We start from the raw sequence: 70252 nt of genomic DNA, 5'->3' as shown, positions 1-70252 counted from the left end.
ACACATAGTTCGAGTTTAATTATTTTTTTTTATCTTTGGTTGATTTTTTATGTGAAGGCCCACTCTTTCATAATACTGCAAAAGAACTGCTTATTTTAATTAAAGAAGGAAAAATCTCAGATAAAGAATGCAGTTCGGTGGTTTGATTGCTAACCAACTCTATATCAATATAACTTAAAGGGACAAATCGATCATAGAGTTAACATTTCAACTGCCATAAACTACACAACAATGCCCCTCGAAGGAAAAACCTCCGATAAAAAGAAGAAAACATTTAAATGTGTAGTAAATTTTAGCAGTTGCTCCGTAAAGAAAATGTAACAGTATGACTTTAAAGAACTGCCTATTACTAAAAGAAGAAACATCTCTGATGGAGTGAGCATTATAAGCATCAGGTAGTACAACCTGTGTGACAAAGAGATCATGTTGATCATTCCATCTGTGGATTCAATGAATATTCTGCCTGATGTCCATTCGGGCTCTAGGAACTTCGGCCTAATAACCGTCGGCCGTATAAACTTTTTTCTAGTTATGCAAAAAAATTTCTATTTCATTTGTATAAAAACCCCCTCCACCCTCTGTAAGAACTCACAATTCATGCCTTAAAAAATGTTCACATTCAAAATTTAGTTTGTTTTGTACATATTATGCAGATATTCTCTGCATTCTGTTTCATTAGGATGATGGGGTGTTGATCCCAGATGAAGAAGGGGTGACATACCCTCAACTTTTGAAAAGTTTCTTGCCTTCAGAACCCTTCACATGCCAAATTTTGTTTTATTTACTTGATTAATTTTTGAGTTATGAGTCATGTTTTATCTGTACTGTATAAGAGCCTTTACCTTCACCCACGTCCATAGAAACATTCCTGGTCTTCACAAACATCCACATTTTTTACTAAAAAGAAGTTCAAACAGTGTAACAGTGTAATGCGATAGAATTACCTTTTTTTCCACTGTTGTGGAAAATCGTTTGAAAAAGTCGGAATAACTATTTTTGAAGTCCGGAAAAATTAAAAAAAAAAGAAATTGTATTCTTACTGATTTTAACAGTCGTTTATTGCGTTTTTCGGCGTAATCATGAAGCCCTGTAGAGCCTCCACAAACATAATATCATGCCGTCAGACCTCCTTGAAGTCTACAACTGATTGACCAACATGGACAACATTATCTCGTAGGTGTTATCCGGCAAGATGGTCAGGAGATCTGATTGGGCAGCTGCTCGGCCGTGACAGAGTTACTGGCCGCTTCACCAGCTTCGGAATTTTGCGCAAGATTTCTTGGATATCTGGACATCTGGCCGTTCTTTGAATGCCACTTTCGGTTTGGCAATCACGTCACTGTCCTTTTTGTTTGTGTGGTGGGCAGAAGTGTTTGGTTGGTGCGCATTGGTGCATCGAAGAACGGGAAGCCCTGCATCTCTGCATGGTTCGCATCGCGTTGGAAGCACTTGCGATTTTCTTGAAGATAATGAACACTTGGTCTCAGCAGCGACGATGTCGAGATTTTTTTCATCCGGCCCAAAGGTATCAAATTTTCGTGATTTGTGCATGAAGGCCCAAAGGTAGCTGAAAGGAAATTTTATAAGCTTTCTCACCTTGCACTACAGCTGGAGAAACTTTTTAAAATGTACCGACCTCTTTTTTTACCTTTCAATAGGTCTCCGTCCAGCACACGGCTCCGCCCGCGGAACGGGAATGTTTTCCACGCCTAACTTTATGTAATTGACCGTGAGTCCTCATTGGAGGTCTATTAGCTCTGGCCGAAGGCTCTAAACGCAAGGGAGCTTTCCTCTCTCGGTCGTCCAAAGTGATTAATGCACGGCAAACGTCGTACTGTACTGTCTTGCCTGCCTACTGTGTTTTTTGATATGCAGCTCCATAGGGACGTCCCCGGCGAAGTCATCTGTATGGAAGCCCCCCGTTCCAGAGACCGGAGAGGTCCCGCACCAAGCTAAGAACCTTCCCCGGCCCCAAAAATACCCATATACAAAATTCCACACCGATCGGTCCAGTAGTTTTCGAATCCATAGCGGTCAGACAGACAGACAGACAGACAGACAGAAATTCATTTTTATATATATAGATTTATTTGTGTCCCCCCCTCAAAATGTCGAATTGCGACCAAAATTTTCCGAGGGGGGGTGACATTAGAGAAAATCGAAATTTGTGTCAGCCTATAATGAAATAAAAATGTATTTTGGGATTTTTTTTCCCAAATTCTAAAAATATACTGACATCTACGATATAACATGACAAAAAAAAGAATTTTGCTATATTGGAAATGCGAATCATTATTTTTATTTCTCAATCTCATCATAGTAAAAATGCGAAATGACGCTATACGTGGTGTTACACATTAACTTAAACATATGCTTGCCATGGATGACATAAGGATTGCAAAAACTAAAATTCTGGCCACCTGGGTTAAAACTGATCCCAATCGAGTACTGTGTATTCGGAAGCAGCGTCAGCTCTTGGAAAAACAATTTTGCTACACTCACCGTTGTGACGTCTTTGTTTTCATACTCGAATTGATGCAATCCCAGAGTCTCCGGATTATTCGAAATTTTTACCTCGATCGTAATCATTTTCGCCGATGATTTCACAAACACCCCAATCCCATAGAGTGCCAAGCTGTGCGGTTGCTGGAACATGAACGTAAGACCCGTAGACGTGTTAGACGAGATGTTGCCGAAAAAGCGCAGCTTGGAGCAGTCCCGTACATGCTTCGTGTTGATCATCGTCTCCAGATCGCTGACACACTCGATCTCGTTAATCTTGCTCCAATCGCGCAAGGCCTGAAGCACCTGTGTTTTCGAACAGTTGAACTTTTTGCTAGAGATGATAATCTCTAGTGACTTACGATCTAGCACGTAAAAGTCTTCATGGTTGAAGCACAGCAGCGGATTCTTCATAATCAACTTCAAGCACTTCTCGTTGATAAACGAAAGTTCGTACAATCGATTCTGTGCGAAGAACTTTAGAACGTTATCGAAAGCGATGCTTTTGTCAAAGTACTCAATACTTTGCTGCCGTAGCTCGTTCAGCATGTACATCTGCGCGTGCACAAAGATCTCCAGGACGTTCTGGACCGTCAGATGGACCTTTCCACAGTAGATGAATCGTAAGATCTCCAAGAAGATGTCCGGTTCCACGTCTTTGACCGCGATTTCCTCCGAATTGGACTCCTTGAAGTTCCCGTTGAACATGACGTTGAAGTATTCAGACGAAATGATCAGCAGAAGCTTGTGGGCGTAGATCGGTTGGCGCTTTTCACCCACCAAGAACGTTACATCTGATTGGAACCGGTTGTTGATTAGACTCTCCTGGCGCTCCATGATAGGGATGTCATAATCAAAATCAACCGATTGTAGGATTTTCATCACATTCCGTGGGTTCATGCTAATGAAATCTGAAAATTCCAAAAAATTATGTTCGTTCATCGATTGAAACATAGAGACTTGAGAGTTTGGCCGTTTGGCCGCTACATCATAGGCAGCTATGCAATTCTTCATTGTCTCCATACCCGTCCACGTGCGTGACGAAGGACAACATAGCCGCCTATGATGTGGCGTGGAAGTTTCTAACGGCAAACACGTGCCGCAAGTATCAACCGAGAGTAAACGGGAGCTATCTAGATATATATACCTAGATGTCTTCATCGTGCTTTCGTTAGCTGAAACCGCAACTAATTTATCATGGTATGGTATTTAACCAAGATGTTCCTTAGGGTACAACTGCCATTTTTTTTTCGATTCTGAGTCAAACCGAACTCGTCACACTCAGCGTGCTGAATGAGAGACTGTACTCAAAAAACCCGGTCCGATATACGTGCACTCTCAGTCACGGCAACGGGAACAAACGGGAACTATGCATAGCAACGATAACAAAAATAAGAAATGTACACCGTGAACTAGATGTCACGGTCTCTAGAACGCCCATATTGACAGCTGGAACTAGTTCCAGTTCACGGTGTATATTTGCTTGTTCTCATATTTGCGTTTGTTTGTTCACGGTTTTCAGAACGGATTTTTTCGCGTGTGGAAGTCATCTAAATTCCCATAATGAGCCATTTTACGAGACGTTTCGGATCAGCTGATCGCTCATTTCATGAATGAAAATTTGACAGGAGGTTGCGCCCAAGCCCGTGAGTGTTAATATCAATATCAACACTGTTGTCGTTTCGTAAAATAGACTATTTGGACCTAAAATCCTATATTGCACATTTCGTTAACAACTGGACTGCGCACTCAGTCTCCATAAGTGCGAAAATTAGTATAGAAGTGCGCGATCACACCAAATCGAGTGGTGTCTTCAGCACACTATTACTTTGAGTCATGCTGAATAAGGGCTCTGAAAACACCGAGTTGATTTGATGCAATCGCGCACTTTTATTTTACTTTTCGCACACTTGAAAACACGTGCGGTAGTCCAGTGGTGAACCAAATGCCCAATACAAACCTTCAACTCATTTGCGCCAGCTCAGTTTTTAACCGATTAAGCCGAAACTTCCACAGAATATTCTTGAACTTTGACAAGGCCAACTATGGCAGAAAAACTGAACATTCACCACAAATCAAAGTAGCCATTCGCAAACCAACATCCAATGACACAGCCCAACGATAGCGGTTGATCTGTTTTAACGATTTCCTGGAATCTTACCCGATATTTTTCACTGCGCGTTCGATGCGCTCTTATTGGAAGAAGCGAACGTCGCCAATCGACATGGCCTGCTGTAATGTGCTGTTATCAATAGGAGTTTCCACGGACTACTGATAATAAGTGCTGCTAAGATTGGTCTTATCTCAATTGATTGTAATCTACTGTTGCCAAATCTTTTATGTGATAATGATATAATGTTTTCTTACATACACTCCCGATCAAAAGTTTGGGGTCATCCCCTCAAAAACGTGTCATTTTTTTAGGCTCATCCCGACTAGAAAAATATATCAAGTTTATAACACATTGTGTTATGATGTTATGAATTTTTTCCATAACTTATTATGTTAAAAACTAGATGCAGGATGATGTTAAAATAACTAAAATTGTAACAAAAAGTGCACCAGTCTAATCAAAATTATAACCTATTTTGTTATAACCAGATCAAAATTATAACACAATATGATATAAATTTCAGCTTCAAGAAAACTAGTTTCTATCATATTTTGATACAATTGTGTAAAATGATGTTCTGAATGTCAAAGAATTAAAACTAAATCATTTCACAAGGAGTTATTGAGCTACATTGATAACATAATATGATACAATTGAGTTAAAATATTCTTAAATACCAAAGATGTTAAACATGATTATAGCACAATGAGTTATACATATCATGGTTTGTTATAATTATGTTATATTTTTGTTAGAATCTTCTAGTCGGGATATCTCTGCCAATTTACGTCCGATTTCAAAACCCTAGGTCTCATTCAAAAGATAATAAGTCAAAGTAACTTTGAACGTGATTTAGATGAAACTTTGTAAAAATATTTGTATGTAAACTCAACCCAAAGTGGCCAAATTTTCTAGAAAATGAATATAAACTTACGGCAGTGTCGCTGGAAATTGGGTCGCCCAAATTTTAAGATGAGAGCGGTTATATAACCTATTTTCTATAAGCTTTCGACTGCTTTTTACCGAACTTGGCTTAAAAATCCACGAAAAAAGTTATTAAGTAAACTAACTCTTGATATCATCGATCAAAAGTTTGGGGTCACCCCTCTATATGATGTATCAGCCAAAAGTTTGGGGTCACCTTCGTAAAACATGGAAAAGTGATTTGGTGATATCTTCGTCATCTATAGTTCAATTTTAATTCTTTTTGGCTCATTTTGAAGATAGTTAACTAAATTTTCGTTTGATGTCTTTAATTTAACGTATTCAATGATTTTTACATATAAAATTGTTATGTAAAGTTAACACATTTCACCACATATCAAAAAATGAGGTAATTTTACGTTAAATTTTAGTATATACATTTTAACAAATATGTGTGGTTCAATGTCTTTGCAGTAAGTACCATTCATTATGTTTCAAATATGCCAAGAAGAATTCAAATTGAATGAAAGATGGCAAAGATATCAACAAATCACTTTTCCATGTTTTACGATGGTGACCCCAAACTTTTGGCCGATGACATCAAGAGTCAATTTACTTAATAACTTTTTTCCTAGATTATTTAGCCAAATTCGGTAAAAAGCAGTCGAAAGCTTATAGAAAATAGGTTATATAATCGCTCTCATCTTAAAATTTGGGCGACCCAATTTCCAGCGACACTGCCGTAAGTTTATGAACATTTTTTTTAGAAAATTTGGCAACTTTGGATTTAGTTTACACACAAAATTTTTTGAAAAAGTTTCTTTTAAATCATGTTCAAAGTTTCTTTGACTTATTATCTTTTGAATGAAACCCAGGGTTTTGAAATCGGACGCAAATTGGCGGAGATATGGGCCTAAACAAATGACATGTTTTTGAGGGGGTGACCCCAAACTTTTGAACGGGAGTGTATATGTTGAGGTCGGGCAAAAAATCGAAATATTTTTTATTCTTTAATCTCAAAGTATGGGTTCTTAAGAATGCTGTGTCAAATTTTCATAGAGATCCAAGCAGTAGAAGCAAAGATAGAGCGTTTTGCGCCTCGCTCCCTTACGGGCGCGTAATGTATATATTTGAAACTTTACACGCGATTATCTCGGAATCATGTTTTCCCAAAAACGCCGATGCGGTGACACCGATTGCGGAATCAGTTCTCAACCGATTTCAACCAATTTTTTTCTGAGTGTTCGCTATTTATGTGTCGTGTCCTTGAACGATCGGAATAACAAAAAAAGTTTTCACTTTGCAAACGAGAACGATTTTTCTCAAAAAAGTCACTTTTTTCAGCTAAAAACATGAATAAAAACATCATAACACAGATATGAAATTTTTTTTCGAAAAATATTGATCGTTCAAGGACACGACACATAAATAGCGAACACTCAGAAAAAAAAACTGGTTGAAATCGGTTGAGAACTGATTCCGCAATCGGTGTCACCAATAGAAATACACTAGAACTCCAATGGCGCTGTAGTCACTTTTCTCATTTAATAACTTTAATTGCAATAATTTACTTTTTTTAAGTGTCCTTCTTGTAGAGGATCTTTTGTTTTGGTAAACAAAATTAACTTGACACTTCTAGTACCGCTGCTGACGCTGTAAGGGAGTGGCAAACTAGATGTTAGTCACACGAACAGTCGCGACATTGAAGTTCTGTGGCTAGTTATTCTACTTTGTCACCGCATCGGCGTTTTTGGGAAAACATGGTTCCGAGATAATCGCGTGTAAAGTTTCAAATATATACATTACGCGCCCGTAAGGGAGCGAGGCGCAAAACGCTCTATCTTTGCTTCTACTGCTTGGATCTCTATGAAAATTTGACACAGCATTCTTAAGAACCCATACTTTGAGATTAAAGAGTAAAAAATATTTCGATTTTTTGCCCGACCTCAACATATATAACCCCTTAAGGATAATCACATTCGCAGATGATATCGCGGAGTTTCTCCTAAACTTTCCGCGATTCCTTCCGGTGTTCCTCTTGGGACTTCCCAAGAGATCTTCCCGGGATTTCTTTCTGAGCTTCTCCAGGAGTTATTGCTGCAATTTATACTAGAGCTCTTCTAAATATTTTTTAAGGAGTTTTCACGAATTTTCTGCAGTAGTTCCCCCTTTATTCGGAAGTTTCACCTGTAATTTCTTGAAGAAATTTTCGTGTGCTTTTTTTCTAGATTTCTTTTGAAGTTTCACCAGAGATTTCTCTTGGAGTTTCTCCCGCGACTTCTCTCAGAAAATTCCCTCGGTATTGGCCCTAGGATGTCCCACAGAGTTTTTCTGAATTAACCCTGGACTTTCTTCTAAGATTTTTCCCGCAGTGCCTTCTGGGATTCCTGCAAGAGCTTCTGGGATAACATACGAAATGCCTTGTAAGAAATTCCTGGAGAAATACCTGAAGGAATACAGGTGAAATCTGGCGAGGAACTCCGCAAAGACTTATTGGAGAAATCTCGAGAGGAACTTCAGAGGAAATCCTGAGAAAAACTGGGCCATCTTGGAATAAGGTTATGGTAGTAATCCCGGGAGGAAATTCAACGATGAACGATGAAAACCTCGAAGAAAAATCCCGGGAGGAACTACGAGCTAAATCAAGCGAGGAAATCCAAGAGAAATGTCGGGAAGAAATCCCTGGAAGAACTTCTGCAAAAATCTCGCGAAAATCCCAAGAGAAACTGTTGGAAAGCTATCCCAGAAAACAACTAACAGAAATTTCCGAAGAATCTCCGGGAGGTATTCAGCGAAAAACTCTGGAAGCATATCGGGAAAACCTCTGGAAAAAATCTCGGGGTGTAATCCAGGAGAAAACCCATGCAGAAATTCTGGTACAAATCCCAGGAACAACTCTCAGAAATCTCGAAAGAACACGGAAAAAATCCCGGAAGGAAATATTTATGTGCGCAAATACGTAAAAACCATCTGGATGGGAAACTGTAAGAACTGGAGAAAGCAAAAAAAAAGCTCTTGCGAACCTCTAGGAAAAAAACCTTGAATAAATTCAAGGAAGAACTCGCGGAAAGAATTCTGTGAGAAACTGCAAAAGAATTTGAAGGAGGAATTACCGCAGAAATCCAAGGAGGAATCCCGGAAGGAATTTAAGGAAGAATCATGGATAGAATTTCCGAAATTTCGAGATTACTACACCACCAGCACAGAGAACAGACATCTAAATTAAGTTTTGTGTAAGGAATTCAAAGGTCATATGATCTGTGGGGTTACTTATTGGACTCCAGAATGTTTTTTTCCTGGTTTTTAGAAGGTTTCGATTTCATTTATTTTGACGTAGGACTACGTCTCTGTTTTCTATACCCGGTGTCATTTCAAAATTTATGAACCCAAGAGCGTTACGTTTGAGTGAAAGATTTTAAACGCTCACTGTATCTTTCCCACTGAACGAAATGATAAACAAATCCCGTTATCCGAGAGATGAAACTCCCGCGTTCAATTTGTAATATTCGGTGAACCTAAAAATCATTGATAAATAGTTGAAAAGTTGTTTTAAAGTCAGACATTGAAATCGCTGAAATCTATAAATATGGGTGGCGGACAAATTTTCTCGTTCAGTCTACCAACGCTCTCTGATTGGTGCACATCGTGCGGTGGAGCTACGACGCAGGAAGGAATGCGATCATGCGAGAGCTGATTGTCAGTTCCATTTCGACCACCGTCGAGGAGAGAGCAGTTCGCAGTTCGTTGATTTCGTTGGAACAACCAACAAAGGTGAATGTCACCTCCAGCTGAGCAGCGGCACATCAACCCAGCGACGACGCTCGACTATCGATAGCACCAGGAATCGCATCCAGGGCAACAAGCGGCGGGCCAGTTTTCGACGGCATCCAGCATTCAACGCGGAGAATACCGTGCGTGGCATGGTGAATTCATTTCATTTCCTTCCTAAAATCGTCCATTATTCAAACGGTTCTTTTCAGGACCATCGAAAATGATTCCTAGAGAGTTAATTAGATAAATTTCCTCCAGTGAAAGTGAAAGCAAATAGTGATAAATTGAATGCTTGGTGGTTGTTCAGCTACGGTGAAGCCGGTCATAAATCTCAGCTACGGCAGCAAGCGGCGGGCCTATTCGCGACGGCGTCTAGCATTCAGCGCAGATAAATCCCACAAGCATTGCGTGGCGGAGTGAAATAATGCAAATTATTTGCCCATCATACGTCCCGGTCCTTTTCAGGATTTTCGAAACTATTTCCATAAGAGTTATGATTCGGATAATTTTCCTCCATCGATCGAGAAAAGTGTGGTGCAACCAAAAAGTGAAAGATTGAATGCTTCATGGCTCAGCAACAGTTACGAAGCCGGTCACTAATGATTCCACCTGGAATTTAGCAACGCATTTTCCTATTAAGACCATTTTGAGTGAAACATTGTTTAATTCTAACATTTTTCGAATTAATATTTTGGTAACTTCATCCGTTCAAAGAAAATTTACTCATTTCTGGGTTGATTAATCGTTTGGTGCGTCTGAGTGCGTGCAGGCGGGGCATGCAAACGAAATAAACTGGAGAGCCAGCCAAATGGGAGGAGCTTCATCTGCTAATCTAGGGGTATAAAAGCTTTGCCCTCTGTTTTCTTTCGTCAGTTTCGTTGGATCAATCAAGGAGGATGGAGGTGGATGTCACTTCCACAGCTGGCAGCTGCACATCAACTGCGTCAAATCTCGGCTGTTAGTACCAGGAATCTCATCCACTGAGCACAGCAGCAAGCGGCAGACTAGTTTTCGGAGGCACCTAGCATTGAGCGCGGAGAAAACCAACACGCATTGCGTGGCATGGTTAATTCATCAAAATTGTCCATTATTCCAACGGTCCTTTTCAGGACCACAGAAAGTCTTTCCAAAAGAGTTAAGAATAATTATACCTCCATCGATCGAGAACAGTGTTGTAACCGAAAAGTGGAAGACAGCTCCGTTTGTCAGCAAGAGTGAAGTCGACTACTAATTTTATCCACGGCAGTAAGCAGCAGGTCAGTTTTCGGTGGCCCAGCATTAAGCGCGGAGAAAACCAACACGCATTGCTTGGCATGGTGAATTCAAAACCAAACGATCCTTATCAGGACCACCGAAAATGATAACTCATGAGCGGATAATTTTCATCAATCGATCGAGAAACCAAATAGTAAAGATGTAGTGGAACCAAATAGTACAGATTGAATACTCGTGCCTAAGCAACAGTGAAGCCGGTTACTAAATCTTATCCACGGTAGCAAGCGATGGGGCAATTTTCGACGGTATCCGGCATTCAGAGCGGAGAAATCCAACACACATTGCGTGAAATGGTGAATTAATGTAGTTTTCTTTCTTAAATCGTCCAGATTCCTTAAACAGGATTCATTCCATCGGTCAGGAAAACCGTGATGCAACCAAAAAGTGAAAGAATGAATGCTTGGTGCTCTTTTCGATGAAAATTTACTCGTTTCTGGGCTGATTAATCGTTTGAAGCATCTGGGTGCATGTAGGCGGGGCATGCAAACGAAATAAAGTGGAAGCCAGCCAAATGGGAGGAGCTTCATCTGCTAATCTACAGGTATAAAAGCTGTGCCCTCTGTTTTCTTACGTCATTTTCGTTGGATCAATCAAGGAGGGTGGAGGTGGATGAAAATTTTCTCATTTCTTGGTTGATTAATCGTTTGAAGCGTCTGGAGCATGCGGGGCGGGTCATGCAAACGGAATAAACTGCAAAGCCAGCCAACTGGGAGGAGCTTCATCTGCTAATCTAGGGGTATAAAAGCAGTGTTCTCTGTTTTCTTTCGTCATTTTCGTTGGATCAGTCAAGGAGGTTGGAGGTGGATGTCACCTCCAGCAAGGCAGCAGCACAACAATCCAGCGACTACTCTCGGCTATCGTGCTGATGAAGGCGCCTGGAATCGCATCCGTGGCAGCGGAGCAGTGGGCAAATTTTCGACGGCGTCCAGCATTCTCCGCACGCCGCAGAGAAAACACGCATTGCATGGCATGGTGAATGCATCAAAATCGTCCATTATTCAAACCGGTCCTTTTCAGGACCATCGAAAATGATTCCTCAAGAGTTAATTGGATAATTTCCAACATCGATCGAGATGTAGTGCAACCAAAAAGCAAAAGACAGAGCATCGTTGCCAGCAATAGTGAAACTGGTCATTATTCTAATCCACGGCAGCAAGCGGCGGTCCAGTTTTCGGTGGCGTTTATCATTCATCACGGAGAAAACCAACACGCATTGCGTGACATGGTGAATTCATGCCATTTCGTTTCTAAAATCGTCAATTAATCAAACGGGCTTGTTCAGGACCACTGTAATTTATTACTTAAGAGTTTGTGAATCAGCTAATTTAATTCCATTGAACGAGAAAAGAGTGGTGCGACTAAAAAGTGAAAGATTAATACTTGGTGGCCCAGCAATAATGATGTAGCCGGTCACTAATGGCCTAATGGTTCCACCCAGAATTTAACAACGCATTATTCTATCCGGACTAAAATTAGGTTTAAACATTTTTGGAATTAAACTGATCGAAATTATCCAATATTTTGGTTACTCTATCCGTTCAATGGCAATTTTATCATTTCTCGGTTGATTAGTTGATGGATGCATCTGGAGCATTCGGGGAGGGTCATGCAAATGAAATAACCTGGAAAGCCAGCCAAATGGGAGGAGCCTAATCTGCTAATCTTGGGGAATAAAAGCAGTGACCACTGTTTTCTTCCGTCATTTTCATTGGTTCAGTCAAACAAATGGAGTGGATGTCACCTCCACAGCTGCGCACCTATCCTGCGACGACTCTCGGCTATTTAGCTGATAGAACCAGGAATCTCATTCACGGCAGTAAGCGGTGACCGTTTTCAATGGCTTCCAGCATTCAGTGTGGATAATTTTCAATTATCTTGTCGAAATCTTCTGTTATTTAAAAGTTTCTTTCAGGATCAGTGAAAATTATTCAAATTATTGCCAAATCTAGAATATTTCACGAAATTCCAATGAAAATTATCTAAAATTTCGTTAACAGCAATTGAGTTGTGTCAAATAGACATGGCTACGGTGGCGCTATCTGTTCATTTCATAGCGGCAATTTTAGTTATTTTAATGATTGTTGCGATCGCAATATGATGTTTGGGAAGCTATGGCTTAAGGACAAGGTATTTGGAGTACATTGCTCAAAATTTCAAGAGCACCGTTTTTTAGAACCGTTGAACGGATTTGGATGAAAATGCATCACGCTATTGACAACCACTGAACAATTAGCGTGATGCATTTTCATCCAAATCCGTTCAACGGTTCTAAAAAACGGTGCTCTAGAAATTTTGAGCAATGTACTCCAAATACCTTGTCCTTAACGCCTTTCTATATTATAATCATTTTATCCTTTCGACGAAAATTCTTTCAAACAACGGTTGAACATTTATCTTCAAAATGAAATAATGCTCAACCCTCAAGTGATGGCCGCGCGAGTCACGGAAGGTTAAACTAATTAACATCTTATGAATGCGTTCAGTGAAATGGATCACATAACAACTTTAATCAACACATCACTCCGCCGATTTGAATTTTGCCAGCATACATTGTATAGGCCTTTTATGTGATAGGTCCGTTATGCATTTATTTACGAAGGTCGGACAACAATGAACCGAAAAATCAGCTGATTTAAGACTTCAAATCGTCCCCTTAATGCTAGAACTAGGTAACTGGTTTTGCGAAATCGCAAGAAATTTGTTTATATCTGAACGTATACCACAATAAACACAAGTTTGTCAATTGAAAATCCGAAAACACATATTAATTCAACATTTTAGACCAACAAAGAGTTTGTTTTATACCAGGATGAGTTTACCAGCCATTTTTATCCGCACTTTCCAAAACGAGATACCTAGCTCTAGCATTAAGGGCGCGAAATGAAAGGGCACATTTAAATATATAAAAGTCGGAACCTCATTCCCGCCTTTGTCCTACGTCAACATTGCGGTTATGTCTCAGACATTACCCACCCCTAGTTTTTAAAATAAATGATATCCGGTGGAAACGTCAAAGCAACTTCATGCAATAGGAAGCAATTAGTGGGTTACTATGTTGTTGAAGAGGTAAGAAATGGAGAATATAAAAAACACAGTGATCCAAAGTTTTACTCAAACTGCATCATATTTGGCAAGAAATCATAATACCCACGCTGTTTGCACTATTTCATTGCAAAAACGGAGAATTTATCATCTCACCATACAAAAATCCTGCTCACTACTTTCAATCTAGAACTTCACTGATTGATTCCTATTGGCCCAAAAGAATTCTGGAAAAAAAAATCTAGAGATATTCCTCAACAGATTTGCGTTTTATTTGCGAAGGAGTTTTGCAAAAAGTTCTTGGTGGAATACAGCGATTTGGTGGAATTTATTGAATAACATTCCTTGAGCATTTCCCGTAAAATTTTTATTTAATAGAAATGATATTTCTGTATAGTTTTTGAAAAGTCATTAAATGAATTTTATAAAATTTCAGCTAATTTTTTAATTGTAAACATTCCAAATTTCCGCCCTGGAAAAACCTGGAAAATTCAGGGAATTTTATTTTGTCTGGTGGGTAGACACCCTGTTTAAGGCGTTTGTGTTTTATCCCTTGCTACGGTACAGGCACAGATGCGCAGACATAACACTCTAATCATTCCTACCGTACACCGAATTAATGACCAAATTTAAAATTTGATAGCTGGCCAACGGCTCACCCGTGGCGCACGCATAGGTTTTGTTTGAGTTTGACGTTTACTAGCTACACACCTAGAAAATATCATGTAATTTTAAGTGCCTTGAACCTGACATATACGAGCATCTTCATAAACACAAATTTAGAGGTTTTAACATGTAAATTTACGTCTTTCAAGACACTCCAAAATAAAACTTATTTTTTCTTAGCGTCTAGCAATCGCTAGAACCGATGACAGATAAAACATAGGAAAGTAAAATATTGTCACACACGGGATTCGAACTCCGGATCTGCTGATCGTGAGCCACATTTCTTACCTTACATACATACATTTATTTGTTCAACATCATTAAGACAAGACATAATCAACAATAGTACGCCACAATACTCGGTTTGTGGCTGCCGCTCTCCATCCTCGGTCGCGCCCAATGCTCGCCAAGTCACGCTCCACCTGGTCCGCCCATCGTGCTCTTTACGCTCCACGCCTCACAGTGATGCGAGGGCGGCGAAAAGTAAAAAAAATCAACTTTCAGATATGGGTTCTGTATTATTTTTGTACTATTTCTATATATTTCGAGAGCTTATTGTCAAAGTTTCAATAAGATTGGACCGAAACTGATTTTTTTACAGCATTACAAAGTATGTGTTAATAAGTGTTGCATTTTTAGTTTCTTTGTAGAATGTATGGGGAAACGAAAAAAAAAATCAACTAAGTTTTCAAATATGAGGACGCAGTTGGACACATTTCGCGCTATGCTTATTTTGAAGATTTTCATGTCGTGTTTCAGAAAATCAATGGGTCATCTTGCGCAAACTTGCGCAACATTTGTTTCAAGTCCCTTGAACATATAGTATGATACAATATTTAGTTTAAAATAATACCGTTCGTGCCTGGACTTGGTATGCATATCATTGTAGTCAGGGTAAAAGCATCTGCTAAAATGTGTTCTTTTTTTTTCATTTGTAGCTGAGGTTAGCGATGCTACAACGATTTCATTGCATTTTTGTGTTATTCACTTGAGCCGTCCAAGCTCGCACGTCCTTGAGTTTAACGGAGCCGTACATTCAGTTCGAATGAAGTCAGCGTTCACTCGTTAACTCTATTAGTATACTAGGGTCAATGCACAGAGACTTATTATTCTGGGGTAACATAAAACGGCATCAACATTTTTGATAAAGCATAAACCGTACGAGCTGAACAAAAAACTTACAAATAATACACTAGGGTCATATATAAACGCGGCAAATCAAACCCTTACAGCCCAGTGACATTTTAACCAAACAACACCAATTTATATATCACTAGCTGTCCCGGCAAACTTTGTCTTGCCGTCTTGTGGTGGTTTGACAACTGTTGAGCTCAAAATAACACCGCACTCTAGATTGGCTTCATTTAGATCGTGTTGGCTACCTTCCCAGCTCATGAAAAATTCATTACTTTATCAATTTTATCACTTTTCTATTTGATTTTCCTAACTTTTTTTACATATAAACACAGCCACCATGAATACGAATCTAACCATGCAAGAGTCATCCTGATCGGTTCAGCCGTTCGTGAGTTTTGTTGCCTCAAAGGGACTTCAAACTCATTTATATATATATATATAGATTCGATTGGAAATTTTGTAAAGAACTCGATGTTGAAATGAAAAAAATATTTGTGGTACAATGATCACCGGGAATCGACTACAAAGCATATCATGTTGACCATAACACTTACCGCATCTTCAACCATTTAGGTTTTATAGGAAACCTGATTTTAAGTAAAGTTAAAAAAATATGTTTTGATCCCATAGTGTATTCTGCTGGCTGAAACTTGGACAGATCATCGATAGCGGAAGCCATGTTAGAAAATTTTCGGACGTTTCGTGCTGCCCCGAGGAACTTGTGGCAAGAGACATGTATGTAGTAACGTCAAAACATGGCGTGTAACAGCTCTTTCGTGTGATGTTTAATGAATGTTCTTCGGGTTGTGCCTGAACGGATGGGATTTAGGAGAAAAGGTCGAAGTACAAAACATCTAAAGACAAAAGGTCGAAGGTCTATGAACAAAAGGTCGTATGAACATAAGGTCGAATGGACAAATTGACAAATGGACAAAAGGCCGAATGGACAAAAGGTCGAATGAATAAAAAAATAGTAAAATATGCACTCAAAAGTTCAAAGATCAAAAGGTCGAAGGTCTGTGGACAAAAGGTCGAATGGACATAAGGTCGAATGGACAAAAGGTCGAATGAACAAATTGACAAATGGACGAATGGACAAAAAGGCGAATGGACAAAAGGTCGAATGAATAAAAAAAAATAGTAAAATATGCACTCAAGGGGGGGAAAACATCCTTTTGCATATAAAACAAACCAAATGATCCATAAACAAATGCGCAACGATCCATAAAAAATATCATTTCAAGACCCCATGTAAGCAATTTTATTGCTCTTTTCGCATAAACTATGGATCGTATTGCACTTTTGTATGGATCATTACTGCTTTTTTAGGGATTTTCAGTTCAATTCTGTGGAACATGCAAATATATGTTATGGATCGTTTCGTATTTGTTTAAGGATCGTTTTTGTGGTTTTACTGGTACAAAAAAAGTGCTGCCTTAATTACACACCAACTGATTTATATTCCATTAATTTTTAATAATCAAGCTTAGTTTTTGCTCAATATAACACAAATATTAACAATTGTTTTATAAAGCCGCGATTTAAGACAACAATCTTAGACGGTTCCGTATACTTGCACATGTTCATTCGTTTGACTTTTGAGTAGAGTCTTGTTTTCTAGATGGCCATCTAGAAAAGGTGCTGAAATGACTACTAATGTACATATTTTTAAAATTCGTGAAGAATGGTGTGTCGCAAGATAGAGTTTGAAAACAAAAAAAATGTCTCCTTCCCCGAGGGAACCAGGACTCCGCAACGGTCCTGAATGTGGCCAATCTGGCCCCAAAAGTCCGGGAATGACTTCTACTGGACCTATTTTTCAAAATCATGAAAAACAATGTGTCGCTAGATGGGTTTCAAAAATATCCGAAAATTATCTTCTTCTCCGAGGGAACCAGGATTCCGGAATGGTCTTGAAAGTGGCCAATCTAGCCCAAAATTCCGGGAATGACTTCTAATGGAACGTGTTTGCAAAATCATGAAAAATGGTGTGTCGCAAGATGGGATTTGAAAACATCAAAATTTTGTCCTCTTCCCCAAGGGAACCAGGATTCCGGAACGGTCCTGAAAGTAGCGAATCTCGCCCAAAAGTGTGGAAATGACTTCTTTTGGACCTATTTTAAAAAATCATAAAAAATGGCGTGTCGTAAGATGGGTTCTAAAAATATCCAAAAATTGTCCTCTTCCCTGGGGGAACCAGGATTCCGGAATAGTCCTAAAAGTGGCCAATGTGACTCATGGGATGTCAAAATGTCTTCTTGGTAACCAATTCTCATCAATAACAAAGTTTGATAAGCTGTGAAGGTATATTAAGACTTTTCGCCACCTTTTGTATGGAGCCGCATCACTGTGCGCCTTCTTGTGCCAACCGGATCCGTTGCAAACACCAGCTTTGCAGGGTTGTTGTCCGGCATTCTTGCAACATGCCCAGCCCAACGTATCCTTCCGGCTTTGGCCACCTTCTGGATGCTGGGTTCGCCGTAAAGTGCAGCGAGCTCGTGGTTCATTCTTCTCCGCCACACACCGTTCTCCTGCACACCGCCGAAGATCGTTCTTAGCACGCGTCGCTCGAAAACTCCGAGTGCTTGTAGGTCCTCCTCGAGCATGGTCCATGTCTCGTGCCCGTAGAGGATCACCGGTCTTATCAGCGTTTTGTACATGGTGCATTTGGTGCGTGGGTGAATCTTTTTCGACCGCAGTTTCTTCTGGAGCCCGTAGTAGGCCCGACTTCCGCTGATGATGCGCCTCCGAATTTCTCGGTTCACGTTGTTGTCAGCCGTCAGTAAGGATCCGAGGTAGACGAATTCCTCCACCACCTCGAAAGTATCCCCGTCTATCGTAACATTACTACCCAGACGGATCCGGTCGTGTTCGGTTCCGCCTACCAGCATGTACTTTGTTTTTGAGGCATTCACCACCAGTCCGACCTTTGCTGCTTCGCGTTTCAGGCGGGTGTACAGCTCTGCCACCGTTCCAAATGTTCTGGCGATAATGTCCATGTCGTCCGCAAGGCACACACATTGACCGGATTTTGTGAAAATCGTTCCCCGGCTGTTGAGCCCGGCTCGTCGCATCACACCTTCCAGCGCGATGTTGAAGAGTAGACATGAGAGTCCGTCACCTTGTCGCAGTCCCCGGCGAGATACGAATGAACTGGATAGTTCACCCGAAACCCTTACGCAGTTTTGCACACCGTCCATCGTTGCTTTAATCAGTCTAGTCAGCTTCCCAGGAAAGCCGTTTTCGTCCATGAATCTCCATAGCTCTACGCGGTCGATACTTTCGTATGCCGCTTTGAAGTCGATGAACAGGTGGTGCGTTGGGACCTGGTATTCATGGCATTTTTAAAGGATTTGCCGTACGGTGAAGATCTGGTCCGTTGTCGACCGGCCGTCGATGAAGCCGGCTTGGTAACTTCCCACGAACTCATTCGTTTTAGGTGACAGACGACGGAAGATGATCTGGGATAGCACTTTGTAGGCAGCATTCAAAATAATGATCGCTCAGAAGTTCTTACTTACCTTACCGGTCAGGCTAAGGCCGGGGTGGCCTCTGCTGTACATAGTAGCCGCCTCCATTCCACTCGGTCCATGGCTGTTTGCCTCCAGTTCCACACTTTGCGTAGGGTCCGCAGATCGTCCTCCACTTGGTCGACCCACCTAGCTCGCTGCGCTCCACGTCTTCTTGTACCGGTCGGATGACTCTCGAGAACCATTTTAGTCGGGTTGCTATCCGACATCCTGATGACGTGACCCGCCCACCGTAGCCTCCCGATTTTCGCGGTATGGACGATGGTTGGTTCTCAGAAGTTCTCACATTCTTAATGGTCGCCTTTCTTGTGAATGGGGCAGATTACCCCTTCCTTCCACTCCTCCGGTAGCTGTTCGGTTCCCCAGATCCTGACTATCAACCGGTGCAGACAGGTTGCCAACTTTTCTGGGCCCATCTTGATGAGTTCAGCTGCGATACCATCCTTACCAGCTGCATTGTTGGTTTTGAGCTGGTGAATGGCACCCTTAACTTCCCTCAGCGTGGGAGTTGGTTCATTTCCGTCCTCCGCTGCACTGGCGTCGTCGTTTCTTCCGTTGCCGTGGTCTCCCGTGCCTACGTTCTCCACGCCATTCAGGTGCTCATCGCAGTGCTGCTTCCATCTTTCGATCACCTCACGTCCGTCCGTCAAGAGGCCTACGTCTTTATCCCTGCAGATATCGGCTCGCGGCACAAAGCCGTTGCGGGATGCGTTGAGCTTCTGGTAGAACTTCCGTGATTCTTGGGAACGGCACAGCAGTTCCATTTCTTCGCACTCCGCTTCTTCCAGGCGGCGCTTTTTCTCCCGAAAGAGGCGGGTCTGCTGTTTCCGCTTCTGTTTGTAACGTTCCACGTTCTGTCGAGTCCGTTGCTGCAGCATTACCGCCCTCGCTGCGTTCTTCTCCTCCAAAACCGTTCTGCACTCTTCGTCGAACCATTCGTTCCGTCGATTCCGTTCCACGTACCCGATGGTGTTCTCGGCTGCGTCGTTGATGGCTGCTTTCACTGTACTCCAGCAGTCCTCTAGAGGGGCCTCATCGAGCTCGCCCTCGTCTGGCAACGCGTCTTCGAGATTCTGCGCGTATGCTGAGGCGACATCCGGTTGCTTCAGTCGCTCTAGGTTGTACCGTGGCGGTCGCCGGTACCGTACATTGTTGATGACGGAGAGTTTTGGGCGCAGTTTGACCATCACCAGATAGTGGTTGGAGTCGATGTTGGCGCCACGATAGGTCCTGAAGTCGATAATGTCGGAGAAGTGCCGTCCGTCAATCAGAACGTGGTCGATTTGAGATTCCGTCTGCTGTGGTGATCTCCAGGTGTAACGATAAGGGAGGCTGTGTTGGAAAAAGGTGCTACGTATGGCCATATTTTTGGAGGCGGCGAAATCAATGAGTCGTAGGCCGTTTTCGTTCGTCTGCTGGTGGGCGCTGAACTTACCAATCGTCGGTCTAAATTCCTCCACCTGGCCTACCTGAGCGTTCAAATCACCTATGATGATCTCGACGTCGTGGCTTGGGCAGCGATCGTACTCGCGTTCGAGCTGCGCGTAAAATGCATCCTTGTCATCATCAGTACTTCCGGAGTGTGGGCTGTGCACGTTGATTAGGCTGAAGTTGAAGAATCGGCCCTTGATCCTCAACCAGCACATTCTTTCGTCGATCGACCACCAACCGATCACGCGCCTCTGCATATCACCCATCACGATGAAAGCTGTTAGCAACTCGCGTGTGTTGCCGCAGCTCTGGTAGATGGTATGGTTACCTCTAAACGTTCGCACCATGGATCCTGTCCAACACACCTCCTGCAGCGCTACGATGCCGAACCCGCGGTCCTTCAGATCGGCGAGTATGCGGGTGCTCCCAATGAAGTTGAGAGATCGGCAGTTCCACGTACCGAGTTTCCAATCGCAAGTCCTTTTTGTTCACTGGGGTCGTTGCCGTTGGTCTCGGTTCGTATTATTCTGTTGCTGATTTTCCGTTGCAATGGGTCCTTCCCTGGCACTCGGACGTTGCAGTTAAAGGTTCAGTTAAGCATAAGCATGCTTGAATCTACCATGAGAACAAGTGAGTTTTCAGGCCATCAAAAATAGTTATTGTTGATGTAAGCATAATATGATTGAATAAACCATATTTCTTGCTCTAATCAGATCATCATTTTTGTTCAACTCAAGCATCTGTTATGGGTTGTTCTATTGTATTATGCGCAATTCAATCTCAAAAAGGGATTTTATAAAAGCGAAGACGACTAATAACAAGACAGACAGCTCCCACTCTGTTGCAGGCGAAACTGTTGAAACATTATCGACGCCTCACAGGAACATTAAAGCATGGGTGTGTGCGTGTAGATGCAATTACGTACACGGAAGCTGTAGCATCTCACGCACACTCATTCATGATGTTGTTCCCTGAAGTCGTCCGTGGCGCTAGTGTGCTTGAAGCTCCCCGAGTATATGGAGCAAAAGGGTAGATGTCTGCCTTGTTATTAGTCGTCTTCGATAAAAGTCAGTGCACAAATATGCTTGTTTGGCACCGCAATACGATTGACCTGACTTTTTTTTCTTCGTTCAGGATCCTGATCATTTAGAAAGATGGCGCCTTCGACAAAGTTGTTTGATAGGTCAAGAAGTTCCAGAAATTGGGTATCGTTTGCTTCGACACTCCACACATAGGTGGCACTACTGTGCATGCAAATTTTGTATCACATATATCTCAGGATCCGCGTTACTTAGAAATACGGGTTCTTCGGCAAAGTTGTTTGGTAGGTCAGGAATTAACAGATGAGGAACTGTTTTACTCGCACGACTGCCACAAGATGGCGCTAGTGAGCATACAGATTTTATAACTTTAATACCTCAGTATTCTGATTACTTAGAAAAATGGCAAATAACTTACAAAAATGAGTCGTTTGATTAGGAACTCCACACAAAAGTAGCGCTAGTGATCAGATTACTTACAAAGACGGTGTCTTCCGCAAATTTGTTTTGCGGGTTAAGAACTAACAGATACTAGACGCTTGATTCGAAATTCCGCCCTAGGCGGCACTAGTGAGCATGCGAATGTCATACACAGACAAGCAGACGTAACACTGACGAAATTTCCATCGTTCATGGTTTTAACAATCATTTTAAATCCGCAACCTCACATCCAGAGGCACGTGTATCGTTTTATTTTGCGTTTGACACTTCACACAAGCGCCTTCTGCTGAACTTGATGCGCAATGCAGTGTTTCGTGAACAAAATGTTGATGATATATCTCGAAAGCTTTGATCACTTAAAAAGTGGGTAGTTTTAGCATAGTTGTTGGGTAGAAACCTGCGGGGTAGAACTCCTTCCGCTTCTAGAGACATGATCCAACAGGACGGATAACAAAATCTGCAGCACTCGGTTTTCTACGCAATGGTTTGTATGAAGAAAGGCACGTAAAATCCATTACAACTGTTAAAGAAACCATCTTCAAAGATGTTATAGTATTTTCCCTCTCAATCTCTCTACAATGAGCTCTGTTTCACCCTTCCAGCTCCACATAGGTAAATATAATATTGAAATGTGGTTAAATCAATAGGAAATAATAATGGTAAGTGTTGTAATAACAAACTCGCGATTACGACAACAAATAACAAATTAAAATACTTTATTAAAAATATAGCACGGACATGTGGACGAATAATGCGAGGCGAGTATACAAACTAAATGACAAGATGACAGTTCTCTCTTGCCGTGACGTGGATGACATCTATCATTGGACGGTCTGTCAGATGATGAGCCATCGCGAGGCATCGGCTGCGTGCTGACTCCGGTCAGGGTGGTCCTCCCAACACCTCCACCCTTTTAGTAAAGATGGAACGGATCATACCTCACAGGCAGCATTCGTTTTCGCGAAGATTGGCGAGGTATGTACGTTTGCTATTCAGCTCTTCTTGGTGGGCGTTGACGTCTTCGTTGAGAACCCCTGGGTGGTTCTGTCATCCGTGGTTCCTCGGGAATACTGTCCAGGTCCAGTTGCGGTTCTTCTGGTTCTGTAGATCTTGGATTCAGGCCCCACGTGTTTAGAAGGATATCCAGTGGGACTTGAACAGGAGTTTCGTTTTCTGCTACATCTGCTGTTTCCGATTCGTTACGACTTCGAAGCTGATTACAGTGGGATCGGATTAATGTTTTTTTCTGCGGCAGCCAAACGTTGTAGATTACGCTCCCCACGCGCTCAAGCACCTGACCTGCTTCCCAACTCCAACTGTTGTTTTTGAAAACCTTGGCCCAGACCAGGTCCTGGGGATTGTTGTAGATGGCCTTGGCTCCATGTTTGCGGTTATATTGGCTATCTTGCTTGCTTTGTTCCATTTTATGAAACGATGTTGGAGGTTTGAGCAAGTCTAGCGATGTCCGAAGGGGTCTACCAAGCAGTAACTCGGCAGGGGACTTCTCTTCCGGAGCGCTTCGGTTTGGTGTGGAACGGTAGCAGAGCAGGAACGTGTTGATTGCTTCAGTGAGACCCTCTCCTCCCGCTGTAATTTGCTTGAGAGTCCGCTTAAAGGTGTCGACGAACCTTTCTGCCAATCCGTTGGACTGTGGGTGGAATTGCGGCGTTTTCAGGTGTAGAATACCGTTGTTTTCACAGTAGCGTTCGAACTGCTCACTGATGCACTGACGTCCGTTGTCGCTCACTAAGGTCTCTGGCATTCCAAAACGTGCGAAGATTCCTTGAAGGATTTCCAACGTTGCAGATGTTGTGATTCGACGAGTTGGGATAACTTCGGGCCACTTCGAGAAGGCATCAACTAGTATAAGGTAATACCAATCATCGACGGGCCCGGCGTAGTCGATATGCAGTCGCTGCCAGGGTTTTTGAGGTACCGGCCAAGATTCCAGTTTCGCTCTGGTGTTGGTTTTGGCAGACATCGCACATTCCTTACAAGCACGAACGAGCTGCGCGATGCTGTCGTCGATGGTCGGCCAGTATACATAACTGCGGGCAACTGCTCTCATCCTTTCGACGCCGGGGTGTCCCTTGTGCAGCATTTGGAGAACTTTCTTCTGGTACTTCGACGGGATGACCAACCGCTCACCATAGGCAAGGCAATCGGATATGACTGACAAACCGTCCGTCCTTTCGAAGGAAGAACTGCTGACAATTTTCACTGACGTCGCTCCTTTTTGTTGGCCAGCCCTGCTGAACGTGTTTGACGACTTCTTGGAGGACTGGATCTGCTTTGGTCTCTTCTTGAACAGCTTTGTATGTTAGCGGCAGGAATTCAAGGGACTGCTGCACAGCATCGTGGAAAGTGTGCTCCAGTTCGATGGCCGCAATCACGTACTCTTCATCCGGGCAAATGTGGTTGTTGATGAGCCTAGATAGAAGATCAGCGTAGCCAAAACTTTCGGTTGACACGTACTGGATATCGAAGTCGTATAGAAGGAGGGTTAACGCCCAGCGCTGTAGCCTATTGGCGGTATAAACGGGTATTCCCTTTTTGGACCCGAATATGGCCAACAGTGGTTTATGGTCGGTTTCGAGAGTGAAATGCCGGCCAAACAGCATCCGATGGAATCGTGTGACGGCGAATATCAAGGCTAAACCCTCTTTTTCTATCTGGCTGTAGTTTTCTTCGGCCGGAGTGAGACTTCTGGACGCATGACTGATTGCTTTTATGGTGCCGTCCGGAAGTCGATGAGCGATTCTAGCACCGATGTCGATGGACGAGGCGTCTGCAGACACCGCGATATCCAGCTTCGGATTGTAGTGCGTCAGCATCAGCGGAGACATCAAAAGCTCTTTGAATCGGTCGAACGAGTTTTGGCAGGCCGTGTTCCAGTCCCATTTGGCTCCAGCTTTCAGGAGTTTGTCCATAGGGTACCGCAACTTCCGCATCTCTGGAATGTATTTCGCGTAGTAATTCACGGCTCCCAAGTACGATCGGAGTGTCGAAAGGTCGTGGGGTGGCGGCATGTTGGCAATAGCAGCAACCTTGTTGGGGTCAGGTCGCACACCATTGCCGTCCATAATCTGCCCGAGATAATCGACTTGTTGCATGTTGAAGCTGCATTTTTCTATTCTCACGGTGAACCCATATTCCTGCAATCGGTTCATCAGACGCTCGAGATTCCCATTGTGTTCTTCTTCAGTTCGGCCGCCCAGAAGAACGTCATTCAGGTAGCCGCAGGTGAATTCGAGTCCTGCAAGCATTGCATCTACCAACTGCTGGAATGCCCCCAGGGCTGACTTGATGCCAGGGGACAAGCGGGTGAATTGATAGAGCCCCTTGTGGGTATTGATGGTGAGCAGATTTTGGCAGCTTTCATCAACCTCCACCTGAAGATAGGCATCGGAAAGGTCGATATGGCTGAAGTACCGACATCCCGACATCTTCGAGAAAATATCTTCAGGTAATGGCAGCGGGTATTGATTGGACTCAAGGACGTCGTTCAAACCCGTTGAAAAATCGGCGCAGATCCGTACTCTTCCGTTGGGCTTCCGGACGACCACTATAGGTGCAGCCCAGTCCGAGAAGTCTACTGGCTTCAAGACCCCCAGACTGTGGAGACGCTGAATTTCTTCTTCGACGGCACCTTCCATACTGTAGGAGACGGGACGCTTTGGCCGAAATACCGGAGTGGGATTACCTCGCAGCTGAAACTTGACCTTCGTTTTGCCGCAAAGACCCATTTTGTTGGTGAAAACTTACGGGAATTTCGCCTGGAGTGACGCTACGTCGGATGGCGTCCGACTGCTGACTTGGTTGCAGAAGGAGTTGATTGGCACATCCCAAAGGCCAAACTTATCCATCCAATCGGAACCTAGAACTGATAGATTGATTTCCGGTACCATAACACGACACAAACCTCGTTTGGAGACACCGTTGATGGTCACGTCACACCATAATTCGGACGCGATGTTGAGTGGTTCTCCAGAAGCTGTCACTGCTTGGCACGACGGTGGAGATGGTTCCGGTTTTCCGATTTGCTTCCACATTGCGTCGGTGATAATGCTTATGTCCGACGCTGAATCAATTTGGAGGCGGACGGGAACGTTGTTGATACGCACCTCTGCATACTTTCTTCCACGACTGACGGAATTAACGGAGACGACTTTCGTTGACTTCTGGTTCCGCGCAGGCTTTTTACCCTTGCCGGCTGTCGATCTCCCGGCGAAGCAAGCGCAATACCCCTCCTTATGTCCTTTCTTCCCGCAATCACGACACGTATGTTCACGAAACTGGCAGTCCTTGGAAAAGTGCATCCCTCCACACGACCAGCATGGAGAACGAGGCTGATCCGCACCACTACTACTTCCCGCAGCCGATGGTTGGTGCTTCGGCTTGGAAGTCTTCTTGTTGTTGTACTTGACCTGTTGTACTTGACCTGATTTATAGTTCAATAACTGCCAGGCTTTCGTATAATTAATAAATTACAATTACAATTACTTCACAGCATGCACACTTGACGGAGACTGTTTTTCCACCAGTACGTTGTCGCTCTTGAGGTTCATCAGGCTTCTGCAGTCCTCCACAATCTTCGTTAGGGTGATTTCGGACGATTCGTTCAGCTTCGTGATCAGCCGCATCTGAATATCGGAATCCTTCGATGACTTGAGGCCGCAGACAAAGATGAGGCTTTTGAATTGCTCCTCGGACAGGTCGGCAAGTTTAAAGTCCACACAAGCGCGGTTCACCTTGCACGAGTACGCTACGATGTCCTCCGTGTCATCCTTGACGGTTTGCAGACACTGGTACCGCCGGTGGAAGATGGAGACAGGTGATCCGAAAAGCGACTTCAACTTCTCGACGGTTTCACTGAACGTGAACTCGTTTGATTGTTTCGGAAGTATGAAGCTCGTGTATCGCTCGTGTGCCGCTGGGTTGAGTTTCCTCATAAGGAGTCGGACTTTTGCGGAATCGTCGAGCTTCTTGGCATCCTGGTCGAACAATTCCGAGTATCGGGCGTACCAAGAGTCGAATGTGCACACTTCTTCAGGAGCATAGCGAAATTCGTTGATGTTGTTTGCCAACGCATTCAGTGCGACGTCGTCACGGGAAAGCTCCTTCAGGCCAAGCTGCGTTGCTGACATCTGCTGGGACAGCTGGGTGATCAGTCTCTGTTGTTGAGTGAGAATCTGCGTCAGGGCTTGCTGGAATGAGATGGTCTCTCCTTCGTTAGCCCCCCAGCTTGGTGTTCCTTCGCGAGACATAGCAGCTAACCTCTATCTCGGTCGAACTTTTCAACTCGCTTCCCGACGACGAAATACACTATTTTCGCTCGATTTTCCGCGGACCAACACGAGTTTTACTCGTCGCCAAATTGTTGTAATAACAAACTCGCGATTACGACAACAAATAACAAATTAAAATACTTTATTAAAAATATAGCACGGACATGTGGACGAATAATGCGAGGCGAGTATACAAACTAAATGACAAGATGACAGTTCTCTCTTGCCGTGACGTGGATGACATCTATCATTGGACGGTCTGTCAGATGATGAGCCATCGCGAGGCATCGGCTGCGTGCTGACTCCGGTCAGGGTGGTCCTCCCAACAGTAAGTATATAATGTAATGAAGTGTATTGTAGCAAAATGAAATAAGGTGTCAATTAGATACATAGTTAGAATGAAAATAATAGTTATTTATGCAACGAGTTGCAAAAAGACGATTTTTTCAGCACGAGTCGTAAATTCGATTCGAATAAGTTCGAAGAGTGCTGAAAAAATCGAGTTTTGCTACGAGTTGCATACAACGTTTTTTTGCAATTGCAAAATGCATTCGATCACGTTATTGCGATTGATGCGAATACGACTCCAAAGTAATAAATCAAAGACATACATACCTCGATCACTTGGGTTAAAAAAAAATTGGACAATCAAGCTGTGCTACGATGGCAGTCACAAGTTTTCAAGTTCCTGCTGCGAGAAGACCGTTCTTCGAAAATCCCGTTCTTCCTACAATCAACATGCCTGACGATTTGTTTGCGGCGTCGCGACCATCGTCCTCATCTGCAAACGTTGCACCAAGCACACCGAATCCTGTTCAGTGTAATCACCTCACAAACTGAACCATCATTTTATATCAAAATAAATAATCTAGTAATTATGTAGTTCACTAAATAATAGTTATTTATGCAACAAGTTGCAAAATCATGATTTTTTCAGCACGAGTCGTACATTTATCCAACGAGGCTTGCCGAGTTGGGTAAATACGACGAGTGCTGAAAAAATCGAGTTTTGCAACGAGTTGCATACAATTTTTTTGCCATTACTGCAAACTAAACCACAGTTAAAATTCATCACGGAAAATAGTGTATAACTTTTGATTGCATGCATCAAAATGGCTGATTTTTTAACCAGCAACAGTATATTATGTGTAGACGATCGGAGATGAACCAGCCATCGGCTGAAAGTCTCGATAATAAAGATAATAATAATATGTGTAGACGATGCCATCAAAATTTCATTGGAATCGGTTGAGTATATTTGGAGATATCTACAACGCGAGAAATTTAGATCTTGGGAATCTTGTACAAACAAAGAATAAAAAAAACACCTGAGCTTTATTCCATGGTAAAATATTCTCCCTTTCCTATTACGGAAGTACAGGGCATCCGGGATGGCGCTCTCAATGTCCATATAGACACCGCGAACGCCCGTAAACATGTCGAGCTGGAACTCCGCTGGAAACCGCTCACGTACAGTACGTTGCACTTTTCCATACTTCTGCAGCACGAGTACCAAATCGGCATCCTCAACTTCTGGCGGAAGATCAAAAATTCGTACGTACCGCGTGTTACCCGCAACCGACATGCGCACCATCGTTTTTGTCCCATTGTTGAAGTGGAACGGCAGACTTTCTGCATTGTTGGCTAGCACAAACTGCATTGCTTCAGCACTTCTGAACCGATTGAAAACAGATTTCCCGTCGGAAATCTTATAGGCGGTCTCCATCATCGATTTGTCTCCGTTGAGCGCCTTCACAAACAGAACCATATCTTCTACCGCGGGCTGTGCCGCATCTCCAGGGAATCGGAAAGCCAAAGTATTCTTCACCGTAATCTCACTCGACATTTTGACCATATATGGTAACACAATGCCAAACAAATCAACCAGAGTTAAACAAACTTGACAGCGGTGAAAATTTACAACCGCTCGCAAGCACAGGTCACTACGATCTGTGTGTACCATCATTATTTATGCAAAAAAAACTTAATTTCTTAAACTTTCACTATTTTTAGATCGTACCTCCTGGCCTCCAAATTGAAGGGAATAGAAAAGAAAAATGGATTGGTCATCCAAAGATATATCAACCTCGATGAAAAGCTTGGAGTGGCCGTGAAGTTGTTTTTCCAGGATCCGGAATTGATGCAGGAGTTCCCGACACCGTCGCTCCAGATTTTAGTCCTAATTAGTTAGGAATATTACCCCGATAGGAGGTAACCGTCAATGTAATCTGTGAAACCACAGACAAACAGACGTAACACTTGCGAAATTTCCATCGACCACGCTTTTAACGATCATTTTAAATTTTCATATTTGTGGCTTTCGAAACCAGAGGCGCGCGCATCATTTTTCTATGCGTTTGACGTTTCACACTAGCGCCTTCTGTTGACGATATTGAACAACACAGTGATTCGTGCAACTTTTCCACCAGGTGATGGTAGTGTGAACTGGGCGATGGATTTCCATGAAAATCGTTCAAGGTGTTACGTCTGTTTGTCTGTGGCTTAAACATCAGAGGCTGGACTGAAGTATTACAATTTTATTCGAAAAATAAAAGAAATTCGGGGAAACACTATGATTACAACGAAAGTGGAAATGGAATGAATAAAGAAAACAAATAATGGTTGCAAATAAAATATAAATACAGATTGTGCCAATAAGGGGTGCATTGTAACGCGAATAGAAAGGAGTATCGGATGAATCATGGAAGCAGTATAAGTAGAAACAATGTAAGTTACCTCAAACTAGCATCATGGGCAAACCAGAGTAACAGTATAAAGAAGTTTGTGAAATACGGGTAGACTTGTTTGCAAATAGCGGAAAAAATGACCAACCCTACGAAACTGTAGATAGATCGTACTGGAAAAAAGACAAATAGTCAGAAAGAGATTTAGTGGCGAAGCGTTTTACAATAAATACTTTATTTTACACTTATGGAATTAAAAAGCAAAAGGAGGATTGTAGGAAATTGATAAGGTTATTATAAAATAATGAGTGCATGATTTACTTCGGTGTTTCGAGACATGTGCTCGTTGTTAGGGACAACGAGAAGAAACGGTCATAGTAGTCGGGAAGGATCTAAGATTCTCAGGCTTGATAATCCTCTTCAAAATCAAAAGAGTTTTGCATCATGCTCTAGAGCGGTGTTTTTCTTCTGCCTCGTTGCGAGAGAGCGAACGAACCACAAATATAGAGGCAATAAAAACTGAGCGAGGAAGAGGGGAACGAAAAAGAGCCGATGATGATTTCGGATAAAAGAGTGCGAATTTTGCCTCGAGAGTCTTTCTTTGTATGGGAGTGGAACTCCCGAGTGCTTTTTGAGTGTGAGTGGACGTGAGAATCACAACAAGCAGTTATGAGTGTTGGACGAACTCCTCGCTGCGCGACAAGCTCTCGCTCACTGCTGTTGAGGATTTGCGTTGTGATTTGTGAGTTTTATTTTCAATCCTCAGAAAATCGCCGAAATCGCTTCCTCATTTTCTCGCGAGGGAGTTTCTGTCAAGTCTGTCTAAGAAGGGAGAATTGGTTGAGACGTGGTGACATAAAGACGCTGTTTCAGAGCGCAAGTAATTGAAGAATCAGGTATTTTTCTGTTAATAATCTGATCGTGGTTTATTGAATCTTACTTTGGATTCGAGCTAGACCCTACAATGATACGTTTTATTCACGAGGTTAGAATGATGTACAGTATAGGAAAGTAGACAGTTAGGTCGAACAGCGGAATTGCTACTCCTCAACATAATCTTCGCCACTTCAAACTTAAAAAATGGAATTTTTACGGAGGGGGCAAAAACTAGAGCAGTGGCGAAGTCTAGTGCTTTTACCCCTACTATTCCTCCATGGATTAAAAAAATATCTCCAAAGGATTCCATCAGAAATTCCTCCACGGATTCCTTCTAAAATTGCTTCAGGAATCTCCTCAGAAATATCTCTGGAGAGTCCTTCAGTAGCTTAAGAAATTCTTCATGAATGTCAACAAGGGATTTCTTAGGAAAATTGTCCATGGTTTTTTTTTTCAGAAAATCATCTAAAATATTTTTAAATTTCAGCGTTTCTTTTGGAAATTTTTTCAAGGGGTCCTCCAGGAATCCCATGAAGATTTCGTCAGTCCTAACTGAAGAAATCTCCAGAAGGTTTCTTTTTGGAATTTCTTTTGCGGTTCCTTGCGAAATATCTCCCGAGATTCCTTTGGAAATGCCTCTTAAAATTCTTCCAGATTTTTACAGAAGTATTTCATGAAATTTCATAAAGAATGCTGGAGAAATTATTTAAAGGATTTCCAAAGAATTCCCTGGAGAGAATAGAATTTCGTGAAAGAATCCTTTAAAAAATGTATAAAGCAATTCGTGCACAAATTGCAGTCGAAGGTACTGAAGGAGTTCATGAATACATTTCATCTCTCAATAAAATTCTAGAAGGATTCCTGGAGGAAGTTCTGAATCAAACACTGACAGAATTCCTGGAGATTTCTTGGAAGATTTTCTTGTAAAATGTCTGAAAGGTATTTTTGTGGACAAAAATCCCGGAAGCAATTTCTGAACCAATCCTTAGAGCTCAGAGGAACTTCCGGAGAAAAATTTAGCAGCAGAAATTTAATCAAATCTGGAAGAATTCTTGAAGGAATTACCAAAATTAATTTCTAAAGATATTGTTTTGTTTTTTTTTTTTATTGAAACTCTAAGGCACTGCCTGGAAAACTGGAGAATGCTCTGCAGTAATTTAGAATAAATCTTGAGTCCTGGAGAAACACCAAGAAAAAAATCCTAAAGAGACTTTAGAAAGCATTTATTGAAGAATCTCTGAAAGGATTCCTGAAAAATCCTCGAGATAAACACTGAAAGAATCCCTGAAGAAAGGTTTCAATAACTCGCAAGAAAAGTATATGATGTAACCTCAGAAGGAATATCCGATAATCTTCTGAATACCTGCATAATTTCCTACAAAACACACGAACTGATTTTAAAAGGAAAATCTGGAGGAATATCTGAACAAACAGCTGGAGGAATATCTTGAAAAGTTCTAAATGAATTCCTGGGAAAGTCTTGAAGCAAATTCTTAAGAAGTTCCTGGAGGTGTATTTGGAGGTAGTCATAAAATTTCCTGTAATAATTTCAGAAAAAGTTAAAAATGGGTAGAGAAAATAAACTATTCTGTGTTGACATTTTGACAGTTGCAATTCTTCATTACACCAACAAAGCTAGCCATGAAAATGTTTGACACTTCTTAGGCCATTTTGACAGACCAATCTTGTTGCCGCCCTACATCTGTCAAAATGATCTGAGAGCTGTCAGTTATTTTGAGGTTAGGTTCGTTGGTGTAATAAAGAATTCACGAAAATAAAAAAAAAACACGCCGATTACGCCGACGCCGCCGAGCGGGTGTCCGGCGTCGCCGCCGCTGCTGGCTTAAGGACTTGTTAGAATCCCAATATGGCCGCCACAATGGCCGACTTTGGCACCTACTCACGATTTTGAGGGCACAAATCTCTTCGTAAACAAAACCAGCGCACCTGAGCTTCTTATTTTAAGCTTATTACAAGTGAGCAAGAACAGAATAATAAAATTCATTGTTGTTTGAAGCTTGCTTCTTGAGATTTGTGCGTCTGAAGTTTTGATGCAATGTTGAACCGGGATTTCAAGACGTTTGTCCTTAAATTACTATATACACCGCCACCGATGCAATGTGTCTCGGCGCACACGTCTAGCCCGAAATAGACGTGGACTAAACGGAAACAATTCGAGGGACAATTATGCAATCTTATTATTTAAAAAATAAAAATTGTAGCTAGACGGGAATAAGATAAAAACCCTAGTATTTCTGACGAACTAGACTACAACATCAACACCAACCCTCGGACAAAAATAATGATATTGTGATATTGTATACCAAACTACGCCTAGATTTATCGAATGTCGGCTTGCCAGTTACGTTTATTTATCTCTAATCAGCCCTCTGCTGACCGAATCTTTATTAGCCCAGTTTGAAGGCTTGAGCTCGGTTTTTGTTGAATCAGCTTTCTGCTGGCCTTTTGTTATATATTTCACCCTCAATTAGTTGTATGAGATTGCTTTTCAAGATCGAAAATTGATTCTACGCGAAATCTTTATTTCCCTAAATCATCATAGTAAAAATGCGATATGACGCTTCTTGTGGTGCTAGAAGGACTGTTGCCGTAGTAATTAATGCTATTTTGATTGACTATGTTTAAACTAAGCATATCATGACAGATAAAAGGAGTGCTGATCGTCCAGCACTGGCCACCAGGGGTGAAACCGATCGTGATCGTGTACTGTATTCCCGGATGCAATGTCAACTCTTCGAAAAATAGTTTTGCCACATTCACCGTTGCGACTTCTTTGTTCTCATACTCGAATCGATGCGATCCCAAAATCTCAAGAGCCTTCAGAATTTTTACCTCGATCGTAACCATTTTCATCGGTGATTTGACAAACACCCCAATGCCATAGAATGCCAATTTGCGCTGGATCGAGAACTTCAAATCTGTATGTGTGCCGTACGACATGTTGCCGAAAAAGCGCAGTTTGGAGCAATTTCGTACAAGCTTCGTGTTAATCATCGTCTGCAGAACCTCCACACACTCGCTCTCGTTAACTTTATTCCAATCGCGCAAAGCCTGAAGCAGCTGCGTGTTCGTACAGTTGAACTTTTGGCTCGAAAAGATGATGTCCATCGACTTACGATCTAGCACGTAAAAGTCCTCATGTTTGAAGCACGGCAGTGGATTCTTCAGAATCAACGACAAACACTTCTCGTTGACGAACGAGAACTCGTACAATCGATTCTGGGCGAACAGCTTTAAAACGTTATCGGAGGCGATGTTTTTCTCAAAAAACTCAATACTTTGCTGTCGTAGCTCGTCCAGCATGTACTTCTGCGCGTGCCCAAAGATCTCTAGGACATTCTCAACCCTCAGATGGACCTTTCTACAGTAGATGAATCGTAAAATCTCCAAGAAGATGTCCGGCTCCACGTCGTTGACCTCGATTTCCTCCAAACTGGACTCCTTGAAGTTCCCGTTGAACATGACGTTGAAGTACTCAGACGAAATGATCAGCAGAAGCTTATGGGCGTAGATCGGTTGACGCTTTTCACCCACCAAAAACTTCACATCTGATTGGAACCGGTTGTTGACGAGGCACTCCTGGCGTTGAATGAAGGGTATGGCATAATCAAAATCAACCGATTGTAGAATTTCCATCACATTCCACGGATTCATATTGATAAAAGCTGAAAATTACAAAACGAAATATCGTTGATCAATTGAAACACAGAGACTCGAGAGTTTGCCAATCTTGATTTATTTGAACGTTCCGAACGCTACTAAGTACACGCCTACATAGTCTAAAATCGCTTTCAACGAAGATTATTTCATCTAGTTCAATTAGGAGTCTACATAACCATTAACTAACTCGGGTGATCGCCAATGATCCTCGTCGATTCACCCGATGGCTTTGCTTGAGATTTTCTGCTCCCTACAGTGCATGTGAGCGATTGCACAGTACGTACTATCGCAGCGTCCGTAGATGACATTTGCGATCGACATTTTGATGCGATCGTGATGAATCTTCGGGTTTTGGATTGTAAAAGGCTCCACGGCCGGCGTTATGTTCAAAACGATCTTGTACCGGTGATGTGGTTTGAGGATAATCTCCTCGAAGAAGAGATTCGCAACATCCACGGTCACAAAGTTGTCATTCTCGTACTCGAACAGATCACACCCGATCTCGAGATCGTTCTGGAAGATTTTCATTTCGATCGTGATCACTTTGGCCGTGGACTTGAGAAACACCCCAATCCCGTACAGGTTGACATTCGTCTCGGAAACAATCGAGAACCCGAAGTCGTTCGGCTCGGACCCTGAAGAAGGCCCAAACAGTCGTAACTTGTAGCAATCGTACGATCGTTTGGAGTTTTTGACGATCGCCTTCAACTCGTCCACATTCTCCTCTTCGTGTCCCTTCTCCCAGATATCCAACGCCCCCATGAGCTGATCGTCAGTACAATTGATTTTCTTAGAACTAAGAATTAAGCACAGAGACTCACGATCGATTAAAGAAAAATCTTCGTGATTGAAGTAGAACAAAGGGTTCGTTCTGATCAGCCTCAAACACTTCTCGTCCACAAACTGAAATCCGTAGAACCGATTCTGCGTGAAGATCTTCAGTACGTTCTCCGGTTCGATGCTCTTCTCCAGGAAGTTGGAAGCCATGGCCAACAGTTCCATCAGCATATACTTCCTCGAGTGGATGTATATTTCGTGGATATTCTGGAAGGTCAGGTCGATCTTGCCGCAGTACACGAACCGTAAAATTTCCAGGAATATCTTCGGTTCAATGTCGTCCAGCACGATCTCGCTCTCGCTGGATTCTTTGAAGTTGCCATTGAACATGGCGTAAAAGTACTCCGAACTCGCGATCAGAAACAACTTGTGAGCATGGATTCGTTCCTTTTTCTCGCCCACAAGGAACACCACATCGGCCATGAACTCATTATTAACGAGAAATTGCTTCCGATCGCTCGTCGAGCTACCGTTGTACTCTAGCGAAGCCGATGGTCCTCCTTTTCCTTGGTTTGCCATGTTTGTGTTCATCTGCGGGGACAAAGAGGAATTATAAAATCAAAATTATGTCAAACTGGAAAAGGTATGGAAATCCGCATGTTCTTCCAAAAAAAAACATTCAAGTGCAGAAAAACACAAAAAAAAACAAACCAAGGAGAAGGAGATGTTATGAAAATGTCAAATTTCTATCAAATTTAGTTGACTTTGCGCTTCACGAGCGGTCAAGGCCAACTATGGCAGCAAAACGGATAATTCATCCCAAATCAAAGTAGCCATTCGTAAACCAACATCAAATGACATCAAGAGGCACACCCCAGCAGCGATGGCAGTTTATCTGTTTATTTATACGATTTCTTGGAATCTTACCTGATATCTTTCACTGCTCGTTCGATGCGCTTTTATTGGAAGAAGCGAACGTCACCAATTAACATGGCCTGCTGTAATGTGCTGTTATCGAATGGAATTTTCACGGACTACTGCAAACAAGTGCTGATGCCTACTAGGAATGTTTTTGTCGCAATTGATTGCAATTTACTGCGGAAGTGTTGCCAAACGTGATGTTCGAGATGGTATAATAATATCGAATTGAGAGATTACATTTTCTTACACATAAAGGCAAGCAATTGAACAGCAGACATTCTATTTAGAAATTCGATTAATGTATTTATTTGTCAAAACAAATTGATTGAAAAAACGTCAAATTCACTAGCTAATGCAGTCATCAAAAGCAGTCCGATAATTCACAATCCCTCTTCGCAAGGTACCATAAATTCACCAGAAATGGCAACGCGGCACTGGCGAGCGACGCATACCATCGCACTTTGCTATAGATACGCAAAAAGCAACTGTCAAAAGCAGCACCAAAACAGAACCCCAAAACGTTTTGTTTTGATCCCGACATTCGGCGCCGTTGATCAGCCGAAAGAACCAGAGGGAACCGAAAACCGGCACATTCCACCGCCTGTTGCTTTCACCTTTGCTCAGCGTGTGTGTTGGTGAGCGCGGCAGTCGGTTGGTTTTGGGATTTGATGTACTTTTTGCGATGGTTGAATTAATGATTGACTGATTGACAGGATTTAATTGACAGAAGTAAAGGAAACAACTTATTTCTATTTGGTTTCAGTTCGTTTTTATTTCATAAACTTATTATAATTATAAATTAGTGTTTTCACTGTACTCTTACTTTACTAGCACAAATAAAAAGGTATATTTATGTATTTGCGAATCACACAAACAAACACAACTTATATCTTCCGACACACAGCACAATTTGCTGTCAGTCTTGTTGCCGTCCGTCGTCGGATCAAAACAGAGAAAGGCCAAATAGCACAAGTCATTACGTACCTAACACTGCACATCGAAGCAACCGAATTCATCGCTGGGCCACTTTTGTTGACCTAGAAACCACGCAGCCTTGTCACCAGCAGCGTTTGCGTTCGCCTTCAAGTCCTAGTACACCTTCCACAGCGGCAGCAAACTGCAGCGCCTACTTTGGTGAGTCGACTGTACGGGCTACTTTGATTGGCAATTAATGCGAGCCTCACTCATTGTCACTTCCTCGCTGGTAATTCACCACCCTACATGGGGCAAAGATAAGATAAACCGAAACAATTCAATGTAATCCGTCATGGGGGTGATCTTTGGAGTAGTTCAACTCGAATCACCTGATGGCCAGTTAGTTATCGATGAACCGCGCACGGACGATGGACAATGAGTACTGGCTTCGAAACCATGTAATCTAGTTTGAGTTTCTAACCCTTTTCCCTTCTTTCGTCACCCTAGCAACAAGATGAGGCCCACCGGCGAAGTGGTGGCCGCTTTGCGTAGCCTGATGAAGAATCTCCCGAACAGTCTGGGATCGATCAACGCTTACATCATTCCCTCGGACGACGCCCACCAGAGCGAGTATCTGGCCAAACGGGACGAACGCCGTGCCTTCATCTCCGGGTTTGACGGAAGCGCTGGGACGGCTGTTGTTACCGACAAGGAAGCCCTCCTGTGGACGGACGGTCGCTACTACCAGCAGGCCGGTAAGCAACTGGACGAACAATGGACGCTCATGAAGGACGGCCAACCGACAACGCCCACCATCGATGCCTACCTGGCCAAGGTCCTCGAACCAGGCTCCAAGGTCGGAGTTGACGCCAATCTCATCTCCACCAGAGCATGGAACCCACTGCATACTTCGCTGAAGTCCGCCGGATGCTCCCTTCTACCGATCACACCCAACTTGATCGATCTGGTCTGGAAAGATCAGCCTGCTGCCCCGCAGCATCCCGTTGAACCCCTCTTGGTAGAATATACCGGCCAAACGGTTGCCCAGAAGCTGGACGCCGTGCGTGAAAAGATGAACGACAAGCGAGCTTCCGTGCTGGTGGTCAGTGCCCTGGACGAAATCGCCTGGTTCCTCAATCTCCGCGGCTCGGACATCGACTACAACCCGGTGTTCTTCTCGTATGTACTCATCACCCGTGACGATATGTACTTCTTTATCGACGAGAAAAAACTCTCCGAATCTATTCACGAGCACTTCCGCACGAACGGAGTTCAGCCGAAAATTCGGCCTTACGGCGACGTTCACCAGGTTCTGCGGACGCTCGCCGAGTCTTCGCCTGATCGGGTGTGGATAAGCTTGGGTTCTAGCTACGCCCTCACTGCGTTGATCCCGGAGGAGAAGCGACTTCACGAGATAACTCCAATCAACCTGATGAAGGCGGTCAAGAACGACACGGAAGCGGCTGGAATGCGCGCCTGCCACATCAGGGACGGAGTGGCCCTGTGTCAATACTTTGCCTGGCTGGAACGATCGCTGAAGGACGGCAAGGTGGTGGACGAGATCAGCGGTGCCGACCAGTTGGAACTGTTCCGCAGCAAGCAGGACAAGTACAAGGGTTTGAGCTTCACGACGATCAGCGCTTCGGGACCGAACGGATCGGTGATCCACTACCATCCTCTGCCGGAGACCAATCGCCCGATCACCGATAAGGAGATGTACCTCTGCGACTCCGGCGCGCAGTTCTTGTAAGACTGATTTTAAGGTACTTTTAGGATTGGTTCTTAACTGAACTGATGTTTACAGGGACGGAACCACAGATGTAACCCGAACGATGCATTTCGGAACACCCACTGCGGAGGAGGTTACTGCATTTACCCATGTTCTGAAGGGCCAAATCGCGCTGGGGACGGCCATCTTCCCGCGGAAGGTCAAGGGGCAGTTCTTGGACACGATCGCGCGTAAGGCCCTTTGGGACGCTGGTCTGGACTACGGACACGGTACCGGACACGGCATTGGGCACTTCTTGAACGTTCACGAGGGCCCTATGGGCATTGGGATTCGTCTGATGCCCGATGACCCCGGACTAGAGGAGAACATGTTTCTCTCCAACGGTACGTATCGGGTGTCCTCGGTGTGATCATTTGAACTTCAATTCCCGCTTTTTTCCCGCAGAACCCGGATACTACAAGGTGGGCAAATTCGGCATCCGTATCGAGGACATCGTCCAGGTCGTATCGACCAACATCGGCGACAACTTTGACGGGCGTGGAGCGTTGACGTTCCACACGGTCACGATGTGCCCCATCCAGACGAAGCTGATCGACGTCGGGCTGCTGACGGAAAAGGAACGCACGAGCGTGAACCGATACCACAAGACGGTGTGGGAAACGCTGTCACCGCTGCTGAAGTCGGCCGGCGATGCCGAAACGTTGGCTTGGTTGCAGCGGGAAACGCAGCCGATTTGATCGGAGTAGGCGGAGCAGGGGCGGTCGCCCCGAGCAACAGACATGTATTGAACTAGATATTTTGATGAATAAATTTATGTCGAACCCGTAGATTCGGCCTTTTTGAAATGGGGATTGATTTTTTATCTTTAAATTGCTATCGGAATGCCTGCAGCATTCCCTTTGGAACTCAAGCAGAATTCCCTTCAGAATTCTAGCAGAATTCCCTTCGAAATTCTATCAGAATTCCTTTCGGATCTCCAACAGATTTCCTTTAGAAATTTTAGCAAAATTGCTTGCGGAAATCTGGCAGAAATCCTTTTGAAATTTTGGAAGAAATCTCTTCTGAATTTTAGTGGCATTCCCTTTCTAAATCTAGAAGAATTCCCTACCAAATTCTTGCGGAATTCCCCTCAGAATTCTAGCAGAATTTTCATCGAAGCTCTAGCAGAATTCCCTTAGGAGTTCTAAGCAGAAAACCTTCGGAGTTCTGGCAGAATTCCCTTCGGAATTCTAATAGATTTCCCTTCTATATACTAGCAGATTTTCCTTCAGAATTTTAACAGAATTCCCTTCGAAATTCTTGCAGAATTCCCTTCGGAATTTTACCAGAATACCCAGCGATTTTGAAGTAGAATTTTCTTCGGTTTCGTAGCAGAATTTCCGTTCGGAATTCGAGCAGAATTCCCTTCGGAATTCGAGCAAAATTCCCTTCGGAATTCGAGCAGAATTCCCCTCGGAATTCTAGCAGGATTCCTTTCGAAATTCGAGCAGAATTCCCTTCGGAATTCTAGCAGAATTCCCTTCGGAATTCTAGCAGAATTCCCTTCGGAATTCTAGCAGAATTCCCTTCGGAATTCTAGCAGAATTCCCTTCGGAATTCTAGCAGAATTCCCTTCGGAATTCTAGCAGAATTCCCTTCGGAATTCTAGCAGAATTCCCTTCGGAATTCTAGCAGAATTCCCTTCGGAATTCTAGCAGAATTCCCTTCGGAATTCTAGCAGAATTCCCTTCGGAATTCTAGCAGAATTCCCTTCGGAGTTCTAGCAGAATTCCCTTCGGAGTTCTAGCAGAATTCCCTTCGGAATTCTAGCAGAATTCCCTTCGGAATTCTAGCAGAATTCCCTTCGGAATTCTAGCAGAATTCCCTTCGGAATTCTAGCAGAATTCCCTTCGGAATTCTAGCAGAATTCCCTTCGGAATTCTAGCAGAATTCCCTTCGGAATTCTAGCAGAATTCCCTTCGGAATTCTAGCAGAATTCCCTTCGGAATTCTAGCAGAATTCCCTTCGGAATTGTATCAGAATTCCCTTCGGAATTCTAGCAGAATTCCCTTCGGGATTCTAGCAGAATTCCCTTCGGAATTCTAGCAGAATTCCCTTCGGAATTCTAGCAGAATTCCCTTCGGAATTCTAGCAGAATTCCCTTCGGAATTCTAGCAGAATTCCCTTCGGAATTCTAGCAGAATTCCCTTCGGAATTCTAGCAGAATTCCCTTCGGAGTTCTAGCAGAATTCCCTTCGGAATTCTAGCAGAATTCCCTTCGGAATTCTAGCAGAATTCCCTTCGGAATTCTAGCAGAATTCCCTTCGGAATTCTAGCAGAATTCCCTTCGGAATTCTAGCAGAATTCCCTTCGGAATTCTAGCAGAATTCCCTTCGGAATTCTAGCAGAATTCCCTTCGGAATTCTAGCAGAATTCCCTTCGGAATTCTAGCAGAATTCCCTTCGGAATTCTAGCAGAATTCCCTTCGGAATTCTAGCAGAATTCCCTTCGGAATTCTAGCAGAATTCCCTTCGGAATTCTAGCAGAATTCCCTTCGGAATTCTAGCAGAATTCCCTTCGGAATTCTAGCAGAATTCCCTTCGGAATTCTAGCAGAATTCCCTTCGGAATTCTAGCAGAATTCCCTTCGGAATTCTAGCAGAATTCCCTTCGGAATTCTAGCAGAATTCCCTTCGGAATTCTAGCAGAATTCCCTTCGGAATTCTAGCAGAATTCCCTTCGGAATTCTAGCAGAATTCCCTTCGGAATTCTAGCAGAATTCCCTTCGGAATTCTAGCAGAATTCCCTTCGGAATTCTAGCAGAATTCCCTTCGGAATTCTAGCAGAATTCCCTTCGGAATTCTAGCAGAATTCCCTTCGGAATTCTAGCAGAATTCCCTTCGGAATTCTAGCAGAATTCCCTTCGGAATTCTAGCAGAATTCCCTTCGGAATTCTAGCAGAATTCCCTTCGGAATTCTAGCAGAATTCCCTTCGGAATTCTAGCAGAATTCCCTTCGGAATTCTAGCAGAATTCCCTTCGGAATTCTAGCAGAATTCCCTTCGGAATTCTAGCAGAATTTCCTTCGGAATTCTAGCAGAATTTCCTTCGGAATTCTAGCAGAATTCCCTTCGGAATTCTAGCAGAATTCCCTTCGGAATTCTAGCAGAATTCCCTTTGGAATTCTAGCAGAATTCCCTTCGGAATTCTAGCAGAATTCCCTTCGGAATTCTAGCAGAATTCCCTTCGGAATTCTAGCAGAATTCCCTTCGGAATTCTAGCAGAATTCCCTTCGGACAGAATTCCCTTCGGAATTCTAGCTGAATTCCCTTCGGAATTCTAGTTGAAATCCCTTCGGAATTCTATCAGAATTCCATTCGGAATTCTAGCAGAATTCCATTCGGAATTCTAGCAGAATTCCATTCGGAGTTCTAGCAGAATTCCCTTCGGAATTCTAGCAGAATTCCCTTCGGAATTCTAGCAGAATTCCCTTCGGAATTCTAGCAGAATTCCCTTCGGAATTCTAGCAGAATTCCCTTCGGAATTCTAGCAGAATTCCCTTCGGAATTCTAGCAGAATTCCCTTCGGAATTCTAGCAGAATTCCCTTCGGAATTCTAGCAGAATTCCCTTCGGAATTCTAGCAGAATTCCCTTCGGAATTCTAGCAGAATTCCCTTCGGAATTCTAGCAGAATTCCCTTCGGAATTCTAGCAGAATTCCCTTCGGAATTCTAGCAGAATTCCCTTCGGAATTCTAGCAGAATTCCCTTCGGAATTCTAGCAGAATTCCCTTCGGAATTCTAGCAGAATTCCCCTCGGAATTCTAGCAGAATTCCCTTCGGAATTCTAGCAGAATTCCCTTCGGAATTCTAGCAGAATTCCCTTCGGAATTCTAGCAGAATTCCCTTCGGAATTCCGGCAGAATTCCCTTCGGAATTCTAGCAGAATTCCCTTCGGAGTTCTAGCAGAATTCCCTTCGGAATTCTAGCAGAATTCCCTTCGGAATTCTAGCAGAATTCCCTTCGGAATTCTAGCAGAATTCCCATCGGAATTCTAGCAGAATTCCCTTCGGAATTCTAGCAGAATTCCCATCGGAATTCTAGCAGAATTCCCTTCGGAATTCTAGCAGAATTCCCTTCGGAATTCTAGCAGAATTCCCTTCGGAATTCTAGCAGAATTCCCTTCGGAATTCTAGCAGAATTTCCTTCGGAATTCTAGCAGAATTTCCTTCGGAATTCTAGCAGAATTCCCTTCGGAATTCTAGCAGAATTCCCTTCGGAATTCTAGCAGAATTCCCTTCGGAATTCTAGCAGAATTCCCTTCGGAATTCTAGCAGAATTCCCTTCGGAATTCTAGCAGAATTCCCTTCGGAATTCTAGCAGAATTCCCTTCGGAATTCTAGCAGAATTCCCTTCGGAATTCTAGCAGAATTCCCTTCGGAATTCTAGCAGAATTCCCTTCGGAATTCTAGCAGAATTCCCTTCGGAATTCTAGCAGAATTCCCTTCGGAATTCTAGCAGAATTCCCTTCGGAATTCTAGCAGAATTCCCTTCGGAATTCTAGCAGAATTCCCTTCGGAATTCTAGCAGAATTCCCTTCGGAATTCTAGCAGAATTCCCTTCGGAATTCTAGCAGAATTCCCTTCGGAATTCTAGCAGAATTCCCTTCGGAATTCTAGCAGAATTCCCTTCGGAATTCTAGCAGAATTCCCTTCGGAATTCTAGCAGAATTCCCTTTGGAATTCTAGCAGAATTCCCTTCGGAACTCTAGCAGAATTCCCTTCGGAATTCTAGCAGAATTCCCTTCGGAATTCTAGCAGAATTCCCTTCGGAATTCTAGCAGAATTCCCTTCGGAATTCTAGCAGAATTCCCTTCGGAATTCAAGCATAATTCCCTTCGGAATTCTAACAGAATTCCCTTCGGAATTCTAGCAGAATTCCCTTCGGAATTCTAGCAGAATTCCCTTCGGAATTCTAGCAGAATTCCCTTCGGAATTCTAGCAGAATTCCCTTCGGAATTCTAGCAGAATTCCCTTCGGAATTCTAGCAGAATTCCCTTTGGAATTCTAGCAGAATTCCCTTCGGAACTCTAGCAGAATTCCCTTCGGAATTCTAGCAGAATTCCCTTCGGAATTCTAGCAGAATTCCCTTCGGAATTCTAGCAGAATTCCCTTCGGAATTCTAGCAGAATTCCCTTCGGAATTCTAGCAGAATTCCCTTCGGAATTCTAGCAGAATTCCCTTCGGAATTCTAGCAGAATTCCCTTCGGAATTCTAGCAGAATTCCCTTCGGAATTCTAGCAGAATTGCCTTCGGAATTCTAGCAGAATTCCCTTCGGAATTCTAGCAGAATTCCCTTCGGAATTCTAGCAGAATTCCCTTCGGAATTCTAGCAGAATTCCCTTCGGAATTCTAGCAGAATTCCCTTCGGAATTCTAGCAGAATTCCCTTCGGAATTCTAGCAGAATTCCCTTCGGAATTCTAGCAGAATTCCCTTCGGAATTCTAGCAGAATTCCCTTCGGAATTCTAGCAGAATTCCCTTCGGAATTCTAGCAGAATTCCCTTCGGAATTCTAGCAGAATTCCCTTCGGAATTCTAGCAGAATTCCCTTCGGAATTCTAGCAGAATTCCCTTCGGAATTCTAGCAGAATTCCCTTCGGAATTCTAGCAGAATTCCCTTCGGAATTCTAGCAGAATTCCCTTCGGAATTCTAGCAGAATTCCCTTCGGAATTCTAGCAGAATTCCCTTCGGAATTCTAGCAGAATTCCCTTCGGAATTCTAGCAGAATTCCCTTCGGAATTCTAGCAGAATTCCCTTCGGAATTCTAGCAGAATTCCCTTCGGAATTCTAGCAGAATTCCCTTCGGAATTCCAGCAGAATTCCCTTCGGAATTCTAGCAGAATTCCCTTCGGAATTCTAGCAGAATTCCCTTCGGATTTCTAGCAGAATTCCCTTCGGAATTCTAGCAGAATTCCCTTCGGAATTCTAGCAGAATTCCCTTCGGAATTCTAGCAGAATTCCCTTCGGAATTCTAGCAGAATTCCCTTCGGAATTCTAGCAGAATTCCCTTCGGAATTCTAGCAGAATTCCCTTAGGAATTCTAGCAGAATTCCCTTCGGTATTCTTGCAGAATTCCCTTCGGAATTCCAGCAGAATTCCCTTCGGAATTCTAGCAGAATTCCCTTCGGAATTCTGGTATAAATCCCCTCGGAGTTCTAGCAGAATTCCCTTCGGAATTCTAGCAGAATTCTCTTCGGAATTCTAGCAGAACTCCCTTCAGAATTCTAGCAGAATTCCCTTCAGAATTCTAGCAGAATTCCCTTCAGAATTCTAGCAGAATTTTTTTAGGAATTCTAGCAGAATTTCTGTTGATATTCTGACCGGGTTCCCTTCGGAATTCTAGCAGAATTCGCTTCGGAATTCCGGCAGAATTCCCTTCGGAATTCTAGCAGAATTCCCTTCGGAATTCTAGCAGAATTCCCTTCAGAATTCTAGCAGAATTGTCTTAGGAATTCTAGCAGAATTTCCGTTGATATTCTGACCGGGATCCCTTCGGAATTCTAGCAGAATTCTTCTCTGAATTTTTGCAGAATTCCTTTTTGAATTCTGGGATATTCCTTTGGAGTTCTTGAAGAATTCTCTACGGAACTCTAGCAGGATTCTCTAAGGGATTCTAGCAGAATTTCCTTCGAAATTCGAGCAGAATTCCCTCCTGAATTCTAGCAGAATTCCCTTCGGAAATCGAGCAGAATTATCTTCGTAATTCGAGCAGAATTTCCATTGGAATCTTTTCGTTGTATCCCAGCAAAGCCTACTAGATCTTTTAAAAATGTGGATTTCGAATCAATGATACGTAAAATCACAAGCGTCGATAAAGAAGTTTTGGAAAGACATTCAAGCGCAGAGAAACAATGCAAAACTTCAACACCAATTGAAGGTTATTTCTACCATTGCCATGGTAAAAATAACCTCCAAAAAGTTTTCAAGTTTTGCAACTGGAGATGTCATCAAACTCAAGAAGCAAAGAAAACCATGCCTGTAGTAATTTTCATCAATATTATATTAATTTACAATACTTTTTCATTTCACATATATCGATTAACTTTGTATAGATTTCTTCTACTAAAGTTAGAACATATTAGATTCATAATCTAATCCGTTTACTCTTATCCTACAGCTTAATGCAGCTCATTTCAAAACATGTTTTTCCTTTTTATCTACGCGATTTTGAAGCAAAACTTTCAAACAAATTCGAAAGGATCATCAATTCAGTCTTAGTTCTTATTCGAAAAAAAAAATCAAATCACTGACATTTTAACAGGCTCTCTAACTTCTAAACTGTAAATGCAACCCTAATCTAACCTCCGGAAAGTGCGAAAAGTCTCGAAAATTCGGTCCAAATCGGTGCGCAAAAATGTCACCAAACTTCGCCGCGGTTCCGACCGCACTTTCATCGAGAGAAAAAAAAACAAAGCAAACTCCAAACAACTAACTTAGCGTGTTTTTTTTTGTAAGTACTTTTGCTCTCTCACGGATGTGTGTCTCCTTCGATATAAATAGTCTTGATCTCATCGTCTAGCTAAACGCGACTTGTGCATCCCTACTTGTTTACATGTATAATAATTTTCCTCGTATCGTGTAATGTATGTTTTATAAAAACGAAATATTTACTTCCATTATCCTAGGCTTTGCGGTACGCATCTCCGAGTGTTTGAGTGTTTGAGTGATTTTGTCGTTGGTGTGTGTGTGAGTGTGTTTTCACGGGAGCGCTCTCTACAAACTAGATAACATTTTGTTTATAATAAAGTGTTCTACTTTACCGACCGAGCGACCGAGCGCAAGCGGCTACGGTGTGGCGCCGTCGGTTTCCCTAGCAACTACTGGATTAGTGTTCGTTTGTTCGTTTCCTCCTGGCCTACTACTGGGTTCGATTAAGATAGATGGATGCGGGGTGAGTGGATGAAGGCGAGCTTTACGGCGGGATTTTGGTTCGATTTGGGGCGAGAAATAATTTAATGAAGGGCGATGTGGATGATGGTGGGGGGCTATTTACAAATGGGGGGGCTACTGGGGGGGGCTATTCTATTGGGAGCGCTGCGTGAACGCCAGCGGGTAGGTGTCGGGTGGGACCGCTACGCAGGCGGGTTTCATCTTGATCTGCTCCGGGTCGTTCGTGTGGACGTCGTACTTCTGCAGGATGTTCGCCAACATGATGAAGCTGAAGCCTCGGACCAGGTTCTGCCCGATGCAGGTTCGCTTGCCGATGCTGAAGGGCAGGAAGTGTGGGATGTTCTTCTTGACGCGAAGGATCTGCTTCTGGCTCTCGTTCGAAGAGTCGATGTTGTTGTGCTTGATAATACTGCTGAGGTCTTCGCTGGCAGTTGGCGAACCAACCAAGTCCGAGCGGATCTGTGCCAAGGTAGCGCTCTCGATGAACCGACTTGGGTCGAACCGTTCCGGGTGGTCCCAGTACTTCTCGCTGGTATTCAGGTCGTAGTTGTTGATGAAGACTACAGTACCGGTTTGAACTCCATAGCCGCCGATGCAGGTGTTCTCAGTGGCCACGTGGGGAACAATCGGAGACGAAGAATATCGGAGGACCTCGAAGATGGTGGCTACAGTGTACGGCATGCTCTCCGTATCGTAGAGAGTGACGTTGCGTAGACCTTTCTCGGTAACGTGATCGATTTCCTGCTGGATACGCTTGCCGATCTCCGGGTTCTTCGCTACGTACCCCAAGGCGAGCATGACGAGGTTTCCGATCGCGGAGTGTCCTCCAATGAAGTCCTCCAACATGTACATGATGGTGTCGCGACTGACCGAAGGATCTTCCCGTAGACTCTTCAGCAGGGCATCGGTGAAGTCACGCTCCGGTTCGTCTTCGCTGAGGTGCTGCTCCCGTTCGTTCACGATCCGTTCCAGGATGAACCCACGGATGTAGTTCGACCAGCTGCTCAGTTTGCTCATGTGCCGGAAGTAGAACGGAGCCAACCAGGGCATGAAGTCCACGGCGTATCCTTGGTTGATCTCGTAGAAGATCTCATCGAAGCTGTGCACCATCTTCTGGAAGCCGCCGTCGTCGTACTCGAACCGTACCGAGCACATGTACTTGCTGAACATGTTGGCGCAGGCCTGCATGATCAGCGGTTTGACCTTGAAGTCCTGCCCGGGGCTGACCACCTCGATCAGCTGGTCCATGAAGTAGTGCATCTCCGCCACGCCGACGTCGCTCATCTTCTGATAGTAGCTGGAGGCGTCGCTCGGCGAGCAGTGCTTGCGGGCCAAGTTGCGACGCTTCTGCTGCAGCGAGGACCAATCGCACAGGGCCAGAGCTGGAATAAGACGGAAAGGGAAGATCGAATTAGCACTGATTGAGCAACAAGGTCGGGCAAGAGCGAGAGGGAGGAATACGAATGGGAGAGGGGGTGTAGACTGAATAATGATCTCTCACGCCGTCGCTACTGCCGCCGCCACCGCAAAGCATACTGGGTCAATATCAGGAAACCATTTGCTCCCAGTAGACATTGGGTAGGGTTACCAGCCCTTTTAAATCATATAAACCAGAACTCCATAGGGAACTTCATTGAAATTCCAAAGAGAATTTTGCTAGAATTCCGAGAGAAATTCCGAAGGGAATTCTGCTAGAATTCCGAAGGGGATTCTGCTAGAATTCCGAAGGGGATTCTGCTGGAATTCCGAAGGGGATTCTGCTAGAATTCCGAAGGGGATTCTGCTGGAATTCCGAAGGGAATTCTGCTAGAATTCCGAAGGGAATTCTGCTAGAATTCCGAAGGGAATTCTGCTAGACTTCCGAAGGGAATTCTGCTAGAATTCCGAAGGGAATTCTGCTAGAATTCCGAAGGGAATTCTGCTAGAATTCCGAAGGGAATTCTGCTAGAATTCCGAAGGGAATTCTGCTAGAATTCCGAAGGGAATTCTGCTAGAATTCCGAAGTGAATTCTGCCAGAATTCCGAAGTGAATTCTGCCAGAATTCCGAAGTGAATTCTGCCAGAATTCCGAAGTGAATTCTGCTAATATTCCGAAAGGAATTCTGCTACAATTCCGAAAGGAATTCTGCTAGAATTCCGAAAGGAATTCTGCTAGAATTCCGAAAGGAATTCTGCTAGAATTCCGAAAGGAATTCTGCTAGAATTCCGAAAGGAATTCTGCTAAAATTTCGAAAGGAATTCTGCTAGAATTCCGAAAGGAATTCTGCTAGAATTCCGGAAGAAATTCTGGTAGAATTCCGAAAGGAATTTTGCTAGAATTCCGAAAGTTATTTTGCTAGAATTCCGAAAGGAATTCTGCTAGAATTCCGAAACGAATAGTGCTAGAATTCCGAAACTAATTCTGCTAGAATTCCGAAAACAATTCTGCTAGAATTCCGAGAGAAATTCTGCTAGAATTCCGAGAGAAATTCTGCTAGAATTCCGAGAGAAATTCTGCTGGAATTCCGAAAGGGATTCTGCTAGAATTCCGAAAGGATTTCTGCTAGAATTCCGAAAAAAATCTGCTAGAATTCCGAGAGGATTTCTGCTAGAATTCCGAAAGGAAATCTGCTAGAATTCCGATAGGAATTCTGCTAGAACTCCGAAAGGAATTCTGCTAGAATTCCGAAAGGAATTCTGCTAGAATTCCGAAAGGAATTCTGCTAGAATTCCGAAAGGAATTCTGCTAGAATTCCGAAAGGAATTCTGCTAGAATTCCGAAAGGAATTCTGCTAGAATTCCGAAAGGAATTCTGCTAGAATTCCGAAAAGAATTCTGCTAGAATTCCGAAAGGAATTCTGCTAGAATTCCGAAAGGAATTCTGCTAGAATTCCGAAAGGAATTCTGCTAGAATTCCGAAAGGAATTCTGCTAGAATTCCGAAAGGAATTCTGCTAGAATTCCGAAAGGAATTCTGCTAGAATTCCGAAAGGAATTCTGCTATAATTCCGAAAGGAATTCTGCTACAATTCCGAAAGGAATTCTGCTAGAATTTCGAAAGGAATTCTGCTAGAATTCCGAAAGGAATTCTGCTACAATTCCGAAAGGAATTCTGCTACAATTCCGAAAGGAATTCTGCTACAATTCCGAAAGGAATTCTGCTAGAATTCCGAAAGGAATTCTGCTAGAATTCCGATAGGAATTCTGCTAGAACTCCGAAAGGAATTCTGCTAGAATTCCGAAAGGAATTCTGCTAGAATTCCGGAAGGAATTCTGCTAGAATTCCGAAAGGAATTCTGCTAGAATTCCGAAAGGAATTCTGCTAGAATTCCGAAAGGAATTCTGCTAGAATTCCGAAAGGAATTCTGCTAGAATTTCGAAAGGAATTCTGCTGGAATTCCGAAAGGAATTCTGCTACAATTCCGAAAGGAATTCTGCTACAATTCCGAAAGGAATTCTGCTACAATTCCGAAAGGAATTCTGCTACAATTCCGAAAGGAATTCTGCTAGAATTCCGAAAGGAATTCTGCTAGAATTCCGAAAGGAATTCTGCTAGAATTCCGAAAGGAATTCTGCTAGAATTCCGAAAGGAATTCTGCTAGAATTCCGAAAGGAATTCTGCTAGAATTCCGAAAGGAATTCTGCTAGAATTCCGAAAGGAATTCTGCTAGAATTCCGAAAGGAGTTCTGCTAGAATTCCGAAAGGAATTCTGCTAGAATTCCGAAAGGAATTCTGCTAGAATTCCGAGAGGATTAATTAATTAATTAATATCTTTATTAAAGAGACTTTCAGCCCTTGGCTGGTTCGTCTCTGTTCCGAGAGGAATTCTGCTAGAATTCCGAAAGGAATTCTGCTAGAATTCCGAGAGGAATTCTGCTAGAATTCCGAGAGGAATTCTGCTAGAATTCCGAGAGGAATTCTGCTAGAATTCCGAAAGGAATTCTGCTAGAATTCCGAAAGGAATTCTGCTAGAATTCCGAGAGGAATTCTGCTTGAATTCCGAAGGGAATTCTGCTAGAATTTCGAAGGGAATGCTGCTAGAATTCCAAAAGGAATTCTGCTTGAATTCCGAAGGGAATTCTGCTAGAATTCCGAAAGGAATTCTGCTAGAATTCCGAAAGGAATTCTGCTAGAATTCCGAAAGGAATTCTGCTAGAATTCCGAAAGGAATTCTGCTAGAATTCCGAAAGGAATTCTGCTAGAATTCCGAAAGGAATTCTGCTAGAATTCCGAAAGGAATTCTGCTAGAATTCCGAAAGGAATTCTGCTAGAATTCCGAAAGGAATTCTGCTAGAATTCCGAAAGGAATTCTGCTAGAATTCCGAAAGGAATACTGCTAGAATTCCGAAAGGAATTCTGCTAGAATTCCGAAAGGAATCCTGCTAGAATTCCGAAAGGAATCCTGCTAGAATTCCGAAAGGAATTCTGCTAGAATTCCGAAAGGAATTCTGCTAGAATTCCGATAGGAATTCTGCTAGAATTCCGAAAGGAATTCTGCTAGAATTCCGAAAGGAATTCTGCTAGAATTCCGAAAGGAATTCTGCTGGAATTCCGAAAGGAATGCTGCTAGAATTCCAAAAGGAATTCTGCTTGAATTCCGAAGGGAATTCTGCTAGAATTCCGAAGGGAATGCTGCTAGAATTCCAAAAGGAATTCTGCTAGAATTCCGAAGGGAATTCTGCTAGAATTCCGAAGGGAATTCTGCTTGAATTCCGAAGGGAATTCTGCTAGAATTCCGAAGGGAATTCTGCTAGAATTCCGAAAGGAATTCTGCTGGAATTCCAAAAGGAATACTGCTGGAATTCCAAAAGGAATTCTGCTTGAATTCCGAAGGGAATTCTGCTAGAATTCCGAAGGGAATTCTGCTAGAATTCCGAAGGGAATTCTGCTAGAATTCCGAAGGGAATTCTGCTAGAATTCCGAAGGGAATTCTGCTAGAATTCCGAAGGGAATTCTGCTAGAATTCCGAAGGGAATTCTGCTAGAATTACGAAGGGAATTCTGCTAGAATTCCGAAGGGAATTCTGCTAGAATTCCGAAGGGAATTCTGCTAGAATTCCGAAGGGAATTCTGCTAGAATTCCGAAGGGAATTCTGCTAGAATTCCGAAGGGAATTCTGCTAGAATTCCGAAGGGAATTCTGCTAGAATTCCGAAGGGAATGCTGCTAGAATTCCAAAAGGAATTCTGCTAGAATTCCGAAGGGAATTCTGCTAGAATTCCGAAGGGAATTCTGCTTGAATTCCGAAGGGAATTCTGCTAGAATTCCGAAGGGAATTCTGCTAGAATTCCGAAGGGAATTCTGCTAGAATTCCGAAGGGAATTCTGCTAGAATTCCGAAGGGAATTCTGCTAGAATTCCGAAGGGAATTCTGCTAGAATTACGAAGGGAATTCTGCTAGAATTCCGAAGGGAATTCTGCTAGAATTCCGAAGGGAATTCTGCTAGAATTCCGAAGGGAATTCTGCTAGAATTCCGAAGGGAATTCTGCTAGAATTCCGAAGGGAATTCTGCTAGAATTCCGAAGGGAATTCTGCTAGAATTCCGAAGGGAATTCTGCTAGAATTCCGAAGGGAATTCTGCTAGAATTCCGAAGGGAATTCTGCTAGAATTCCGAAGGGAATTCTGCTAGAATTCCGAAGGGAATTCTGCTAGAATTCCGAAGGGAATTCTGCTAGAATTCCGAAGGGAATTCTGCTAGAATTCCGAAGGGAATTCTGCTAGAATTCCGAAGGGAATTCTGCTAGAATTCCGAAGGGAATTCTGCTAGAATTCCGAAGGGAATTCTGCTAGAATTCCGAAGGGAATTCTGCTAGAATTCCGAAGGGAATTCTGCTAGAATTCCGAAGGGAATTCTACTAGAATTCCGAAGGGAATTCTACTAGAATTCCGAAGGGAATTCTACTAGAATTCCGAAGGGAATTCTGCTAGAATTCCGAAGGGAATTCTGCTAGAATTCCGAAGGGAATTCTGCTAGAATTCCGAAGGGAATTCTGCTAGAATTCCGAAGGGAATTCTGCTAGAATTCCGAAGGGAATTCTGCTAGAATTCCGAAGGGAATTCTGCTAGAATTTCGAAGAGAATTCTGCTTGAATTCCGAAGAGAATTCTGCTCGAATTCCACAGAGCAATCTGCTAGAATTCAGATGACACCCCAATAAAAAAGTGTTGTTACAATTTCGATGAATTCGGCTCGCTGGCAACCCTATCCGATATTGGCATCAAATCGATTTATAATCACATCTCGCGCGAATCGCCGACGACCCCGCTGACCAACTTCTGATCGCCAGCCCGGTGCGGAATAACAACAACAATATTCCGCACACAGGACGGCGTCTCAAGGGCAATTTTATTTTAACTTTTTTTTTCGTTTCTTCCCCGCGAGCTCGCGCGGTTCCCATGGTTACTTCGCTGCCGCCGCCGCCACCGCCTACTTCGACCTAATGCGTACGCGCATGCGCGTGTGTATTGGTACCTCCCATAAAAAATATGCTTCTGGGGGCTCCGTCCGGTCCTGCGCACCGAGACGATCGATCGGTCGCTCGATCGGCTACGTCCTTCACCTCGACATCGCAAAAATTGAACCACCCGCGACGAAGAACTAGGTCTGGCACACCGTCGAAGGCACGTTCCGATTGTAAATATAGGTCTCCCTGCGTCGATGCTCAGCGGATCGAGTGCGATCATAAAAAAAAAAATGAGCTAAACGGAGCGCGGAGCCCGATATTCAAATGAGCTCGCAGCACCCCGCGTGATAAAACATAACCGAAATAAAGAAGAAACACGAATTTTTTCGTACATTTGACGGTCAAGTTCGCCGTGTGGATCCTTGGGTGCGCTCGACGACTGTCAGTCTCTCGCTGAGTCAGCGACACACGAGAGAACGAGCGTGAGCGAGAGGGAGAGAGAGAGAACAGAGCACATAGCATCGTTGATCCAAGTAGGCATAGGTCATGCGTAGCCATCGACGTCATTCGGCTGAAGTGTCGTTGTCGCCGCGGCCTGCTAGACTGCGGCGTGCGAGCGCGCGCGGCAAGTTGCGGAAGTTTACAACGGCCGCTCTTTTGGCGCAGCGTGCGCAAGACCTCGCCGAAGGTTGACAGTTTTATGTAATAACAAGCGCGATCAACGATCGGTCAACGCGGGGGATCGCACTCAAAAGTGCGATAACCGGTTGGATTTATGCTTATTTATTCCGTGGGATTTTTTCCGGGCCATCATCCGCTGCGGCTACGGCGGCGCTTCGTGATTCACATCGTATATGCAGATTTTTAGCAGTGTATTTATGCGACGCGGCAGCCATTAAGCGGGCTTTTACTCCCGCACGCGACTATTTATTTTATTGCGGCTCTTCGGGGCCGCAAGGATGCACGCGGAAGGAATGCATTATTATGCAATTGACCGGACCGGACGGGAAATATCGCTCGCCGCGTGGAATAATACCGGATCCGGTGTCACCTTGGGGCGGTTCTAAAAATACGATGTTTACCATGCAGAGCACATGGAACGCCGACAGGGAAGTTCGCGCAGAAGCCAATCAGAAATATCCAGTAATATCCACCACACAATCTCCTCTGGGGCCGGGAGAACTCTGCATGAGTTGCTGCACCCTCGCACCGTGTCCGTCCGATTCTCGACTCTTAATGATGATCAACGATAATCGACTCTTCCTACTCTGGTATTACTATCATTAAGAAGCTTCTCGTCTCCCAAGCAGATACACACCCATTTTCACCCAGCCATCCCCTCATATACGATGCTAATGTAAACAAAATTAACGGCGTATTTCCTCGCCTGAGGAAATGTAGGTTATCTTTCATCCATTTAACTTTTTTATGGTGTTTCAGCTACGCTGCTACGCGCACGCTTTAATCCATTCATTCATTAATAATTCACTCACTCCGTCCATCCATCGTAGCATGCTACGATCCTTTCCAAACGCGGTGGACCCCTCGGCGTTCTTTCTTTTCTTTGTTTACCATCCGCATTTATAGGATTCGACTGATCCGAGCAGGCCATGACGACGCGTCCCGAGCACAGGTGAGCTATGAATTATTCATCTGGCCCGGCCATCCCCTACTCGCTCGGGAAAGCGTCATCTGATCCCAGAAGCGCTTCCATCATCTTCTCTGATTGATCGGCCTGGCGGACTGGCCACTGACTGCCAGAAGTCGGCTAGCTGTCTGGCCGTGCGCGGTTTCCGAATCCGTCGAACCAGCTGTGCCGAACGGTACCGCCGCCGCCCCGCCACACGAGAAGAACGGAATCGATCGAATGCCGCGATCAGAACGTCAACAGGTGTCGGAATCGAAGTAGGCTTCGCCGCTTCACCACTCGCCACCGCCAGTCTCCGCCGCACCGCTCGCCTACTCTTCCTTCTGACGTTTTCGGCGTTCCGGGAACTCCGCGTAGCCAGCACGCCTGCTGCGATGCGATCGACGAATCCACCGATCGATCGATCTATAGGCGGCGGATGGATGCACATGTCGTCTGCCGAGCGAGCTGTGGTGGACCGGCCCACACATGTGCGAGGTGTGTAATTAAAGCTCCAATCTGCGCACTACCTACAAAGCTCGGACAGCAGCGTGCGCGCCATGCGCGGTGCAATGTAAGTGCAATTTTCTCCGGCAAAACAGTAAAATACGGCTCGATTCGAAGGCTGGAGGGGAGGTAAGGGGGGTGAAGGCAGGTGTGCGTGTGTAATGAGGGTGGATGAGGGGCGGGGGAGGTAACAGCACGGGAGCGAGAAAATCACGATCGCAGAAGGCGGTGGTGGCGACGATGGAACTTTTAGCGCCAGATAATTATGTTTCGCCGCTTGCTTCGTTCCGTGTGAGTAGGCAGAGGCGTCTAGCGGAGAGCGGGGAGCGGAGGAAACAGGAGCTCACACTCGCTGATGATGCAGTTTTCTACGGTAGTGCGATGGGATCCAGTTTCTTTGTGTGGAAGGCACGTCAGTTGTTGTTATTCCCTTCGGAATTGTAACACAGAATCCAACGAAATGAAGTTTACGAGTGAATTCGTGTTTAGCGATACGTTCAGTAGGTTATGGACCCAGGAGCGCATCCAAAACAAAAATCTCCAATGACGGAGTGCCCAGAAAGCATGGGAAACACTCATTCATCTATAGTCCATTTTACGAACCGATTTTATGAATGAATGTTGACAGGAGGTAGCATCCAATAACCCGTGAAAACCAATATCATCATCAACATTGTTGTCACTTCGTAAAATGGCTCATTGCTTTTCGCTCATTCACATTCACGCACAATCTGAAGCGAATGTGTTTCCCTCACAGTCAAGCGATTTCCTTCGATTGTTGAGCATTGACATTCTGTTTGTAAACGAGTGTTTACATTCTGACTGGAGCTCGTAACCATTCGGTTTGAAAGGTTCATTTAGCGTTCATGGACAAACGCATGCGCATGTGTTCATCCGCTCGACTCTCGAGTGGAGCCGTGTTACATAGGTGGCCATGGAAACGAGTTCATTTTCCGTAAACACGGTGCCGCTCAAACGTCAAATTGGTGAACTTGTGCCGAGGTACATTCTGTACTTAAAACTGTTTCAATGAATGCATTCTGATAGAATCAGCTGAATGCCATTCGATGGTAGAGAGTGGGAACGTTTTTTCACCGTAGTGCCGATGGACTTATCCACCAATGAACCGAGTTCACTCGGTTCGAGAATTATGACACTAGAGCGAGGCCCTTTCCAATCAGAATTGGACGATTCTGATAGGAAATATCCCTCTTTCTAGTGTCAAAACTCTCGGACCGAGTGAATTCTGTTCACCGGTAGATAAGTCCATACAAGCTGATTCATTTTCTCACTCTTTTCGTTTCTCACCAACTTCACTTCTGTGACATCCTCTGCGAGCCGTTTGACTTGCGTTCGTTCTTGGAAAAAATCTTACTAGTTTACATCACTGGTATTTAGTTGAATGAGTGAAATTGCCCTTGCTTGTCGCCAAAAATGTGATGGAGATACAGACAACCAGGAAATGAGAAACAATGAGAAAGCGTGAAAGCTCGAACAAGGAGGAGATCTGTCAACCGGCGCTCACTCTCCTCGAGAGACTCCTTGAGATGAACAGTGGTTTGTTAGCTTTTCCGACGCTGTTCCTGCTAGCTCCCTTTTTTAGAATATGAAGTAAAAGGAGAACCAAATATCGTGGCTGCTCCTTTCTTCAGAGGTAAACCACGACTGAAGCTCTCAGACTTTGCCAGCTGTCAACTCTCACACCGCGGAACTGAAAATTACTGCGTCACACTCGATCGATATCAATCGAAACTGTAACTGAGACTGATGCTAGATAGCACTGCCCAAGATGTGATGAAAACGCTCGTCGAACGAACCCTCTCAGATATGCAGGCAAGGGAAACACTCACTTTATTGTTGCGTTTATCTCACTTCCTTGCATACACGAGCGACCAGCAGTGAGTTCGACTTTCATTGCGTGTCCTGCTTCTTCGCCGTGAGCGCAAGTAGCGACGTGACGGCAAAATGAACCTGAGTGACCCGGACGAGCAAACGAAACCATGCTCTCCGAGTTCCAACTCAGTGGCGCTTGGACATCCAGGCAAGGGAAACTCTCACTCAACTGTTGCGTTTATCCCATCACACTCCCTTACATACATGAGAAGCAGTGAGTGTTTGTCTCACCCTCGGTCAACAGAATGTTCTGCTTCTGAAGCGTGAGCGGGAGCAAGAGCGAAGCAAGAAGCGACCAACGGGCAAACGAAGCCATGCATCCCAAGTTGAAACGCGTTCATTCTGGTGTTCATTCGTAGGTTCAGTGCTGCGAAAATTAGCAGAATTAGAATTCGATGAAAATTTTAAGAATTCGATGAAAAATTTCAAAATATTCTCCCACATATAAAGTCAATATTTTTGGAGGAGACCATTTAGAAATTATGTCCGCCAAACATTCCTCGAATCTTGAGGGATTCTTGGCAAAGCACAGCAATCATTTTTGGTGAAATTCTGAAAAAAAACTGTTGATCAAGTCCCAAAAAAACTTTCGGCCGAATTTTTTGAAAATTTCCAAAAATTTTTGATAATATCATGGATTGATTTCTGGAGATTTTTTTCGTGATCATTCAAATGAGGAAACACTAGTGCAACTTCCAGCAGAAGGTCATGATGAATTCACTAATAAATGTTATTCTTTCTGGAAACATTTTTGTTGTTGCCGAATTTCTTGAAAATTTCCAAAAACTTTTTACCAAAATCTTGGATTAGTTTCTGGAGATTTATCTTTCGTGACAATTGAAACAAGGAAATACTAGTGCAACTTCTAGCTGAAATTCAAGATGAATTCACTAATAGAAGTCATTCCTTCGTGAGATATTTGTATTAAGAATTTAAAAAAAATGAATACTAAGCAGAAAAGTATAAATGTATTAGAAATTCATAAAAAGAGATTCTGGTCACACTCCGGGCATTTTTGTGAAAAAAAAAACCAATTCTATTAACGAATCCCCGGATTGGAAATCAAATATTAATTTACCATCATTCTTCAGAAGCTTTCGTATTTTTCTGATTATTTCAAGAAGTTCGGGAATTTCAAGAATTCTGACATTTTGAAACATTTCAATAATGAAATAGAAAAAAAATGTCGAAATCACCATAATGAATTCGGTGAACATCTTCGCCGATTCCACAGGAAATCTGTCAGCAGTTTCTTTGCCGTTAATTATCAGCCCTCATTCCAGTAATTCCTCTGGAGTTTGCCGAAAACAAAATCTTCTCGAATTTTTCTAAATTTCTAGAATCTCTTCATTTTTTTGCGAAAAAAACCAGTATTAATGGCTGAGCTTTCCAAACAGCAAACATTTTTGTTGATGTTCCGAAAAAAAAACTGGGAAGTAAGTCCCAAAAGATCTTTCGGTCAATTGTCTTGAAAATTTCCAAAAAATTTTTGAGAATATTTTGGATTAGTTTCCGTAGACATTTTTTCGTGACAATTCAAATGAGGAAACACCAGTGCAGCTTTTGTCAGAAATTCATGATGAATTCGCTAATAAATGTTATTCCTTTGGGAGATATTTCTAAAAAATAAAGAATTTCAGAAAAAAAATATGAAAATTAAGCAAACCATGTGTAGAAAAGTATAAATTCATTAGAAATCTATGAAAAGAGGCTCCGTTCGTACTCTTGGAAGTTTAGTAAAGATTTCAATTCTATTTACGAATCCCCTGATTGGAAATCAAATAGAAATATACCATCATTCTTCAGAGGTTTTCCAATTTTTCTGATAATTTGAGGAATTCCAGGAACTCTGTCATTCTTGAACTATTCAATGGAGAAACAAAAAATATGTTTGTAAAAATTCTATTCGGAATTCAATGAACATCTTCACCGATTCCACAGGAAATCCATGTGAAAAAATGACTTAAATTACCTGCATTCATTCCAGTAATTGCACTCTGCGTTTGCAGAATACTTTCCAAAAAAAATCTAAATGTTTCTCAAATTTTTCTATATTTCTAGAATTTTTTCGATTTGCTGAGCTTTTGGAACAGCAAACATTTTTGTTGAAATTCTGACCAAAACAACTGTGGAGTAAGTCCCAAAAGATCTTTAGGTCATTTTTTTTTTAATTTCCAAAAAAAATTTGAGAAAATTTCAAGAATTTTTGCGGTTTTTTCGATTAGTTTCTGGAGGACTTTTATCTTGACAACTCAAATGGAGAAATCAACTAATGCAACTTCTGGCGGAAACTCGGGATCAATTCGCTAATAGATGGATGATTGTAATTTAGAAAAGAGTTTCGCAAAAATTTCCTTAGTCTGAGGATCTCGGTTACGGCCAAGTTTTCTTTAAAAATTCGGCAAAATTCTCCCAATAACTTTACCAAGAATCCCTTCAATAACTGTGAATACAACTCTACCAACGAAGCCCCGATTGGAGATCAAACAGATATGTTATCATTATTCTACTGAAACTTTCCTATTTTTCTAAAAATTTGAAAATTTTAAGAATTTCAGAAATTTTGAGAATTTTTGGAATTTTGTCATTTTGGAACTATCCAGCTTTCAACGCTTGAGAGATTCCGTCTTTTTCTAGAGATTTTCAGCCCGGGGCTGGTTCCTCACTTAGTGAGATTCTGTTAAATTTGACTACGAAATTGTACCAAATTTTCAAAATTTCCGGTAGACGTTTATTGTCAGAAATCTTGCCATGATTTCTAGTGATTTTCCGACCCTCTACCCACTGGAAAAGTTCCGTGGTAGATTTCCATTTTAAGTATTAGCAACTTCAGTTGAAAGTTGATCTCGGAGTTAAGACAAGAATGACTTCTAGAGTTTCCTGAAGGAATCAAGAGCAGAGGATCATCTAAGTTTTTACAATTTTCCCAATATTAATATTCTTCTTATTGAAAGAAATACGCCCAAAAGTAGTGCGACAAATCTTAAAAAAACGATGGCATTCGGCCTACTATTACCATATTTAAGCAAATCTCTGACATTGCAGTAGGAAGCTGAAGACAATTTAAAAAAATCGAAATTTTTAAAATTTTGGTTTTCAATGTTTTCGCGACTAATTCTAGCTGGACGCCAACCACAGAAACATCGGAAGTAGTCTGTCCAAGATCGTTTCGAGGTGATTGCATATTGTCGTAAACTTTGGCAGGTGACTTCGAAAAAAAAACCTGCAATCTAAACTTAAATTGAGTTGAAAAATGAAAAATTTCATATTTATCACATTTTTTGAAATTCTGAATTCAAAAATGACTGAGTAGGTATGCAATGGATAGTTTGTATCGCATCTAAATCTCTGTTTCCTTATTTTTTTAAACCCTTCCAGTATATTTTTTTTATTTTTCTATTATTTTTTATATATTTTTATTTTTATTTTTTTACTTTTTTCGATTTATATTCTACTTACGGACGTAAGGTGGCTTTCAAGGAACTTACAGATAATGTCTATAGTATTTCAGTGAAAATGTGTACAAAATTGAAAAAAATGAGTTTTAAAATGTTCAAGTAAACAATAAACGATTGTAAAATAGTGTGAGTGCATCAAAAACCCTCATCTTTTATACAAGAATTCAGAAAATGAAGGATAAATCTTAAAATAATCATTTATTACTATCTGCTGTAATATAAGCACCATATTTCGAAATCTGATTCAAATTCCACGTTAGTCACCCTTGTCAAGCTAGAAAGCACCGATGTAGTCATCCCTTCCAACAACAACAAAAACAACGGCCACAAGCCGCCGCCTACTTCAACGCACGGCGGTTGTCAAGGCCTCAAGGCCACCACTGGTAATCCCTTGACCTACTACTGAAAACACGCTTCTGATTTGAAGAGTTGGGTATATGTAACACAGTAGGCTGCTGCTGCTGTTGATTCCGAATGCACTGGAAACATTTCAAGTGCAACCATGTTTTGGAACCCCCAGTGGTGCAGGAAATTCCAGCATTCCAACGCGCCTGAAGTGCACGTAATCCACTTGATAATACAGTAGTTCCGCCGCAAACACTTGTGTCGGATTATCCACTCAAGGCGTCCGACACCTCCCCACAGGTTGGCATTTCCTTCCATGATTAACAAAACAGCGATAGGAAAATTCCGACAATCAAAGCAACCCGTTTACGTTTCCATGGCGCTGCAAAACCCGCGTCATCTGCCTAGCAAATAGCCACCGTCCCATAGCCCAAGCTACTCCATCCGAAAAGGAGGTCACTTCCCCGTCCGCCCAAGTGCCCACGGCATCCCGGCAAACGACTATCGCTTCTTTAAATAGCCTCACTAAAACCTCCAGCGCACTAAACAGCATCCATCAAAGCAAACGGGCAGCATCATTGCGGCGAAGCGGCGTCGCCCTTCCGGCACCGGACGCCCTCGCACCACCCAAGTAGGCTGTGCGGCACGGCGCGGCGCGGCACCACGCCAGAGACCCCAAGATGTAAAAGAGTTTCACTTTCTCTCGTGCCCCAGAAACTCAATTCGTCGTGACGCCCGCCTTTTTTTTCGCTCACCCTCGAGCCTCCCGAACCCGCCAAAGGGGGGAATTTCGCAGCACCCTCTTCGACTAAAAAAACCTCCGCTTAGGCGATGATTGATTTACGGGGCCCGAAGCTGTCATTCAAACACAATGCGAGATGAGACGACGGAGAAAGATTTGCATTAGCTCACAGCTCGAGACCTGAATGAAAGTGAACTACTTTTCAGCCCGACCCTACCACAGAGACGATGCACCGCCGCGCCGCAACGCGAATCAACTCATGGCACACTGCGTTTGCCTACTAGCTTAGCGCCCGTAGCCGCCAGCAACGGAAAGCGAAAGTGATGTGCAGCGCTTGCTTCGATGTGAAAAGCTAGCGAGCACTTGAACTTAGGACCACGGTGAAAACACTGCGGTCGGCGTGAGAGGATCATTCAGCGGAGAAGGTAGATAATACTAACAAGTTTCAAAGGTACTTACAGTTGTTACGATCTCCACCAAACAGCTGGTGATAGCGCAGGAAATCCGGCCGGCCACCGAAGTACCGCCCATTTTGGTTCAGAACCTCGCGGATCAACTCCAAGCTGCTCACCACCAAACACTGACCCTGGCCAATGCGGATGCTGTACACATCGCCGTACTTCTTCGCCAGGGCCGAGAAGCCCATGAACGGCGCCGGATATTGTCCAATGATTGCCGCACTACCCAGCACAGGCCACGGATAAGGTCCTGGTGCCTGCGGGATCTCCACATGCTCTTCAACTTCCTGCACCTGACTCTCCTCGCACTTTTGGAACTTTTTCGCGTAACGCGAGGACTTCACCGTATGCACCCGCACCTTCCGGTGCCACTCGTACAGAACCTTCAGGTAGCCCACCACCGACAGCAGGCTCGTCAAAGCCACCAAAATCAACGTGTAAGCCATTTCGCGATCCTTTTACCCCTCTCGATCAATGTCACTTTTCCCTTGAAATCACAGTTCACACTCGGATTCTTTTCCGCAAATCTTCCAACTAGTTAACAATCCTTAACCGAAACAATGTTCAACATTCATCACAATGCAATTTACTTGAACGGGATTCAATCCGCGGGATGATCCAGGAATCAATTCCCACCCAGCACGCACTCGGCTCAACAAGCAAAAACCACTCAACAGCGGAGAAACAAGAGTTAATACCAAAAAATAACTACAAATACAAAACAGAACAGGAAGCAACAGGTTAAATCTCTACGTAAGGTATCTCCTGTAGTGCGTGTAGTAACAGCTAGACTGACCGATTTCGATCGCCCGCGATCGTTTAAATAGGCAAAGCTCGCGCGGCGCTAAAGTTCGGTGGTTCGCGCCTTCCAGCCCACAGGGAAGAAATGCCCTGCCAGCAAACGGCCAGTGCATAGAGAACCCCGATTGCCCGGAGACGGACGAGGAGACCGCGCGCATCGCATCGCACCGACCGGCGGCGGCGGCGTCGGCGTCACGAAGAAATGCGATTCGCGAGAGAACTGCTTCGCACCGCTCTCCGAGAGCAGCCACTCTCACGTTCACCACCGCGCGCCGGCGCCGGGCGGCGCCGATTCGCACTCTCGCGCACGCGGGAGGAAGCACATCCACCACAGTAGGCGCCGCTTTTCCACGCCGCATGCAGGAAGAAAGCGGTGCGATGCGCTGCGGAAAAATCCGCACCGACCAATAGAACAGCAGGCTGGCTGGGATGCAATCGGTTCTGCCTGGAGGAGAGAGCGCAAGCGCTCTTTCTCGTCGTGCGATGGCGCGGCGCGGTTCGCTGATTGGGCGCGGCGCGAGGATGGGATTTTCGCCGCGCGCGCGCTCGCAGATGAGAATCTACACCCTAAAATGAAACAACACAGGCTTGTGTACAATGTACACAGGCTTGTGTACAATGTACACAGATTTGTGTACTACTAGATCAGCCTCCACCCCTGTGTCAAATGTACACACTTTTCTGGCTCTAGCGCTGGTATGGGAGCAAAGTTCATAACTAATTTTCTCTGAACGATGACATGCATTATCAGGAATCGATCAGTGCAAAAATAATTGTTAATTTTGTTTTCATGCCAGCGCTGGAGCCGCAAAAGTATCTGTGTACATTTGACACAGCGGTGAGGCTGATCTAGTAGTACACAAATCTGTGTAACTTCTGTAACCGTGTACCTACGCGACGACGTGAGAGGAATTTTTATGCACGATGCGCGTGATTATTGCGAGAGCACGGCTCGTCAAGCATGCGGAAGATGATGATGAACGGAGGAAGATCGCTCTCGTTGGATGGGACGAACGATCAACGGTCGGTTTTCGATGGAGGCGCTTGGTGAGTCACGTGTGTGGCGTAATTTAAAATTAATAGCTTATTTCTGAATCAGTTACAGATGGACATTTGGATTATAATCGTACAGACTCTTTGGATTGAATGTAAAAGGGAGTCACAAGAAGATGTATTGGAGAGTTTTTACTCGCTTCTTGCATTTGAGTTTGACATACACCAAATCCTCCATTTAGGTAATGAGTCCGGACTGCCTAAATAGAATTTTTACCTGAAGGGATTTGAAGATTGCAAAGAAGGGCAAGCGGCCTGGAGATTTGAAGGGGGTCATGCAGGGTTTCAGAGGGCTTTCAAAGGAATTTCGGGAGGGTTGGGGGGTTTCGGAGGCGTTGCATGGGGCTTTCAGGGGGTTTCGAAAGGTCTCAGGTGATACGAGAGAGTTTTAGGGGGATTTCGAAGACATTTGTAAAAGCTTCAGTAGACTTTTGGCGAGTTTCAGAGTTGTTACTCAGGCGTTACACATGTGTTTTAGGGGGTTTCAGAGGGTCTAAGGGGCGCTACAGGGGGTTTTTATGGGAGTTAGGGGGGCTACAGTTTCTGAAAATACATTTTGGATCACTGCTCTTAGGTGAGTTTCAGGGAGATATTAGCAGCGCTTTAAATGGTTTCATAACCGTTTCAGGCCGTTTTAGAAGAGATTCAAGACGTTTCAGATTGTTTACGATTGTACATCCGATGGCCTATACTCAAGGAAGTTCGTAGAGATTCTGAAACAAACATTAAACATACTAAAGTGTTATCGCGACGGAAGATGTCCAATCACCGAATCGAAAAACTACATTTACTTCCCATTTACTATAGAAACATTTATTCTAATAAAACGGTAACATCGAGTACAAAAAACGTGTCTTGAATGATTTCAGGTCAAGGTTATATAAAAGTAAACATAATACATATGAATGACAGAACAATATCAGGTTCGTATTCAGGGAGAGAAATATGGAAAGCAGGGGTTGCCAACTCAATACGCCCGCTCAAACACTGCAATCTGCCACTCCAGTAGATAGACGAAGCTTCCGAAACGCTGGTGCGGGAAGACCCTTCGTTAGTGTGTGATGAGTTGAAAAATATTAAATATCAATATGCCCTTTTCATTTTCATTCCTGAGAAGAGGGTGGATGTGTGATAGTGAATCCACATTATCATATCACCCGGTGTCAGCAGCACTGCAAACCACTGATGAACCAACATCTTCAATTAACAGGCATAACAAAACGATCAAATCAGCCTTGCTTCGCAAACGTCCAACGAAACATCAGTCATCTCTGGGACGCACCCCGTTTGCCAGCAACAGATTCAAGCTGCACAGTTAGCATATCGGCTTGTTGTTCTGAAGACTGAACGTAGTCAACTGCAATACATCCTTTATCAACCAGTTCTCGAACAAAGAAATGTTTAACATCCACATGCTTTAATCTGGCTGAATCCTTGGGGGTAGAAGCAATCCGAAGGGTTGATTGGTTATCTTCGTGCACCAATACAGCTTCCGTTGAAGTGAATCCCAAATCACGTAGAATACGCACCAACCATTGGCAGTGGCACGCAGCAGCAGTCAGAGCAACTAGTTCTGCCTCTGTTGATGATAAGGCCACCGTGGTTTGTTTCTTCGCAGTCCAACTAACCGTTGAACCAAATACCTTGTACACCGCTCCTGTAACCGACCGACGATCTGACGCATCGTTCCCCCAGTCGGCGTCTGAGTAGGCTTCAAGCAACGGTCCATTGCTGTCTCCTTTGTACACCAGCCCGAAGTCGATCGTCCCTTTCACATAGCGCAGAACTCTACGAAGATGGACCCAGTGTTCCTCACTTGGACCAGTCTGGAACTGACTGAAAAAGTTTGCTGCTACTGCTAAGTCCGGTCGAGTAGTCATTGATGCATACATAATACAGCCTACCAGCTCTCGATACGGCTTGTCAGTCCTTTTATCCGGTTCAACCTTGGTCAATTTCAGCTTGTTCTCTAGAGGCGTTGAAATCGGTCGACAATCTTCCATTTGGAAACGTCTGAGGAGTCCTTCCAAATAGCTTCGCTGGCTGATCCGCATAGTTTTCTTGGAATCATCCCGCTCAATCTTCATACCCAGAAAGCATTTCACAGGCCCCACGTCGGTCATTTCGAACTCTCGAGACAAAGCCGCTTTAATCTTCTCAACGAATTTCTCAGATGGTCCAACTACCAGTACATCGTCAACGTAGAGAACGAGAATGACACGCTGGTTGCCAGATCCCAGGGTGTACAAACAGAGATCGTTATCGCTCCTCTTGAAACCAAGCCGCAGCACAAATTGATGAAACCGCTCATTCCACGAACGAGAAGCTTGTTTCAGCCCATAAAGCGATCTGTTCATCCGACAGACTAGTCCTTCGTGTTGCTCAAATCCGTCGGGTTGCACCATTTAGATTTCCTCAGATAGTCTTCCGTTCAGGAAGGCTGTCTTCACGTCCATTTGATGAACAGCCATTCCTTCACGATTAGCCAAAGCCAATACAGTGCGCAGAGTATCCAAACGGGCCACGGGTGAGTAAGTCTCGGTATAATCGAATCCATGCTTCTGGGTGAATCCTCTCGCTACGAGCCTTGCTTTGTAGCGAGCCGGCTGATCGTCTTCAGGTTTCTTTATCTTGAACACCCATTTGCATGTGACTGCTTTTCTTCCTGTGGGCAGCTGTACAAGAGTCCAGGTGTCGTTCTTCGCCAGTGAATCCATTTCTTCTTGCATTGCCTTCTTCCATAACGGCCAATCACTTCGCATCTTCAACTCCGACAACTTCTCAGGCAAATATTCCACATAACTCAGCGCATTGAGTGCATACCTGACGTATTCCACCTCGTAGTCTTTATGCCACCCTGGCGCTTTGCGATCGCGTACTGATCTTCTCTCAGAACGTTCAGCAATCTCGTTTCCACCATCACTTTGCACTGGTTCTTCACGGAAACTTGCGTATTCTTCTTTGTCGGACTCAGAACTGATATCAGCAACAGCTTCATCATCTTCTTCCACTGCGGGCAATCGGATCACTGCAACTTCATTCGCTGGATTCTTCGAGTTCTTCATTTCTTCTTCGGCATGTTCTTCGGATTCCGCCGTTTCTACAAAATCAACGTCACGCGCAATCACAATTTCTTTCTTCTCTGGATGCCACACGCGATAACCATTTGGCGAATAACCGACAAGAATACCTTTCCACGCCTTCGGATCCAACTTCTTACGACGTTCTTTCGGAACATGGACATATGCTACAGAACCGAACACGCGAAGCTTCGAAACGTTCGATTTCCGTCCTTCCCACAGTTCGAAAGGGGTTTTGTTCAACTCGATAGCACTCGACGGACATCTGTTCGAAATGTATGCGGCTACTTGCACTGCCTGTACCCAAAACACTTTACCGATCTTCGAATCTACTAGCATCGAACGCGCTTTACCAACAAGAGTGCGATTCATTCTTTCACTGGTTCCGTTTTGCTCCGGCGTATAAGGGACAGTTTATTCGATTTGAATCCCTTTATTACGGCAGAACCCCACGAATCGCTTGTTGCAATATTCACCTCCATTATCACATTTCAAACGGGAAATCTTCGTTCCAAACTTGGCCGTGACCAAAGCTTCATAGTACTCGAACCACTCGCGAACTTCATCCTTCGTTTTCATTGGAAACACCATTACGAAATGAGACCAATCGTCAATAAACGTTACAAAGAACCGTTCACCATTTCGTCCGGTCGGCGTTATTGGTCCGCAAACATCCGAATGGATAACTTCCAGCACCCGCGACGATTGCCTACCTTCGCACTTGGGGAAAGGCTTCCGCGTTTGCTTTGCGATCACGCAAGGTTCGCACACGATCGATTCTTCACCAACGTTCTTCTTGGGCGTCAGACCATCTACCATGTTCTTATCAATTAACTGTTCGAGATGCTTCATGTTTGCATGGCCAAACCTGCGATGCCAGAGTTCCAGCCGTTTTGAAATCCGACCACAGGCCAACATCGATTCGTTGTCACATTCTGTATAAAGATCCAGCTCATACAGTTTCCCGTGACGTGCACCAGTTGCCACGATTTCGGACCCTTTGTAAACATCCACTTTTCCGTTACCGAATACCACTTTCATGCCCTTCGTTTCTATCTTCAACACCGAAAACAAATTACATCGCAATGAAGGAACATAAAGGACGTTATCAACTGTACATGGAAAACGCACATTGTTCACAACAGACACCAGTTTTATTCTTCCGGAGTGATGCGCCGTGATCCACTCGCCATCCTTGGCGACAGCAATTTTCACTGGGTTCTTCAGTGGCCTTAGCACCTCGAATAGAGCCTTATCATTCACTATATGGTCTGAGTACCCTGAGTCAATTATCCACTGCACTTTTCTTCGCTTCGAAATTTCACAACCATCGCTCTGGACGACGAACGAAACTGCATTTCCATCCGCCAGATTAGCCCTCGGACGCGACTTTTCTTTGGAATGACCCTTCTGCGGCTGGTTCTTCGAACAGTCGGTTAGTTTATGACCTTCTTCCTGGCACCCGAAACACTTGAACTTCTTCTTCTTTGGTCGCTGCTTCTTCGAACCCGCGAAGGCGGCACCGCTCGTTGGCGAAGTAACTGATTCGACGCCCAGCCCCTTCTGCTTAATCTCCTCGTCCAAGAGACGGCACTTGACAAACTCCAAGGACAAATTTTCCTCTGGCATTGTCTCTAGCGCTGTCACATCTGTAGAATAAGCCGGACCAAGAGTCAGGAGCAGATGACAATCTACATCCAGATCCTCCATCGCTGCACCCGTGTTACGGTAATCCCGAACCAGACGGTCAAATTGAAGAAAATGATCCTGAAGCGTGCCTGACTCGTATCTCATCACAAGCATTTTACGCTTTAGGTGCATCCGACTGGCGATGCTCTTACGTTCGAAGACACGGACTAAGGCATCGTAAATCTGTTTCGGTGTCTGCTTCTCCTGCACATATTCCAACATCGAATCGTGAATGCGGGACACCAGGAACGATTTGCACTTCCTATCCTTCTTCAGTCGTTTCTCTCGATTCGCCTTTTTCTGAGCTCGTACTTCAGCAGTATCGCCCGCTGCCTCTTTGAGCTCTTCCAAATCCGCCAGCTCCGAATCCAAACACTCAACAAGCTCGTACTCCTCAAGTGCTATCCTCATTCGGAACTTCCAGGCGGTGAAGTTTGACCCATCGAACAACGGCAACAGAAACTTTCTTTCTTCCTCGCTCATGATTGCACTTTCACCGCGCGCTCCGCGTTTCTGGGCATCACAACCTAAAGTGTTATCGCGACGGAAGATGTCGAATCACCGAATCGAAAAACTACATTTACTTCGCATTTACTATAGAAACATTTATTCTAATAAAACGGTAACATCGAGTACAAAAAACGTGTCTTGAATGATTTCAGGTCAAGGTTATATAAAAGTAAACATAATACATATGAATGACAGAACAATATCAAGTTCGTATTCAGGGAGAGAAATATAGATAGCAGGGGTTGCCAACTCAATACATACCACTTATCAGCACACAGTTGCATGAGGCTGGGTAAGCATGACTTTCATTCAATCATTCAAGCACATAAGTTGTACATGTAGATTCAATTACTTATGCTCAAAAAAGTTTTTAGGAAACCTCAAACAATCCCAAACAGATGTAGCGGATTTGCAGCGAATCTCATTAATAATGAATACTGTAGTTTATTATTGATTAATAATGAAGGATATTCCGATATTCCGACACTAAATTCAAGCTCATTACTTAGCTCTACGGCAACGTTTCTCAAACTATGGGTCGCGATCCACTAATGGGTCAGGGGCTGCTTTTTGGTGGGTCGCGAATGCTTACGCGATATTGTAATGAATGCCTTAATCAACTTCCCAAGTAACAATGAATGCTGAACAGAGAGAATATTAGCTGAACAATAGATGGTTAATGGTGTCAATGGCTGCACATAATGACAGCTGAATATTGGTCTGAAGTATGACTTGTTCAACCGCTTTATTCAGCAATTCATAGAAGGCTGAATATCAAGTTGAATAGAATATTACCCAAGTAACATTTTAAGTTTTGTTCGGCTCTACAAGAGATCTTCATGACCAATTTTATAAAACTTGCAATAAAACTGAATCATACATCAAAACCTCTTGATAACCTCTTTAAGAGTATCTTCCGGCTAAGTGGACCAGTCTCGGAGAGGTTTTGCAAACCGCATTAAGAGTAGCAATAAACCCGCTTTAAAACCTAGTTGAAATATTTCCCATTCTCGATTGTTGTTTTTTTTTCAACAAAAAC

The 70252-nt window shown here is 43.6% G+C and overlaps 6 protein-coding genes across 8 annotated transcripts; 1 reads left to right on the top strand and 5 right to left on the bottom strand.

Annotated features, from left to right (window-relative positions):
* Positions 1 to 2196: 2196 nt before the first annotated feature.
* LOC109397831 (BTB/POZ domain-containing protein 3-like) lies at positions 2197 to 4923 on the bottom strand. The gene is made up of 2 exons (XM_029853769.2): positions 4664 to 4923; positions 2197 to 3413 (listed from the first exon to the last, which is right to left on the bottom strand). Exon 2 carries the CDS (start codon positions 3400 to 3402, stop codon positions 2299 to 2301), a length of 1104 nt encoding a protein of 367 aa, XP_029709629.2. The 5' UTR covers positions 3403 to 3413; positions 4664 to 4923; the 3' UTR covers positions 2197 to 2298.
* Positions 4924 to 22860: 17937 nt separating this feature from the next.
* Positions 22861 to 23853, bottom strand: LOC134287998 (uncharacterized protein K02A2.6-like). Its single transcript, XM_062851472.1, has one exon. The coding sequence runs from the start codon at positions 23851 to 23853 to the stop codon at positions 22861 to 22863; it is 993 nt and encodes a 330-aa protein (XP_062707456.1).
* Positions 23854 to 25606: 1753 nt separating this feature from the next.
* Positions 25607 to 27489, bottom strand: LOC115256701 (uncharacterized). Its single transcript, XM_029855622.2, has 2 exons — positions 26381 to 27489; positions 25607 to 26299 (listed from the first exon to the last, which is right to left on the bottom strand). The coding sequence occupies exons 1-2, from the start codon at positions 27137 to 27139 to the stop codon at positions 25634 to 25636; spliced, it is 1425 nt and encodes a 474-aa protein (XP_029711482.2). The 5' UTR covers positions 27140 to 27489; the 3' UTR covers positions 25607 to 25633.
* Positions 27490 to 33059: 5570 nt separating this feature from the next.
* LOC109405350 (kelch-like protein 40b) lies at positions 33060 to 36394 on the bottom strand. 2 transcript variants are annotated; one of them, XM_019678406.3, is made up of 2 exons: positions 36106 to 36394; positions 33060 to 34406 (listed from the first exon to the last, which is right to left on the bottom strand). In XM_019678406.3, the coding sequence occupies exon 2, from the start codon at positions 34393 to 34395 to the stop codon at positions 33262 to 33264; it is 1134 nt and encodes a 377-aa protein (XP_019533951.2). In that variant the 5' UTR covers positions 34396 to 34406; positions 36106 to 36394; the 3' UTR covers positions 33060 to 33261. The 2 variants fall into 2 exon arrangements, with proteins under 2 accessions (XP_019533951.2, XP_019533950.1); XM_019678405.3 differs by lacking the exon at positions 33060 to 34406 and adding an exon at positions 34455 to 35769 and having other exon boundaries at positions 36106 to 36316.
* A 590-nt stretch (positions 36395 to 36984) lies between these two features.
* Positions 36985 to 39570, top strand: LOC109397816 (xaa-Pro aminopeptidase ApepP). Of its 2 annotated transcripts, none has more exons than XM_019670143.3 (4): positions 36985 to 37233; positions 37522 to 38760; positions 38819 to 39126; positions 39188 to 39570. In XM_019670143.3, exons 2-4 carry the CDS (start codon positions 37529 to 37531, stop codon positions 39478 to 39480), a joined length of 1833 nt encoding a protein of 610 aa, XP_019525688.2. In that variant the 5' UTR covers positions 36985 to 37233; positions 37522 to 37528; the 3' UTR covers positions 39481 to 39570. The 2 variants fall into 2 exon arrangements, with proteins under 2 accessions (XP_019525688.2, XP_019525687.2); XM_019670142.3 differs by lacking the exon at positions 36985 to 37233 and adding an exon at positions 37311 to 37453.
* A 6186-nt stretch (positions 39571 to 45756) lies between these two features.
* On the bottom strand, positions 45757 to 62934 carry LOC109397829 (cytochrome P450 307a1-like). The gene is made up of 2 exons (XM_019670158.3): positions 62082 to 62934; positions 45757 to 48051 (listed from the first exon to the last, which is right to left on the bottom strand). Exons 1-2 carry the CDS (start codon positions 62524 to 62526, stop codon positions 46802 to 46804), a joined length of 1695 nt encoding a protein of 564 aa, XP_019525703.2. The 5' UTR covers positions 62527 to 62934; the 3' UTR covers positions 45757 to 46801.
* Between the last annotated feature and the right edge of the window lie 7318 nt (positions 62935 to 70252).

Source organism: Aedes albopictus, chromosome 1 (assembly GCF_035046485.1).
Source record: "Aedes albopictus strain Foshan chromosome 1, AalbF5, whole genome shotgun sequence".
NCBI classification, from domain to species: domain Eukaryota; kingdom Metazoa; phylum Arthropoda; class Insecta; order Diptera; family Culicidae; genus Aedes; species Aedes albopictus.
The sequence above is the reverse complement of the archived record's forward strand: the minus strand, read 5'-3'. Positions and strand labels throughout refer to the sequence as shown.

Excerpts from the sequence above, each read along its gene's own strand:
- LOC109405350 (XM_019678405.3), bottom strand. The coding sequence starts at position 35,769 with ATGAACACAAACATGGCAAACCAAGGAAAAGGAGGACCATCGGCTTCG.
- LOC109397816 (XM_019670142.3), top strand. The coding sequence starts at position 37,425 with ATGAACCGCGCACGGACGATGGACAATGA. Across the intron at positions 37,454-37,521 it reads GCACGGACGATGGACAATGA|CAACAAGATGAGGCCCACCG; the intron begins GTACTGGCTTCG and ends TCGTCACCCTAG. Across the intron at positions 38,761-38,818 it reads GACTCCGGCGCGCAGTTCTT|GGACGGAACCACAGATGTAA; the intron begins GTAAGACTGATT and ends TGATGTTTACAG.
- LOC109397831 (XM_029853769.2), bottom strand. The coding sequence starts at position 3,402 with ATGAACCCACGGAATGTGATGAAAATCCTACAATCGGTTGATTTTGAT.
- LOC115256701 (XM_029855622.2), bottom strand. The coding sequence starts at position 27,139 with ATGTCTCGCGAAGGAACACCAAGCTGGGGGGCTAACGAAGGAGAGACC. Across the intron at positions 26,300-26,380 it reads CTCCGTCAAGTGTGCATGCT|GTCAAGTACAACAACAAGAA; the intron begins GTGAAGTAATTG and ends CAAGTACAACAG.
- LOC109397829 (XM_019670158.3), bottom strand. The coding sequence starts at position 62,526 with ATGGCTTACACGTTGATTTTGGTGGCTTTGACGAGCCTGCTGTCGGTG. Across the intron at positions 48,052-62,081 it reads TGGTGGAGATCGTAACAACT|CTCTGGCCCTGTGCGATTGG; the intron begins GTAAGTACCTTT and ends GTCTTATTCCAG.
- LOC134287998 (XM_062851472.1), bottom strand. The coding sequence starts at position 23,853 with ATGTCTGCCAAAACCAACACCAGAGCGAAACTGGAATCTTGGCCGGTA.